The sequence below is a fragment of the Pristis pectinata genome, chromosome 22, assembly GCF_009764475.1.
Source record: "Pristis pectinata isolate sPriPec2 chromosome 22, sPriPec2.1.pri, whole genome shotgun sequence".
Lineage (NCBI taxonomy): Eukaryota > Metazoa > Chordata > Chondrichthyes > Rhinopristiformes > Pristidae > Pristis > Pristis pectinata.
The window spans coordinates 6,224,661-6,296,749 of record NC_067426.1 but is presented as its reverse complement, the minus strand read 5'-3'; the positions used below and the strand labels follow the sequence as shown (position 1 = coordinate 6,296,749).

The following is a 72,089-nucleotide window of genomic DNA, read 5'->3' as shown; positions in this document are numbered from 1 at the left end:
TCTAAGGCAGCTTTGTAATATCATGGTTTCCATGTGTAAGGCAGTGTTAAGTGGAATGCTGCATCTGGCCAATCGTGTGCCAACTTTTTATTGATTGACCCAGAAGTTGTATAAGAAGAACTCCCATTCTCATCTTCCATTAATTGTTGTGATCTTTTATGACTGACAATCGTCAATATTAATTTTTTTTTCCTCTCTGAGTCTCACACTCTTTTAATGCTGAAGATTTATTCAGGCCGTATTTTCTTCATTTATGTGTGGGATGTCAGTGTTGCTGGCAGTCCTAACATTTATGGTCCATCCCCAATTGTACCTGTGATGGTGAGTCACCAAATTGAACCACTGCAACCCTTCTGGTGGACGTGCTGTTGGATAGAGATCCAGGACATAGATCCAGGACATAGATCCAGTAATGATGAAGGAACAGCGACATATTTCCAAGTTAGGAAGGTGCTAGGGTGTCACTTCTGGTCGTTATGCTATGGGATGGATGTGCTTATGCTGCAGAGAATGCAGAGGAGATTTACCAGGATGCTGCCCCATTTGGAGGACATTAGCTATGGAGAGATTGATTAGGCTGGGTTTGTTTTCCCTGGAGCATAAGAGGGAGAGGGGTGACCTGATAGAAGTATGCAAGATTATGAGAGGCATAGATAGGGAAAATAGTCAAAATCTCATTCCCCATGGTTGGAGTATCAAAAGCAAAAGGGCATAAGTTTAAGGTGAGAGGAAGAAGGTGATCAGAGGGATTTTAAAAAATTAACACAGAGAGTGGTTGATATCTGGAACATGCTGCTGGTGGAGGTAGTGGAATTAGATACAATCACTACATTTAAGGGGCATTTAAACAGACACTTAAATAAGTAAGGCCTAGAAGGATACAGTCCTAATGTGGACAAAATGGGATTGGCATAGATATGCAAAAAGGTTGGCCTGGACATGTTGGGCCGAAGGGCTTGTTTCTGTGCTGTATCACTCAACGGCTCTACTTGGAGGGGAACCTGGAGTTCCCATGCACCTACTGCCCTTTCTTGAAGCAGGTTTTGGAGGTGCCGTCAAAGCACCTCGAGGTTTGGAAAGTAACATCATCACCATCATCCCCCGCCGCTCCCCCAGATCTCTCACATAAATGTGCAAGTCTCTTTGTGATAGTTGCGGTCTAATATAATGGCTCTGCCTCTGTACCTGGTAGCAATAGAGAAAGGTGTTGAAAGAGGAAGAAGCAGTGTAGTTACTCATCAAGCCTTCTTTGAGTGCCCATTCCAATCCCTCAACATAGGGAGGCCTGAGGAACACCACCACTGCACATTCCGGGCTGCTATTCCCTCATCAGTGCCAGGTTTAATCACAGAAGTTCCCATGGTGGGGCTTGAGCTTTCCACAGCATCACCATATAACTTGAGAAAGGGATTGAGACCCGTATTTTCAGATTTGCAAATTGCACTAAATTAAGAGGTCCAGTAGGCCGAGTAAACTTGAACACAAGTTTACAGCAGGCCATCCAGTCCATCATCAAGATCATGACTGATCTTCCACCTCAGCTCCACTTTCTGACCATCATAGAGTCATAGAGTATACAGCAAGGAAACTGGCCCTTCGGCCCAACTCATCCATGCTGACCAAGTTGTCTACTTGAGCTACTCCCATTTCTCTGCATTTGGCCCATGCCCCTCTAAACCTTCCTTATCCATGTACCTGTGCTATCCCCATATCCTTTAATATTCAGGAATCTATCAATATCTGTTTTGAATTAAATCAATAAATGTGTCTTCACTGTCCTCCAAGATAGAGAATTCCAAAGATTCACCACCCTCTGAATGAAAAATTTCTCATCTCATTCCTAAACAGCTTAACCCTTATTCTGATACTGTGATCCCTGGTTCTAGACATTTCAGGCAGGGATATTATCCACCCTACATCCAGCCTACCTAACCCTGTAAGAATTTTGTAAATTTCAATAGGAACTCCTTTCAATCTTCTGAGCCCAAGGAAAAACTTAGTTCTACTCAAATCTCTCCTCATGCAGCCAACCCACCATCCCAGAACCAGGCTAGTGAATCCTTGATGGGCTCCCTATGTGGTAAGTACATTTTTTCTTAGGCAAGGAGACTAAAGGTATACACAGTGCTCCAGCTGAGAGCTCACAAAAGCCCTACACAATTGCAGTAAAACTAACTTACCCCTGCACTCAGAACATCTTAGAATAAAGGCCAACGTACAATTTGCCTTTCTAATTGTTTTCTGCTGTTGTTTCTATGATGCTCTGTGGTTGTGATGTTGCTGCAAGGAAGTTTTTCATCGCACCTGAGTGTACATGTACTTGTGCAGGTGACCAAAAACTCGACTTGACCCGAGCCGAGGTCTCTGGCACTGTGAGGCAGCAGCTCCACCAGCTGTGCCGCTGAGCTGCCCATTTCTTTTTCCTTTATTAAATAGTGGGGTCACATTTGCTACCCTCCAAGCCACAGAAACAAGTCCAGAATCTATACAACTGGAAGATAATTATAACATTTGTCTCTCTCAAAAGATATAGAGTCTCTGGTCCTTGGGATTTATTAGCCACCAAACTCAACAACTAATCTCGTGCATTTTTAAACTAATACTAATTCCCTTTAGTTCCTCATTCTCACTTCAACCTTGGTTCTCGATAGGTTTTATTTTTCCATTTGCTTAATTTCTCTGCCATTTCCTTATTCCTCATTATAAAATTTCCCATCTCTGTCTGTACAAGACCCACACTTGCCTTCGTTGGCCTTTTTTACTTTACTATAGAAGCTCTTACAGTCAATTTTTGTGTGTCTCACCAGTCCACTCTCATATTCAAACTTGCTTTATCAGTTTCTTCTGTGTTCTAAAATGCTCTCAATCGTCAGACTTCTGCCATTTCTGGCTACTTTAGAGGCATCTTCCTTGGATTTAATATTATCATTCATTTTTCCTGTCAGCCATGGATGAACAACGTCTGCTGTTTTTCTGTGCCTTAAAGAAAAATAGATTTTCTGCAAGTTATGCATTATTTCTTTAAGAGACGTGCTGGATTCACGCACTGCCACGACACTGAGGAACTGAAGTTCACATCCAGATCCTTAGCTTTATGCCAAGGATGGCTGGCTTGAGTAACACTGTCCATCCACAGGAACAGAAAGATAAGTGCAATTAAGTGAATTGTTATTTTTACTGTATCTTAAAGTCTTGTTAATCTTAGTGCCATGAGGTTTTTTTTAGGTTAATTTTTATTTTTCAAAGTTTTAAGTCCATCTGAAGTGTTTTCAAACATCTGATTGTCAGTAACATTTTTATAAGATATCTTTATTAGACACATGTACATCAAAACACACAGAGAAATGCATCTTTTTTTTTGTGTAGAGTGTTCTGGGGGCAGCCCGCAGGTGTCACCATGCTTCTGGCGCCAACATAGCATGCCCACAACTTCCTAACCCGTACATCCTTGGAATGTGGGAGGAAACCGGAGCACCCGGAGGAAACCCACACAGACACGGGGAGAACGTACAAACAGTGGCAGGAATTGAACCTTGGACACTGGCATTGTAACAATGTTACACTAACCACTACACTACCATGCCTGCCAGTAGCTTAGAACAGTTCAAATGGTCTTTGGTGGCACCGTGCTGTCAAAAGGCTATTGATGGCCTTTTTGGGATCTGCCTGCTGGGGCCCAGTCATCATTCACTGCTCGCTCTGCCTCTCAGGTGCTGATGGTCAGCTCAATGTGTCCTTTACATCCAGATCAAGTTAGTGTGCATGAGCATGAACCACAGAGGGCGAGATTTATTAGATCTTTGATTGAACATCAAAGATCCCCACCATCCGGGCCATGCCATCTTCTCACATCTGCCATCGGGCAGGATGTACAGAAGCCTGAAGTCCCACACCCTCATCGCTACCTCAGTATAGCAACACTATGACCACTTTGCACTACAATGGACTTTGTTATTTTTTGTTCTAATTGTGTTCTTTCTTGTAAAAATTGTGTATAATTTATGTTTAATTTATGCTTTTCTTGTGAATGCTGCTTATCTGATGCTATGTGATGCTGCTGCAAGTTTTTCATTGCACCTGTGCATACATGTACTCATACATATGACAATAAACTCGACTTTGACTTTGGGCAATAGGCCAGATCCCAGTATGTTGACCTTGGAGAGCATCATGGCACAGGTCCACCAGAAGGCCTTAAGCCTGATTTGACCACTGCCCTCAACTCCACTTTACCACGTGATCCCCAATATTCTTGTTCCTCTGTAATCCAAAAGTCTACCTGTCTCAGCCTCGATTGTAATAAGGACTCAACATCCATTGCTCTCTTGGATGGAAAGTTCCAATGATTTACAAGCCTATGATTGAAGAAATTGTTCCTTATCTCACTCTTAAATGTGGTGCCCCTGATTCTGAAATGATATCCCTAGTTTTATTTTCCATTCAAGTGAAAAGCATTTACCTTGTCAAGCCCCTTAGAATCTTATAAGTTTGAATTAGAACACCACTTGTTCTTCTGAACCTCAGAATATAGACACAATCTATTCAACCTTTCCTTACAAGACAACTCATCCATCCCAGGAATCAATCCAGAATAATACAGGGGCTTAAAGAACAAAATCATAAAAATAGGTTGTGTGTTCTTTTTCAAGCTCCTTTGGGTTTAAACGATTGAAGTGCAATTTAAGGTCTTTAACCGGTGGGTTGATACCAAGAGACTATTTTCTTCTGCTGGGGAAATCAGACAGAGAGCAAAATAATAGCATGGTCTTTTAGAAGTGAAAGCTGAAGCACTTTTCCTTCACAAAAGGTAATAAACTTCCTTTCCCTCAACAGCTTTGATTACTGGATGTTATTTAAAATATACAAAAGTAAAATGACTGGATTTTTTGAGAAAGTATGGAATAAGAAGCAAAAGTCAGGAAATGATCTAGAGATACAGATAAGCTTGATCAAGTAGAATGGTGCACAGACTGAAAGGGCCGAATGGTCTATCCTGTGCAGAACCAGAGCAAAGTGCAGAGGCTGGTAGGACCAATTCAGAGAAGATGATTCTTTGGCAAATATTTTAAAGAGGCTCAGCCCCACTCCCTTTGGGCTGAAGGGGAACAAGTAAGGGATGAGAAGAACCACCCATCCCTTCAAGTTTTTCAGGTGAGGTTGCAAGTAGGTAGATTTGCAGTGATCCAACAACCCCTGCACATTTGAGTTGGGTTTTATTGCAAATAAATAATTCTTGATAGCTTGTATGTTATTTATGAGATTTTCTTCCATTAAATTAATTCAACTGATGTTCCTAAAAAGGGGCTGGAGATGTGAATTACATACTCATTGAGAATGCAAGAGATTCCTTTGAAGGCTTAAGAATAAAGCCATTAGCTTAAAACTATTAATGATGGGGTTTACAGTTTTGTTATCCCAGGTGCATTATCGACAGCTTGTGTAGATCCGGAAGATAATAGAAATACTCTCATTGGCAAAGGAAGTTGAAAGGTATCTTTGGGAATGATCCAAAAGATAAGGGTTTAAATAATCTTGCACAAGAATAAAAAAATTTTCATAAAGTTTTCACGAGTATTACTATTCCCCTGACAATGTTAGGATTGATTCTCTGCAGAACAGAAATTCCTAAGGCTGCATTATTGGGTCTTCAAATGCAACGCAAGGCAAAACCAGAGCCTATTTATTCCAAACAAGCTCCATGGGACTCAATGATACGCACTGGATTTGGGGTGGATCAGGCATCAAATCATTAGTGTTCAGATCGTGTGCAGATTGGCCACGTTTGGGTTAGGTTCAAGTTGGGTTTTAATTCTACACCAGATGAGTTTTCCTTTAAACCAGAGGTATTTATTTCTGCTTCCCCACTTCAGAGAGATCTGTCCTGTCTTCTCTCTGCCCCAGAGTTTTCCACTCTAATTATAAACATTAAAAGAAAGCTTTTTAACTTTGATCCTGCTACCTAATTTTACCCCATGAAAGACCACCAACCTCAGTTTGAAAACCTAAATCATTATGTATCTCATTACAAAAAAAGCAGGACCACCGTTAAGTTAGTACTTAACTATTTATTCTTTACTTTTGATGGAACATTATTAGCAAGGTAGATGTGAAATCTATCTGAACACCAAACTTGGGTGACAATCGAAATTAAGGAGAATGCTTGTAACTTGATAGAAAGGATTTCAATTTACAGTTGACAAGAAAAGAAAATCACCACTTTCAATTTATTCTTCAGGTTTGTAGCATTGTCCATTTCAGCATTCATTCTATATTCAATGACTCTACCTATATAACTGAGAGGTAGAGAATTCCATGGATTCACAAATGACTGAACGGAAAAAATCCTCTTCATCTGTCTTATTAGCCACTCCCTTATTCTGGAGCTATGCCTCCTAGTTCTAGATTCCCCCACAAGGAGAAAGCATCTCAGAACATACACTGTCAAGTTTGCTTAAAATCTAACAAGTTTCTACTAGTATTATGTTTTTAATCAACATTGCAACCAATTATTTACTCAATATCAGTGTTTGTGCAAGCTTCACAGCACCTACAAATCTGGACACTGAGTCCTAAATACCAAAGTCCAAATCATTGAGATATATTGCAAAAAAAAAACAACTTTCTGAGCACTGATCCTCTGCAGAAATGGCAGAAGGATTAAAACATAGAGGACATAGATTGAGGGGGATTAGCAAGAAAACAAATGAAATGAGGAAAATCTTCTTGAGGCAGCAAGTGCATGGAACATGGCTAGTTACTGAATTTCGGGTCTTGAGATATTGCTCAGGAACCTGTTGTATTAGAATAGTGAGAGTGTTAGTAACAGTCTCAGGAAAAATAAGGGTAGTTTGTTAATTGCTGAACAAAGTTGATAATTTATTGGATAAGAATGGTTCTGGCACCAAGGCCTGGAGTGTTAATATTTTAAAATAAAGTTGTGAATATTCTTATAGGGAATGTCAAAAGGAGTATAGTAATGGCAGCATTGTAAGGTTAAGTTAAATGGTATTAATTCTAACACTAAAAAGAGACCTGCTGGAAGGGCAAATTATTGCACCCAAAAGATAGGAAAGGCTGCGTTAGGCAGTTAATGGGTGGCCTAGCAGATGTGGCTTGTCCCACAGGTGTAGATAGCCTGAAGAATCATGTCAGATCTTATTTTGCTGGTGGAAGCAGATTCAATGGTACTTTTCATTACAGAGCTGGGTAAATACAAGAACATAAATAGAAATACAAGGTAAATGCCCCTTTGTATCTGGCCATCATTCAGTAAGAGCACAGCTTATTTATTTTTAACCTCAGCAGCACATTCCTGCACCAATTCCCTACCCTCCTAAAACATTAAGCTACCTTGAACATATTCACTGAGTTTTCACAACTCTTAAGCAGAAAATTCCAAAGATTCCCTGGTTCTAGACACAAGCGGCCAGGAGAAATATTACTGCTGCATTTACCCTTTCAAGCCCTTAAAAGAAAGTTTTATGTTTGAATGAGATCACCTCTCATTCCTCTAAATTAGGAAAGTAGAGGCCCAGTACTCTTATTTGCTCCTCAGAGGAGAGGTCCCTGTCCCAGGGATCAATATGGTGAACATTCACCCAGTCAGCTTCTATACCCTAGAACCTCACTCCATCTTCCCTTCAACTTTGTAATATCAACAAGCTTAGATATATTCCACCTGTGGCTCTTATTTAAATCATTGAGGTAGGTCATTTGCCTAGATTGAGAACAGCTGGGGTCCCAGCATCAAGGCCAAAGGTATCCCACTAATCATTGCCTCCCACTCTGAAAGTGACCTACCCTCTCATTAACCAACCCTTAATCCCCACAATTTTTTACCCCCAATCCCTTGTGTTCTAATTGTAATCTCTTGTTTGGCAATTTATTGAGGTTTTCTAATACTCCAATGCACCTACATCAACTGGTTCCCTGATTTATTATAACAGATATATTAAGTATGTTTTCCTTTTCATAAATCCATCTGCCTAATCCTATTGTTCTTTTCAAAGTGCCCTGTTTTCACTAAATTAATAACAAATTCTAACATTTTCCCTACTTCTGAAGTCAAGCTAACTGGTCTGTATTCCCCAATTTTTCTTAAATTCTGGGATTACATTTAAAGCCTTCCAATCTGTGGGAAAATGTTCTAGAATCTACGGAATTTTTGAAGACGACAGGCGGTATATCAATTATCTCCTTTGCTACCTTATTCTGAACCTCAGGGCATGGGTCATTTGGTATTGGGAATTTTTGGCTTTCAGCCCCAGTAACTTTCCAATACTATTTTGTTAGTAATACTGATTTCCTTCGGCACCTCTGGACCTGACTCTGGAAGGTTTTCTGTGTCTTCTCCCATGAAGACAGATGTAAAATATTGGTTTAATTCCTCTGCCATTTCTTTATTCCCCAATATAATTTCTCCCCACTATAGCACCTGACAGGAAAAAATTCACAGGGCTGAGGAAAGGGGAGGAGATTGGAACCAGCAGGAAAACTCTTACGTAGAGACACAACAGACTGCAGATCCTGGAATCTGGAGCAATAAAATGCTGGAGGAACTCAGTGGGTCAGGCAGCATCTGTGGAGGGAAATGGACAGTCGACTTTTCGGGTCAAGAACCTTCACCTGGACTGGATGAAGGGTCTCGACCCGAAACATCAACAGTCCATTTCCCTCCACAGATGCTGCCTGACCCACTGAGTTCCTCCAGCATTTTGTTGGATGCTCTTACACAGAGCCGTGATGTACTCAACTGGCCAAATAGCTGCCTTCTGTGTTAAAGCCATTCTGTGATTCTGAGCTTGCTGTGAGCAAATTGGCTGCAGTGTTTCCTACGTTACAATAGTATTTATCCTTCCAATTTTGTCTATTGGGTGTAACATGCCCTGAAAGTTACATTAATGGTTTTATAAGTGCAGGTCTTTTGTTCTGAAGCACTGCTATTAACAAGATACATACACAATTACTTTGGAATGGTGTTCAGCATTGAGCCAGATGATGGGAATCCTCTCTCACTGAATGTGAGATTGATTGGACTGATGCTCAGAAATGTGAACTGAGCAAAGTTTTCCAGCTCCAAAAATAGCTTCAGCTGCTGAAAAATCAGACACGGTTAAACAAGCCATAACTTACATTATTTTGTGGAAGATTTAAATTTTGCTCAAGGGTTCTGAAGCAAGCTTATCCAATCAGGAGAGTTGAGTGAACTTGTGTGAGGTGGCACGATGAACTCTGTGCTGTGTTGAGCGGTACAGTTGTACAATGGGTAGTGCTGCTGCCTCACAGCTCCAAGGACCCAGGTTCGATCCTAACTCCAGCACTTTCTGTATGGTGCAACACACAAAAAGCTGGAGGAACTCAGCAGACTGGAAGTCCAGTCCAGATGAAGGGTGTCAAACTGAAACATTGACTGTCCATTTCCTACCATAGAACATAGAACAGTTGAGCATATGAACAGGCCCTTCGGCCCACGATGTTGTGCCAAACTAATTAATCTAATGACATGGTTCATATCCCTCCATTCCCTGTATGTTCATGTGCCTATCTAACAGCCTCCTGAACACCTCTATCTCATCTGTTTCCACCACCACCCCTGGCAGCATATTCCAGGCACCCACCACTCTCTGTGTAAAAAACTTGCCCTGTATATCTCCTTTGAACCTTCCCCCTCTCACCTTAAATGCGCGCCCTCTGGTATTGGACATTTTGACCCTGGGAAAAAGATACCGGCTGCCTACTCCACTTATGCCTCTCATAATTTTATAAACCCTATCAGGTCTCCCCTCAGCTTCTGCTGCTCCCAAGTTTGTCCAACCTCTCATTATAGCACATGCCCTCTAATCCAGGCAGCATCCTGGTAAACCTCTTCTGCACCCTCTCCAAAGCCTCTACATCCTTCCTGTAATGGGACGACCAGAATTGAATGCAATACTCCAGATGCAGCCTAACTAGAGTTTTATAAAGATGCAAAATAACTTCTTGACTCTTGAGCTCAATGCCTTGACTAATAAAGGCAAGAATGCCTTCTTTACCACCCTATTGACTTGCGCAGCCACTTTCAGGGAGCTATAGACTGTTCTGCCATATCCAAAAGACGTGCAGGTTGGTAGGTTAATTGGCCGCTGTAAATTGCCCACAGTGGAAGTGGGTAGTAGGAGAACTGAGGGCAGTTGATGGGCCTGTGAGAGAAAATAGGTTACAGGGTAAATAGATGGGTCAATGGGACGCTCTGAGAGCCAACATTAATTCAATGGGCCAAATAATATAGCATTTATTTTGAATAAATGTACAGTAAGTTCCCAGTTTTTACAAGGCTTTCAGCCTGGTGAACTGAGAGAAAATGTATTTCCCCACCTTAAGAAGCTGATGGAGTGATTTCGATCCTATCAACTATGGATGGCTGGTGAGAAACTCCCAAATTAATATTATGAGAGGCATAAACTTTTCCCTGTAATGGAGGTGTCCAAAACCAGAGGGCAAAGGTTTAAAGGTCAGCATGAATCTGAAAGGCTGAAGGACCTCTGCGCTATATGACTCTGTGACTCTATTTCTTTCCCTGAAGTCCATTATTGAGCCAGATGGTTTTTACAATAATCCAGTAGTTTCTTCCTCATTGTTACTGAAGCTAGCCTAGCTTAAAAAAAATCCAGATTTATATAATTACTTGAACTTAATATCGCTGATTGCAGGTTGGGATTCACATTCACGTCTCTGGAGCCAGGACTCTGGTTGCTCATCTAATACCTGCACCCCTCAAACCCTTCATCCCTAGTCCTTCCAGGCAGTAGAGATTGGGAGAGGCTGGTGAAGAAACTCAGGGGAGCTGCCGCAATGCACTCTGTAACTGATCCACGTTGCAGCCATGGTATCCTTTTGGTGGAGGAAGTGATTATTTTGTGCAGTGGATGGGGAGCTTATGGCATGGTAGTGTAGGGGCAGGTGCAGTAGTGTAGTGGTTAACATAACACTTTACAGCGCCAGCAACCCAGATTCAATTCTGGCTGCCGTCCGTAAGGAGTTTGTACATTCTCCCCGTGTCTGCGTGGGTTTCCTCTGGGTGCTCCGGTTTCCTCCCACATTCCAAAGACGTACGGGTTAGGAAGTTGTGGGCATGCTATGTTGGCGTCGGAAGCATGGCGATACTTGCGGGCTGCCCCCAGAACACTCTACGCAAAAAGATGCATTTCACTGTGTGTTTCGATGTACATGTGACTAATATAGAAATCTTATCTTATCTAAATGGGCTACTTTATCCTGGGGCATCTTTGGAATTGCATTATTCCACTGCAGTCAGGACTTGTGCCTTGTAGATGTTGGGCAGAAGAAACCTAAAATTTCATTCTTATTTTTTGTTATATCTTTCTAGTGCAGCCAAGAGGAACGGAAAAGCTAATTAAATTCCAATCTCAATATAATTGGCTGACATTATGTGAATATTAACTTATGTGCACGCCTTTCATTAACATGAGGGAAACTCGTTGTAATGGTTTTCAGCACAGCTTCCTACAGCTGCATTAACACAATATAGTTTGGTGTATCTGATCAATTTCTCTCTGTTATTGCCTACTAAACACTTCAGTCCCTCTCACCACATATTTAGTGCAAAACAAACTGTGATCTAATGACCTGGTTGCTATCAAATTTCCCAGGACTAATATTTACTGCAAAAGGTTTCTAGTGTAATGATGTTCGCTGTTGTATTGTATTCAGTAACCAGGCATCCAGTAATCTAAGACAACATTGTAGGAACAATAATTTTCATTATCAGAATAGAAGCAGAACAGTGGAAGAGAGAAACAGAGATAATATTTGAGGTTCTATGGTGTTTTAAACAGTTACAAGATGTAGGCATTGCTGGTTAGGCCACCTTTTATTGCCCAGTGCAATTTGCTGATGAATTGAATGGTTCAGTGGGCTGGTTCAGAAAGTGGTTAAGAGTCAACCACATCGGTTTAGGCTTGGAGTCATAGGTGGGCCAGGCTGGGGAAGGTGAGAAGACTTCTCTCCTGGAAAGACGTGAGTGAATCAGATGGGGTCTCATGAGATTCTGGTTCTTCCATGGTCACCATTTCAGACACAACTATTTTAACCATGATTTTATTGTTAAATGGATTTAAATTCCCCATCTGCAAAGGTGGAGACTGAATAAATGTCCTTGGGTTATTGGTCTGGGTGTTACAAAGCAATCCAGTAAAATAATCACTGTGCCTGCAAGTATAACACCAGGGAAAGGGAGAGAAGTTATGTGTGAGGTGGGGACAGTGTGGGGAGGGGGAGCAGTGGGGGGTTGGGAGTGTGGGGGTGGGAGCAGTGTGTGGGGGATGGGACATTGTGGGGGGTGGGAGCAGTGTGTGGGGGATGGGACAGTGTGGAGAGAAATTTTTTTAGAGGCGGCGGAGGAACAGTGTGGAGGGGACGGTGTGATGTAACCTCTAACTGTTGACTCAGTCCTGAATGGCAGGCACAGTAGTGTAGCGGTTAACATAACGCTTTACAGCACCAGCGACCCGGGTTCAATTCCGGCCGCCGTCTATAAGGAGTTTGTACGTTCTCCCCGTGTGTCTGCGTGTGTTTCCTCCGGGTGCTCTGGTTTCCTCCCACATTCCAAAGACGTACGGGTTAGGAAGTTATGGGAGTGCTATGTTGGCACCGGAAGCATGGCGACACTTGCGGGCTGCCCCCCAGAACACTCTATGCAAAAGATGCATTTCACTGCGTTTTTCGACGTACACGTGACTGATAAAGAAATCTTATCTCATCTCATCTCATCTCATCTCATCTCATCTCATCTCATCTCATCTCATCTCATCTCATCTCATCTCATCTCATCTCATCTTATCACCAATCACTGGCCTTTCTGCCCAGGAGACCCTGGACCCACTCTTGCCTGAGATTTTCCCAAGGTCACTCCACAATGGTGTGGTACTTTTTCTATTAAAAATATACCTTAAAAATAGACACAGGAAATACGATACAATCAGTACATTTCTCTGTCTACCTTCATTGTACAATCAAATCAACACGTTCCAGTTGCAATGTATCAATGGCACTGATGTTTCCACTTTAAACAGTTCACCCACAAATGGTTTGGTCACATGTGGCAAAACTAAGAAATGTCACTATGAAAGGTAGAATGAACCTGTTGTAGTGACAAATTCAGGGCAACTCTGAGGAGCATATCATTTCTGTTTCATCAAACATAAAGGCGAACTGCTTAGGCTACATTTTCTCCCTCCACATTGCTAAAGAAAGTGTGTTGAGGTACTTACAGGTGCTGGTGAACCTTACTCCTGCACCTCCTCCAGCACCAATAATTTTGAGTTCATTGGGTTAATTTAATAAAATACATTTCTGAACCAATTAGATACTTGCATTATCCCAGCACCATCATGGGCATGTTAGCGATACAAATTTATATTCCCAGATTTAAAATAAAGTCAAATTTTCCTTCTGCTGTTGTACAATTTGGAGCATTGTAGAACAGAAGGACCTTGGAGTTCAGGTACATGAGTGTCTGAATGTGGAATCACAGGGTGGTGAAGAAGGCTTTTTTCATGCTGATCTTCATCAGTCAGAGCACTGGGTATGGGATTTGGGACATAACGTTGCAGTTGTACAAGATGCTGGTGAGGCCACACATGGTATATTGTGTTCACTTTTGGTCACCATGCTATAGCAAAGATGTTATCAAACTGGAAAGAGTGCAGAAAAGATTTACTAGGATGTTGCCAAGATTTGAGGGACTGAGTTATAGAGAGAGGATGGACAGGCTAGGACTTTTTTCCTTGGAGTGTAGGATACTGAGGGGTGATCTTATAGATGAAGAACACGATGATGCTGGAGGAACTCAGCAGGCCAGCCAGCATCCGTAGAGAAAAGCAGGCGGTCAACATTTCAGGTCAGGACCATTCTTCAGGACTCAATCTTATAAAGTGATCTTATAGAGGTGTATAAAATCATGAGGGGCATGGATATGGTGAATGCACTCAGTCTTTTTCCAAGGGTTGGGGAATTACAAACTAGATGGCATAGGCATAAGTTGAGAGGGGGAAAATTTAACAGGAACTTGAGGGGCAACTTTTTACACAGAGGGTAGTCCATATGTGGAATGAGCTGCCAGAGGAAGTGGTTGAGGCAGGTATAGTAACAACTTTAAAAGACAGTTGGACAAGTAGATGGATAGGAAATGTTTAGAGGGATATGGGCCAAATGTGAGCAAATGGGACTAGCTTAGACGGGCATCTTGGTCGGCATGGACCAGTTGGGCCGAAGGCCCCGTCTCCAGGCTGTATGGCTCTATGAGTCTATGATTTCAATGCATTATCTCTCTTATTAGTTCAAAAATATAATTGCCATCACGTCAAGTGGCATGCTTCAGAAGACAGACTAGGCCACACTGCTTCTCATCCTCACCATTCCAAGGATTCACAACTTTCTTCCCCTTCTCCTTTTGGCCCATTACCCTGACATTGCCTGTTTGTTTCTTTTGCCATTTGCCTTCAGATGCTTCTGCATAGAATGAGAGGCACAGCAATTCAGGCTAGCTCCTTCTACCTCAACACAGATTCTCCTATTAAAACTATAAATTATATAATGGAGCATTTTTGCTTTGTGTTAGGATATTGGGATAAGCCTACTTTTTAATTGCATTGCCTTATCTTTCATCCCCAGCAAGGCAAAAGGAACATATCAGAAATTACCCTCCAGCTGGATAGAATATAAGTGCAGTGCAAGAGCTGGAGATCCTGTAAATGTCATGGTTAAAGTGGATGCATAATAGAGGTTCTTGGTGGTTATGCAATAGCATAAACTAACTTTCCATTCTATATATACGTCTTCCCAGCCTACGAACACCGGACTCATGCACAGCCTGTACATCCGTCCAAACATTGGGGAGACCAGTGGGATGGGTTTGTTGGCTGCTGTGGGGCTTCAGAGGACACCAGTTGGAACTTCGCCACATCGAAGCCACAAAGAATACATTCTAGTTAACATGTTGATGTCCACTTTGCGAATCCTATCTGGAGACACATCATCCAGGCCAGCAGAAGTGTGCTTTTCAAAACCCTCAATAACATTTAAAACCACATCTGCAGCAAAATCTTTTAATAGAACATCATAATTAGCCCAAGATAGACTTGGGCTAAATTTGCTTATATCAGCTTTATTTTTAAGATGGTAAAATGAGATTTAAAATGCTTCTCCAGACTATCTATTTCTATAGGACATCCCACCTCTGCAGACATTTACTGCCGTTTGGGAATTCAGTTTGCGGATGCATTTCTGACTTGTGAACCATTCGGATTAGGAACAGTTCTCAGGAATGGAACCTGCTGTAACCTGGGGAGGACTGGTACTTCTGTTTAACTTGTTAAATATTTTCAGTATGTAATAATAGAATGGTGTAGAACAGTAGGAAGCACTTGTCCCTTATGGTCTTTGTTGGTCCTTTGAAAGAACTATTCATAAGACCATAAGATATAGGAGCAGAATTAGGCCATTCAGCCCATCAAGTATGCTCTGCCATTCAATCATGGCTGATTTTTTTAAATCCTATTCTCCCGCCTTCTCTCTGTAACCCTTATCCAATTAGTACTACCCACTGATACTTTTCCAGAGTCCAGCAGTTTCTCCTATTCAGGCACATAGAGTGGCACAGTGGTGCTGTGGTTAGTTCTATGGCCTCACAGCTCAAGGCATCCAGGATCTTCATGGACTTTGTTTTTTTTTGTTCTAATTATGTTCTTTCTTGTGTAATTGTGCATAATTTATGTCCAATTTATGTTTTTCTTGTGAATGTTGTGTATCTGACCTTATGTGCCTGTGATGCTGCTGCAAGTTTTTCATTGCACCTGTGCATACATGTACTGATGCATATGACAATAAACTCGACTTTGACTTCGAAGTTCAATCTTAATCTCAGGTGTTGTCAGTGTGGAGTTCGTACGTCCTCCCTGTGGCTGTGTGAGTTTCCTCCGGGTGCTCTGGTTTCCTCCGTCCCAAAGGTGGTGTGCAGGTGAAGGTTAATGGTGAAGGTTTAATGGCAAAAAGAATCAAAAGAAAATTGATGGGCATGTGTGAGAGAGAAGAAGTCACGGGTACAGCAGAATAAGGGGAATGGAACTAATGGGATTTCTTCCTTCGGAGCTGGCAACGAGTCAATGGGCCAAGTAACCTCTTTCTACATCAATAAAAGTGTTAAGATATGTCCTATTCTATTTTCAAAGTTACTATTGAATCTCCATCCATTGCAGTTCCAGGCAGTGTGTTCCAGATCATAACGAGTCACTGCATAAAATGATCGCTTCTGCTCTGTCCTCTGGTTCTTCGTTATGTTACTTTAAATCTGTTATTTCTTGCCCCCATGTAGTCATTCTGAGTGAACAGCACAAGCAAGCTATAGAGTATAAACAATTCAAAACATTGAAGAAAATTATTGTCTCAAAATTCATAATATTCCATTCTATAATTTAAAACAGGGAGGTTTGTGCAGAGTTGCAGCTTCTATTAAAAAGGCACTTAGGGCTCTGTCGAAGACTTTGAGGTTGTTTAGTGTAAGAAGATAAAGTAAAATATGAAAACAATTGACCATCACCTACCAGCAGTGATAGGCTAACATTCCAATGGAGGTTTATTGAGCAATGGTAGAAGTGGTGGTTGGGTGATGCTGCAATAACAAACTCACTCTCAGCATCAAATCCAAGAAACTAATCAAGAGAAGACCCCGGTTCCAGTTTTCACTGGTGGGTCAGAGATAGAGAGAGTTAGCAGCTTCAAATTCCTGGGCATTAACATCTCAGATGACCTGTCCTGGGCACAGCATATAGAAGGCATGCCAGCACCTCTGCTTTCTTAGAAGCGTAAGGAGATTTGGCACGTCACAGATGCATCGTGGCCTGGTACAGCAATTCCAAAGAACAGGAACACAAGAGGCTGCAGAGAGTAGTGGACACAGTTCAGTCCATCACAGGCACAGCCCACCCCATCATCAAAAGCATCTCCAGGAAAGGCTGCCTCAAGAAGGCGTTATCTATCATCAAGGATCCCCACCATGTGGGCAATGGCCTCTTCTCAACTGCTACCATCAGGCAGGAGGTACAGAAGCCTGAAGTCCCACACCACCAGGTTCAGGAACAGCTACTCTCCTACAGCCATCAGGTTCTTGAACCAACCTGCACAACCCTAACCCTACCTCAGCAATGGAAAGCTACAGACTACCTCTTGCAACACACACAGAATGCTGGAGGGACTCAGCAGGTCAGGCAGCACCCATGGAGAGAAACAAACAGTTGACTTTTCAGGTCGAGTCCCTTACTCAGGACCTCTTGCACTACCATGGACTTATCTCTGATTGTGTTTCTTTTGCACTAATGTTTTGTTTTGCACACTTTTTCTTCACTGTCTTGTATAATTTATGTATAATTTATACTCTGTGTGTTGTCTTAACCTATGTGTCTGCGATGCTGCTGCAAGCAAACTTTTCATTGCACCTATACCTCACTGTACTTGTGCCCATGATAATAAGCTCGAGTTGACTTGAACTGAATTGGGATTTTATGACTGGTGCACTGTTGATGCAATTTGTACTGTCTACACAATCCACCGCAGTTAGTTATCGACTTACTTGACACCAACTCCAAAACCTGCGATCTCTACCACTAAGAAGGACATGGGCGGCGGGTGCATGTGAAGGTCACCACTTGGAGATTAATTTCTAAGTTACACACCGACAGAAAGATAATTTCTTTACTTCTCCATCGCTCCATCTAGATCCTGGAATTTCCTGCTCAACAGGACGTTGGAAGAACCTTCACCACATTCACGCTTGAGAGAGAGACAGTTAGCATTTCATGTCAAACTTCTTTTATTGCGTCATCAATCTGTTTTACTGATTCTGCCTGACCAGCTCAGTATCTCCACATGCAACAGGGAATCTGCAGGAAGAACTCACAATCGGTTGAGCAGCATCTGTGGGAGGAAAAGAATTGTCAAAACCCTGCAGTGTTTCAACCTGAAGCATTAACAATTCTTTTCACCCCCACGGATGCAGCTCGACCCATTGAGTTCCTCCAGCAGATTGTTTGTTGCTCCAGATTCCGGCATCTGCAGTCTCTGGTGTCTCCAGTATTTCCACATGTTCTGTTTTAGTTACAGTTTCCAGCAGTATTTTGGGTCGTAGTTCTGCGATCTATGTTAGTTATCCTGAGCAACCATCTACTGAGGACTAGAGACAAGCTGCTCTTTCAAATGGACAGAATACATGCTGCAAGAGCACTCTAACAAGAAAGAAAGAAACCAACTGTTAATATGAGAATCCAGTGGGAGTGTATTTTCTGAAGTATCATGTGCATGCATACATAACTACATATACAACTCCTCTTAAATAAGTGTAAATGGTTTTAGTAAGTGCAGCAGTCTTCAAACATCAAATATTGATCCTTTGATGTTTATCTGTCAAATTCAAATGCTGGCTACACTTCCAAATACCTTAATTATGATCTAACAGCCATGTCAAACGAGCTGAGTGTAAATAAACTTGTGCTAAATGTTACTGTGCTTGTTTCTCAATTCAAATTTGCAAACTGTCATTCTCTGTCAGATTTCATCAGTGTTAAGTCCTCATGCAGGTACCAAGCTTTTACTGTGTTTATGGTGCAATGGATTCTGATTTAAAATGGGAAAGGAATACCGAGAAAACATAATGGGTACAAGGGGAATTTTGCAGGAGACCTGGGATTTGCTTCTTTATGAGAGAAATAACAAGGCGCCCATACACCTCATTACAGCTTCTGTGTATTCCCTTTGTAGTTTCACTTTGTAAGTGTCGTCACAGAGACCTAAAAATATTTGATTCTTTTACTGTTGGCTTTCTGTGAAATGTCAGAGAGGAGGAGTGAGGGACCCAGCAAGTTCATTCAGCTTTTATTAAAAGAGGGCAGGGTACACTGAATAACACCACTGATTGAGCTGGGCAGCTATCTGTGTACAAGTTTTAATTGCTGTTACAGAATGTCAAATATCAGCTGTGGGTTATACCTCTTCTGAAGCTTAAATTACTTGTTTATGGGAATCTATGCAGCAATTAAGTACTGCTTAGGAAATCGAAAACATGATTACTTACGTGAAACAGAGAATGTACCTCTGGCAAAATACTATATTTCTGAGCTTTGGAGCTATATTTTGGAACATGTGATCTGCAGCCACTCGACACTGTATGGTTGGTACTAATTTCCAAGGAACAGCTGCCTCATATTCCACCTGGGTTGTCTACAATCCAATGGCTTGAACTTGCATTCTCCAATTTCAAGGAAACTGCACCTCCTCAGTCCCTTTTCTCTCTCCTCCTGATCTACCCAGTTCTTCCTACACCCACCCCAGCCCCCCCATCACCCTGTCTCTTGCCCCTCCTCCATTTGCCCATCACCCACACACTCCTCCAACTGGTTCTCCTCCCTCACTGTTCCCATCTGCCCTCCCCACCTCCCCCACTTAATTCCACGCTCCACCTTCCTCTCCTATCAGATTCCATCATCCGCAGCCCGTCGTCGCCTCCGCCTGTCACCTGCCAGCTTCTGTCCCTATTCCCACTCTCCCCTCCTCTATCCGCCTATCATCCCTCCTCACCTGGATCCACCTGTCTCTGGGCAGTTCTTGTCCCCTCTCCTTCCCTCCACCTCTTTATACTGGCTCTCCCCTTGATCTTTCAGTCCAGATGAAGGGTCCCGACCCGAAACATCAACTGCCCATTTCCCTCCAGAGATACTGCCTGACCCGCTGAGTTCCTTCAGCATCTTGTGTGTTGTTCCAGATTCCAGTATCTGCGTTTCCCAGTGCCTTCACCTAAGGATGAATTCCTGCCCCATTGACTTTGAGTAATTCTTCCAATTGATCTGCAACTTGATATAGCAGGGAATCTTTTGCGGAAGAAGCTGTTGTTTATTTGTTTCAAAGAATTAAAACAAAATCAGATTCAATCCAAATTCATGTCATCTTTAACAGAACATACTGACCTTCCACTGACAATTCCAATTACTGCGCGTTTACCACCCTGCTCCTTAAGCAATATAAAATGTAACAACTGGGGCATAAAATGACAGTAGTCTGAAGCAATTTGAGTAAACCTAACCTCCCTTGGTACACAGGGCTATAATTAAGCCATGTCACTTGAGGCAGTACCAACGCGTGGGTCTGTTGTATCTGGCTATAATAAATAATGAGTTACAAACAAGTTGATGGACCTTATAAATGCAGTAATTGTTTAGTCTTTTCTGGCATGACGTAACCAGATGGTGTATTAGAAATATGTGACAATTAAAGCTGGGATCTGAATGAGCAATGAAACATTTCATTCTTTAGGCGTGAACCTTCATTAGCACTAAACAATGAGCCCATCTTTCCTTTGCAGAGACAGGATGACTTGCTGGGAGTCACCGCTCTTCACCGTTTCTATTTCGGATGCTGTACTCTGTTTATATCAGAAGTTCCGTGAGACAAGTCCTCAGTGATATGTTGTGACAGCTTTCCGTTTTATATTCATGACATGACAACCCATCACACTAAGTAGCAGGAGGCAGGTCATACAAAAATAGCCAAACCCAGTTTGCTCAGCTTGCACTATGGACATGTTAATCAACAAAAGCAGTTAGCAAACATGGCCAATAGCAAATGTAAGTGATCAAAACTATTGCAAAATAGGTTTTTGAAAATGTTTCCAGTAGTTACCTTGAGCTTTCACTGAACTAACAAACCTGGTACCAAAGAGAAGGATCCAAATGTGATAAAAGGTAAGATAAGATGGACTCTTGACCTCATAATCCACCTTGTTATGAACTTGCACCTTATTGTCAACCTGCACTGCACTTTCTCTGTAACTGTAACACTTTATTCTGCATTCTGTTATTGTTTGCCCTTCTACTACCTCAATGTGCTGTTGTAATGAATTGATCTGTATGAGTGGCATGCAAGACAAGATTTTCACTGTACCTCAGTACATGAGCCAATGATAAATCAATCTACCAATTTACCATAATGGAAGAAAATACTTAGTCTTACTTCTAACATGGAATCTCATGAGCACCGTACTTACAGAGGGAAAAATAGAATCCTGCAGATGCCAGGAACCTGAAATAAAAACAGAGAAAGTTAGATACACTCAGCAGGTCCCCCAGAAAATGTAAAGGGAAAACCAGTTAATATTTCAGGTCTAGACGTATTCCTCCAGTAATGCAACAACCAGAACTGCACACAATACTCCAAATGTAGCCTAACCAACGTTTATACAGCTACCGAACTTTTATACTCAATGCCCGACCAGTGAAAGCAAGCATACCATATACCTTCTTTACCATCTTCCTTTGTTGCCACTTTCAGGGAGCTCTGGACTTGTGCCCCAAGAACCCTCTGTACATCAGTGCTTTTAAGGGTCCTGCCATTTACTTACATTTTACCTCCTAAGGTGCAAGATCTCACAATTGTCCAGATTAAACTCCATCTGCCATTTCTCTGCCCATATCTCCAACTGATCTATATCTTGCTGTATCCTTTGACAGCCTTCTTCACTGTCAACAACGCCACCAATTTTTGTGCCATCATCAAACTTACTAATCAGCCCATCTACACTTTCATCCAAATCATTTATATATACAGTATGTCACAAACAACAGAGGTCCCAGCACTGATCCCTGCAGCACGCCACTGGTCATAGATTTCCACTACTTCCCTCTGTCTTCTATGGCCAAGCCAATTTTGAATCCAGTCTATCTTGAAACCCATGTGTCTTAATCTTCTGGATCTGAATATCATGAGGGACCTTATCAACTGCCTTGCTAAAGCCCATGTGGAAACCATCCACTATCCTACCCTCAACAATCATTCGTGTCACCTCATCAAAAAAGAATCATTTTCGTAAGATATGACCTGCCCTGCACAAAGTCATGCTGACCATCTCTACTTTGGCTATGCTTTTTCCAAATGCGAGCAAATCCTATCCCTAAGAATCCTCTCAGATAGCTTCCCTACCACTGATGTGAAGCTCACCGGCCTATAATTTGATGAATTATCCTTATTGTCCTTCTTAAACAAAGGAACACCATTGGCTATTCTCCAGTCCTCTGGGATCTTGCCTGTGGCTAAAGAAGATACAAAGATCTCTGTCAAGGTCCCAGCAATCTCCTCTCTTGCCTCTCTCAATAACCTGGGGTAGATCCCATCAGGCCCTGGGAATTTATCCGCCTTAATGTTCTTCAAGAGACCCAACATGTCCTCCTTCTCGATATCAACAGGCCCTACAACATCAACATACCCCACAACCATCTCACTATCCTCCATGTTCTTTTCCTTGGTGAATGTCAGTGCAAAGTACTTGGCATCTCGCCCATTTTTTCTGGCTCCAGGCATAAATTCCCTCCTTTGTCCTTGAGTGGTCCTACCTTCTACCAAGCTACCACCTTGTTTTTAATGTATGTACAAAATGCCTTGAGATTTTCCTTAATCCTACCTACCAAGGACTTTTTTTTACTCTGCAAAAGAGCCTTCTACATGCACCTGAGAGAATCAGATCTTATCCACATTATAGGTGGTTCAAAGTGTGCAGCAGCCCTCCATTGGTATTACACAGTTACAACAGCCGAGATCTCTGGACTGTGAGTGGATCCCACTATCAGGTACTGATTTAGATGCATTGACCTCTTAGCTAAAAGCCTGAAGTTAAGACATTATTTGATTTTCTTTTGAGACACAAGAGACTCTGCAGATGCTGGAATCTGGAGCAACACACGCATAGTGCTGGAGGAACTCAGCAGGTCAGGCAGCACTTATGGAGGGAAATAAACAGTCGACAATTTGGGTTGAGACCAGCTCATGAAGAGGTGGAGCTGCCTGACTTGCTGAGTATTTCCTGCAGTTTCTGTTTCACCCATGGAGTATAAATCAGTTGTGGTGGCCTGCACTGGATCCCAGACAATCCCCAGTGCTGTGTTCTGTTCAGGAAAGGCTCTGACCACAAACTTGGAGTCAACTGATGTTATGAGTCTGGCCTTGGTTGAGAGGAAAATTACTTGGCATCCTTGTGACAGATAAAGTGAAATTATATGGTCCCTTTCTCTTTATGAGCAGCAGGTACAAATCCAACTAACTTCAGTTGATTGTAAAGCACAGTTGACATCCTGAGATCATGAAAGGTGCATTTTCTTTCTCATTCCTTTCTTCGGTTCTTCCTTGCTCTTTTGGAATGTGGTCAGAAAAACATGAAGCCATAGACGGCCATTCAGCCCGTCATGTCTGCTCCATCATTTAATAAGATCATTGTTGATCTTTTACCTGAGTGGCCCTTTCCTGCACTAACTTCAGATATAGATGACTTGGACGAGAATGTAGATGGGTGGGTTAGTGAGTTCGAAGACAACACAAAAATTGGTGGAGATGACGGCAGTGAAGAAGGTCATCAAAGGATACAGCAGGATAGAGATCAGTTACAGTTATGGGCGGAGAAATGGCAGATGGAGTTTAATCCAGGCAAGTGTGAGGTGTTGTATTTTGGGAGGTCAAATGTAAAGGGAACTCTACAGTAAATGACAAGACCCTTACCGGCATTGATGTACAGAGGGATCTTGGGTTCCAAGTCCATGCCTCCCTGAAAGTGCAACGCATGCAAGTAGAGTGGTAAAGAAGGCATACGGCATGCTTACCTTCATCACCAGGGGCATAGAGTATAAGAGTTAGGCAGTCATGTTGCAGTTCTATAAAACTTTGGTTAGCCTGCACTTGGAGTTTGCATGCAGTTCTGGTCGCCCCATTACAGGAAGGATGTGGAGGCTTTGGAGAGGGTGCAGAAGAGGTTTACCAGGATGCTGCCTGGATTAGAGGGTATTAGTCACAAGGAAAGGCTGGACAAATTTGGATTGTTTTCTTTGGAGCGTCGGAGGCTGAGGGGTGACCTGATAGAAGTTTATAAAATTATGAGAGGCGTAGATGGAGTAGACAGTGAGAATTTTTTTTCTCAGGGTAAAAATGTTGAATACTAGAGGGCATAGCTTTAACATGAGAAGGGGAAAGTTTAAAGGAGGTGTTTGGGACAAGTTTTTTACACAGTGGGTTGTAGGTGCCTGGAACGTGCTGCCAAGGGTGGTAGTGGAAGCAGATACGATAGTGGCGTACAAGAAGATTTTAGATAGACATATGAATATGCAGGGAATGGAAGGAAATGGATCATGTGCAGGCAGAAGGGATTAGTTTAATTTGGCATCATGTTCAGCACAGACATATTGGGCTGAAGGGCCTGTTCCTGTGTTGTACTGTTCTATGTTCTAACCCCTTGTCATTTGTTTCCTGTAACATACAAAAGTCTACTGATCTTTGTCTTGAGTGACTGAGTTCTTTTCCTCCATTCATAACTGTCACGGGGTAGGGATTCTCATGAGCAAAGATGTAACTTTTTTTTTCAAGGAAGCTTTGAGAACATCCTTGAAACGCCTTCTATATCCTCCTGAAAGTCTCTTGCCGCGATGGAGTGTGGAGCAGAGTTGCTGCTTCAGGCGCCAAATGTCGGCATGTGAACAATGAAGTCGACCTGTAAGAGCTGGCTGAGTGTATTTAGAGACATGACACTGGCAACATTGTCTTAGAAGAGGACAATGATTCTCATTTGCATAGTATGTTAGTGCTTGTCCTGCTGAAGGGAAGGGCATAGAGGAGAACCAAGAGGTAGGATCCCCTCCCACCCCAGTCATTCTCTCTTCTCACGGCTCCCATCATGCAGAAGATACAAAAGCCTGAGAGCACCTACCACCAGGCTCAAGGATATCTTCTATCCCACTGTTATTAGACCCTTGAATGGACCTCCCATACGCTAAAGAATGAACTCTTGATCTCCTAATCTACCTCGTCGTGGCTCTTGCACTTTACTTGTCTACCTGCACTGCACTTTTTCGGTAATTGTAACGCTATCTTCTGCATTCTGTTTTCGTTCTACTACCTTAATGTACTTATGTAAGGAATGATCTGCCTGGATGGCATGGTATGCAAAACAAAAAGCTTTTCACTGTACTTTGGTACATCTGACAATAAGAAACCAATAACAATGTGGGTGTGGTATAAAAGCCATTTTAGGTGATGCTCTGACTGAATTTGATGGATTATAATGGAACCTGGGGAATGATGGCGGGAGGGTGATAGAGGAAGATATTGTCACCCGTATCAAAAACTGTGTATAGGTCAGGAAGGATGAGGCGGGAGATTACCATTGCCACAATCACATAGAATCTCATTACTGACATGGGCTGAAGCAATAGAGGGCATGATCTTATCAAACAATGGACTACTAAAATGAATCTGAAGGCATTCTGTTCAAATGTAATAGGTTTCTGTGAGTGAAAGGTTTTAAAAAGATTAGCAATGTATCGAGTATGTGAATAACATTCAATTCACCTCCAAGAAAATCTATTACCATAGAGCTTAGAAATTTTTATTATTCCATTTAATTCCACAGCAAAAAATACTTTAAAATATTTAATAGCACTGGTATTTAAAGAGTAAAGCTTACATCAATTGATACAAAATGACTTTGACTTATCAAAAAGATTTGAAAAAGTGCATGTTTGGATAACCGGCTATGATAACTCAAAGGAAAAACTGAGCTGGGTGCAAAATATTGGAAAGTTCAATGATTGTAATTGGAAGCAAGGTAAACAGAAACAGTCTGTGGCTGGAAGATTAGAAGGACATATGAGATATGGGCAAGATGTGACCCCCAACACTCTCACACCCCCCCCACCCCCATCTTATAATCAGTGAAAGACATGGGATATGGAGGGATGTGGGCCAATCCTTAACGTTAAGATGGACACGCTTGAAGTCAAAACGCATCCATAAATGAAAGGAAAGCAAAGTTGCGACTTTTTTTCATTGGAACATAGGAGAATGAGGGGTACTCTGATAGAGGTGTATAAAATCATGAGGGGTATATATAGGGTGAATGCACACAGTCTGTTTCCCCAGAGTTGGGGAATCAAGAACTAGAGGGCATGGGTTTAAGGTGAGAGGGGAAAGATTTAATGGGAGCCTGAGGGGCAACTTTTTCACCCAGAGAGTGATCCGAGTATGGAATGAGCTGCCAGAGGAAGTGGTGGAGGCAGGTACAATAACAACATTTAAAAGGTACTTGGACAGGTACATGGATAGGAAAGATTTAGAGGGATATGGGCCAAATGCAGGCAAATGGGACTAGCTTAGATGGGAATCTTGGTCAGCATGGACCAGTTTCATTATGTAACCGAATATCCTGGTTATGTAATGGAACAGAAAATGCCAGTAGTACTCCAAAGGTCAGGCAACATGTACTTCAGGTCAATGTCCTTTCACCAGAATGAAAACAAGCAAGTGTGCTTCAAGTTGCAAAGAAGGAGAAGGGGTGGAGAGAACAAAGGCACCATTGGTGATAGTGTAGAGACCAAGTGACTCCAAGTGACACAGATGCTGTTGGTGTTGACTGACAGAGGTTAGCGAGAGCTTGTTCATTATTGCTGATCTGCCTGGAGGAGGTGTGAATAGAGGGAACAAGGGGCAGGAGAAGCACTAAAATAAACACATGAGATGCAGAACATAGCAGTTGCCAGATATCTGAAGTAAAAGAGAAATCTGGAAATGGTCACGTGATGCTAGTTGAGTAAGTATTGGCCAGGATAATGGGGTACAGTAAAACACTGATAATCTGGCACACTCAAGACTTTGATTTTGCAAAATCAGATTTTCTAGATTATTGGATGTTATTAACATTAATGCTTCAATAATTAATTCAATTACTTTACATGCTCCATAAATTTTCCTGTGAATGTGGTAAGATGAAAGGGAATGTGGGATATGGGACTCTGGTCAGTTTAAAGAGAGCATGGTAACCAGGGCTCCAGTCAGTTGAATGGGAGCATGGAAACTGGGGTCCTGGTGAGTGGAAGGAAGTGTGGGGACCAGGACCCAGGTGATTGCGAAGGGAGCGATGGAACCAGGGCCCTGTGAGTAGGAAGGGGAGCAGAGGAACCCAGGTCCCAGTGATGGAAGGGTGCAAATCAAACATTACCTAGTGATCCAGATGCTGATTTCCAAATGGTTGTAGAGTGAATTATTGGGTTTTTATGGTTGGTCTCCTTCACTTCAAAGCAGTGTCATAAAATCCCCCTTGTGAGGAGGACAGAGAAGATCCCAGATCAATGAGGTAGAAATCTCCACCGACTAGATATTGGAAAGACCAAACCCATTGCCTTCTGTCTCCATCACAAACTCCAATCTCTGGCCATTATCTGCACCCGCATCCAAAGACCACCTTCTCCAACAGTATCGCACTGAAGTGCCAGCTGAGCTTTCAAGTTCCTAGAGCTGGAACTGGAACAGGAGCCTTCAGAAAGATGGAAACAGTTCTACTGCACTGGCAAGGCAGCACAAGCCAGCCAGCAGACAAAGAGTGCATTTAAAGTGTTTGAATGCTCAAAATTGTTCTTTGTCCAAAGAGAACATAACACAATGTCTCTCAGTAACCCTGGCTTCTTTGTTGGATCTACACCATTGAATTATTGTATTCAGTAAGACTCTAATATTTTGAGACATCTTGTTGGGTCATAAATCATGGAATGAAGTAAGGAAGGAGGGTGTCATGACAATTTAGCTTGATATATTTTGTGAATAATTGCTCAAATATTAAAAACAAATGCATTAGTTATTTAAAGACTTTCAGTTATAATAATAATCATATGCTTGTTAATAAACCATTACGGAGTAAACACTTTTCTCTGTAATATATGTGCATTTAACTTTGCTTCTGTGCATTGATGTTTCATACAGCGCTATGCATCTGGTAGTTGTTTACTTCTTGTGGAATGCAGATACAACATTTCTGATTTGAATCATGGCACTTTGGAAATTCAGCCAGCTACCCCGTCTGTCTTTGATACTAGTTCCATGCAAGTTACACACAGGAGGTGATCACTCCATTGCAACATTCCTTTAATATGTTCACATCATATGAAGTATATCATATGAGAGGCATAAATAGGGTAGAAATCAGAGTGGGGACACATGAGACTGCAGATGCTGGAATCTGGAGCAGCAAACAATCTGCTGGAGGAACTCAGTGGGTAGAGCAGCTTCTGTGGGGGGTTGGGGGGGGGGAGGTGGCGGGAAGGAATTGTCGATGTTTCAGTTTGAAACCCTGCATCAGAATATCAGAAAGTCAGAGTTAATTTCCCAGGGTGGGAATGTCAAATACTGGAGGACATAGGTTTAAGGTGAGTTTAAAAGAGATGTGTAGGGCAAGTCTTTTTACACAGGGAGAGGTAGGTGCCTGGAATGTGCTGCCAAGTGTTTAAGAGGCGTGTAGAGAGACACATGAACAGGCAGGGAACGGAGGGATACCAACCATGTGCAGGTAGCTGGGATTAGTTAGACTGGCATCATGGTCAAAGGGCCGATTCCTGTGCTGCACTGTTCTATGTTTTATGCAGAACACTGGCTGAGAAATTATGTCATGGGACTCCATATGGTTGGTCACTGCCAGAACTTTGCTTGCACCTATCCTGTACTTTGCTTGCTTCACTGGCTGCACAAGGTGGGACGGAAGAAGCCATCAACTGCAACTGATGCCTTGCCATTCCTGAATTCACTGCCCAGCCCTGGAACGGTTGTGAGCTCTTCCTGCAACGACACTTTTAATTGCACAGTTGAATTTCCAGGGCTTAATGTCAGTGAAATTTCATTAGTCAAATTCAGTAGGCAAAGGACGTTGCACAGAACAGAGGATGCATTTTAAATCCTGTATGATTTCTTCAAAATAAAAGTGTTTTTCATTTTTGTTATTTTCTAGAAAGGAAAGGATAGAAGGTAGTGTTGTTGACTTAGATTGTGCTTATCGACATTATCCAGTTTGGAAAACGCATCTGCCGGAACTGCCAAGTCGAGAGAAAGAAATGACAATTGTAATTAAAACGTGAAAGGAAGCAAAATAATTCAAAATTACTCAGTGTCTGCTGGCATTGTGCTTTTAAACAAAACCCAGTCAGTACCAGAGCAGCCATCATCTAATGAGCTGAACATCTGTTTATCAGTCTCAATGCCTTAGCTGTGTTTCGCTCCCAAAGCACAGCTGTCATGGTCTGTCACAGCTGTCCGAGGAAGAGATTGAGGGAATAAAAGCAAGTATAATGGGGTTATGGAACAGAGCGTGGCACACAGAGCTGGAAGAGGCTGACACCTACCATACCACAGCCACCAATCAACTGTTCTTAACTTGTTGAAACAGCTGCACAATGTGTTGGTTCAGGTGTGCCCACTTTCAGGAATTTCACTTAAATAATTAAACACCATAAGACATAGGAGTAGAATTAGGCCATTCTGCCCATCGGGTCTGCTCTGCCATTCAGTCATGGCTGATTTATTATTCCCTCTCAACCCCATTCTCCTGCCTTCTCCCCGTAGCCTTTGACAGCCTTACTAATGAAGAACCTATCGACCTCTGCTTTAAATATACCCAATGACTTGGCCTCCACAGCCGTCTGTGGCAATGAATTCCACAGATTTAGCACCCTCTGGCTAAAGGAATTCCTCCTCATCTCTGTTCTAAAGGGACATCCGTTTATTTTGAGGCTGTGCCCTCTGGTCCTAGCCTCTCCCACTAATGGAAACATCATCTCCACATCCACTCTATCCAGGCCTTTCAATGTTCAGTAGGTTTCAATGAGATCCCCTCTTATCCTTCTAAACTCCAGCGAGTACGGGCCCAGAGACATTAAAGAGAAGTAAGGAAATATTCTTCTACATTTGTGTTATAAATTTGTACAGAGAGGCGGAAATGCAGCAGCAATTTTAATTGTAGTTATTTTAGATTGATTCTATGTCACTGATGTGGAACGGCCTCCGTAGGAAAGAATGTTGAGCAAGGCATAAAACAGATATCACTTCACTCTGAAATAAAAACACAAAATGCTACACTCAGCAGGTCAGGCAGCATCTGTGGAAAGAGAAAGAGAGTTAAAGTGTCAGGCCTGAGATCCTTTGTCAGATTGTTTCTCTTTCCGCAGATGCTGCCTGGCCTGCTGAGTGTTTCCAGTTTTATCTGTTTTTATTTCAGATTTGCTGCATCTGCAGCTTTTAAAAAATTTTCTCTCCATTATGAACCCACTTGAGCTATCACCCGAACCCAATTCACTCCAACGTACAAATCACGGATTCACAAACTATTTAATAATTAAGGAGTAATAAACTGATTTTGTCCAACTGGTGCAGGTAGAATGATGCCAACTGTGATGGCTGCCGACAGTGACAATGGGAAAAGGTTGTGGGTTGGTTTGTAAAACGTTTGTCCCTTTGAATTGTTGTCTGCTCCTGGCAGAGCTATCTCATCACTCCCATTCCCCTACACTTTCCCCATTCCCCTATAAATTATTCCCTCTCAAATGTCCATCTAATTTCCTTTTGTAGGCCCTGATTGATTCTGTTCCCACAGGCGGAAAGTTTCACATGATGGTTACTGACTGAATAAAGATGACTTTCATCACAAGCCCCTTGTATCTGTTGCCCCAAATTTGAAATCAGCATTTCCTGGTCCTTGAACCAGCTGTTAACCAGCTTCCCTCTAACCCATCTAAAGTTCGTACATAGAACATAGAACAGTACAGCACAGGAACAGGCCCTTCGGTCCATGATGTTGTGCCAACTAATTAAACTAATGGCTCTTCACCCCTTCTGCCTGCACATGGTCCATATCTCTCCATTCTCTGCAGGTTCATGTGCCTATCTAAGAGCAGCTTAAACACCACCATTGTATCTGCCTCCACCACCACCCCAGGCAGCGCATTCCAGGCACCCACCACTTTCTGTGTAAAAAACTTGCCCCACACATCTCCTTTGAACTTTTCCCCCTCTCGCCTTAAATGTGTGTCCTCTAGTATTAGACATTTCGACCCTGGGGAAAGGATACTGGCAGTCTACCTTATCTATGTCCCTCATGATTTTTTAAACTTTTATCAGGTCTCCCCTCAGCCTCCACCGCTCAAGATAAAACCACCCTAGTTTGTCCAACCTGTCTCGTACACTTCTATCAAACCTCCTCTCCAATGTTCTATACTACCAGTGAAGGTCTGGTTTAATTTGAGGCAATGAAAGGGTTAAAAGTTGTTTATTCCTGTGACGCTTTTGGGATTGATGTGCCAAAGTATGATTTTCTTGACATTCTGGTTAGTGTTTGCTAAGACAGCATGATACGTAGGATTCATGTTGCTTGTTTTACAATGTCAAATGGCTTAGAGGATGACAAGAACGAAACAATGGTAACGCAGAAAGATATGTGGTTGGCATCTGTTACTTTGAAGGAAATACATCTTTTCTCGGCTGCTGTTTACAATGACACCCATAAACCATCATTAATTATCAAGGCATGTTTTTCTGTAAGTCAAACACAAATACCTCAAACTTTTCTAGAGAAATTATAAACCATAGAACAAAAGGCAAACAAGGTTCACTTCTAGCCAGGAGAAAACATAACAGGATTGTTGATTTCTCTCTAATGTGTAATGCTCAAAGAAAATGTGTATTTTTCAATCTGATCTTTTGCAAATAAAAGCAGAGCTGTGACGTATAATTGGTGTCAGGATTTGAAGTGTCTTACTTGTTTTCTTACCATAATGCTTAGGGAATGTTGAGATGAGGTTAGTAGGACTTAAAGGGTTAAAAGCATGTAGAGCTAACAATTTGCTTGTGTTTTGTTGTTTATTCAGTTCTACCTGTTTAAAAATAGACCTTTCACAGAGTGAGACAGGATAGAACATAGGACAGTGTAGCACAGGAATGGGCCCTTCGGTCCACAATGTCTGTGCCGACCATGATGCCAATTTAAGCAGCACATCTGCCTGCACATGGTTGGCACAGACATTGTGGGCCGAAGGGCCTGTTCCTGTGCTGTACTGTTAACGACCATTTTCTGGCTCTTTGCCCATCACTCCGGAAATTCACCCAGGCGCTTCCTAGTGAGAGCTGAGCTTGCACATTTGATGTAATTTCCATGTCAGACACACATCAAACATCGTCATTTCCCAATCATTTGTGGTTGAAGTCAGACTAGCTCAGTGGTCACTCCCAGGATGATGACGTTTTTAATCTGCACTGTAGAGCTACACCATGGAAAATTCTCATTGCTGGCCTTCCATCTTTAGTGGTCCAGCCCACAAGATACCAATACCCCCAACACCCCGACACTGACTTCTCTTTCCTCCAAAGTCCCCAATGGAGACCTGATCTCCAACCTTCTCCTCACAAAGCAGTAATCTACAGACAGCTGAACCAACTCTTCACCAACCCCGACTGGACCTCCAGTGTCAGCACACCATCGCCAACCCTGATTGGACTTCCAACTGGTATTGGTATTGGTTTATTATTGTCACTTGTACCAAGGAACAGTGAAAAACTTGTCTTGCAAACCGATCGTACAGGTCAATTCATTACACTGTGCAGCTACATTGAGTTAGTACACAGTGCATTGATGTAGTACAGGTAAAAACAATAACAGTACAGAGTAAAGTGTCACAGCTACAGAGAAAGTGCAGTGCAATAAGGTGCAAGGTCACAACAAGGTAGATCGTGAGGTCATAGTCCATCTCATTTTATAAGGGAGCCGTTCAATAGTCTTATCACAGTGGGGTAGAAGCTGTCCTTAAGTCTGGTGGTACGTGCCCTCAGGTTCCTGTATCTTCTACCCAATGGAAGAGGAGAGAAGAGAGAATGTCCTGGGTGGGTGGGGTCTTTGATTATGCTGGCTGCTTCACCAAGACAACAAGAGGTAAGGACAGAGTCCAAGGAGGGGAGGCTGGTGTCCGTGATGTGCTGGGCTGTGTCCACAACTCTCTGCAGTTTCTTGTGGTCCTGGGCAGAGCAGTTGTTGTACTAAGCCGTGATACATCCAGATAGGATGATTTCTATGGTGCATCTGTAAAAGTTGGTGAGAGTCAAAGGGGACAAACCAAATTTCATTAGCCTCCTGAGGAAGTAGAGGCACTGCTGAGCTTTCTTGGCTGTGGCTTCTACAGACAGCCTGTTGGTGATGTTCACTCCCAGGAACTTGAAGCTCTCAACCCTCTCGACCTCAGCACCATTGATGTAGACAGGTGCATGTACACTGCCCCCTTTCCTAAAGTCAATATCAGCACACCATCTCCAACCCTGATTGGACCTCCAATGTCAGCACTTCATAGCTAACCCCGATTGGACCTCCAACGTCAGCACACCACCCTCAACCCCTCAGGCCAAGACTGTGCTGCCAATCCCTGAGAACTCAGGTGCTGTTGAAGTTTGCCAATGTGGGGCATTGGCAAGTGACACAACCACCACATGGTGCACTTTTCATGGGGCACATCAATTTTAGGCCATACTTTATGTTGGTTGTTTACCACAGAGTGAAGTCTGAAAGAGCTGCAACAAACAATTCATAAATATTACCTTGCAAAAAGAAAACAAACATTCCTGCACTCATGGCTTCTTTGAGTTTCATCTAAAACCGTGCAGAATGATTTCAGCCCTGTACCACTTGCAAGGAGGGGAAGAATCAGCTTAAAAAAGCTGTAAGCTTTTGTGGAGCAGCCATCTTGGAGAGGCCATTTTGAGAAGGCCAGTTTTGAGGTCAAAGTGCGGAGGCTTCGACGAGGGAAACTTCAGTGAGGTAAGCTGAGCAGTGAAGAGGTACGGTAAGTCAAGATAAGGTCTTTATTTTTACTTTCTTTTAACCCAGTACTAAGTTCAGAGCTAGAAGTAGCAGTCAGTGGAATAGGTATGCTCCTCCTGTGAGATCAGGAAGAAATCAAGTGTCCCTGATGACTATATTTGCAGGAGGTGTGTCTAGGTGCAGCTCCTCTCAGACAGTATGGATTGGTTGGAACAGATATCTCTTGGACTCACTGAGTAGCATAGGGGAGGCAGAGAGTGTTATAGATAGAAGTTTCAGGGAGGTGGTAGCACCACAGGTTCAGTCAAATAGATGGGTAACTGCCAGGAGAAGAAGGCAGGTGGATACTGTTGGGAGTGATGGCATCTCAGGGGAAAGCAACAGCTGCAGCCAGACCGGTGGCACCATGTCCAACTCTGTTGAATAGCAGGATAGGTCCAAGTCCAGATGAGTGGTAGTGATAGGGATCTCTATGGTCAGGGTCATGGGCGGGTGTTTCTGGGGCCGTGAGTGAGACTCCAGGATGGCACATTGCCTCTCCGGTGTCAGGGTTGAGTGGGGCACAGGACATTCTGAAAGGGGAGGGTGAACAGCCAGAGGTCATGGTCTATATTGGTGAATAAAGGGAATTAAGCAGAAGGTTAAAAAAGCAGGAATCTTTGGAATACTCCCTGCGTCCTACGCTAGTGAAGGTAGGAAGAGGAAGGTATGGCTGAAGAGCTGGCTCAGGGCTTCAGCTGCTCGGTAATTGGTTTACTATTGTCACATGTACCAAAATACAGTAAAAAACTTTTGTTTGCATGCCATCCAGCCCGATCATTCCATATGTAAGTACATCAAGGTTGTAGAAAAGGAAAATAAAACAAAATGCAGAATATAATGTCACAGTTACAGAGAAAGTGCAGTGCAGGTAGATAAATAAAGTGCAAGGGCCACAACGAGGTAGACTGAGAGATGAAGAGTTCATCTTTATTGTACAAGAGGTCCATTCAAGGGTCTTATAACAACAGGATAGAAGCTGTCCATGAGCCTGGTGGTACGTGCTTTCAGGCTTTTGTATCTTCTGCCCGACGGGAGGGGGGAGAAGAGAGAACAACTGGGGTAGGAGGTGTCCTTGACAATGTTGGCTGATTTCCCGTGGCAGTGGGACATGTAGACAGAGTCAATGTAGGAGAGACTCGTTTGTGACATAGACTGGGTTGTGTCCACAAGTCTCTGCAATTTCTTATGATCTTGGGCAGAGCAGTTGCCATACCAAGTCATAGCGCATCCCGATAGGATGGTTTCTCTGATGCATCTATAAAAATTGGTGAGGGTCATCAGGGACATGCCGAATTTGCTTGGACCACTAGGATCTCTTCCGGGGCAGAAGTGATCTGTACAAGAGGGAATTGTATCTGAAATAGAGGGGGATCAATATCCCCCTGGGACAGTAGTTGAATGAGCAAGGCATAGAGGGATATGAAATTAATGCTGGCAAGTGGGAACAAAATAATTAGGCTTGATGGTAGGCATAGACATGGTGGGCTGAAGGGCCTGTTTCTATGCTGTACAACTCAATGATTCTGTGCCCTAATTCCCATTGTCCCATCCTCCCATAACCTTTGTTCTTGCGAAGGTACACTTCCTCCTGGATACGGAAAAATATTTTAAATTTTTTATCCTTCTTTTCAAATCCTTCCATGGATTTGTCCTATTCTATCCATCCAACATCTTTCAGCACAACGACCCTCCAAGGTCTCTGCCCTCCTCCAATTCTGGCCCTTTGTGTATCTTTGGTTTTAATTGCGTCACTATTGGTGGCTGTGAGCTCAGGACTTAGCTGTGGAAATCCCTCCCCAAGTTTCACACCTCTTCACATCTTTTTCCCTTTATTGGTTCTTCTCCAGCATCAAGAGTGACAGGAGTCTCTGGAGTTCCCTTTGCTTAGAAATGTGCTATGTTGTTGCATTTGTGCATTGTATCCTGCCTCTGAAAAGCCGTGGGTTGAAATCAACAAAATGAATTTTGCAAAGTCCAATGGGCTGACACAACTGTCTGAAATGTTTAGCACTGTACACCAGGCTTATACTCTGAGCAACTTTGCATTAAATCCACTTTTGCCATCTGTGTGATTAGCAGAATTATACAGAACAAGAGATTGAATATTTGTCATTTTTTTCTCCCCTTACAATATATACATTATGAATCCTTCTGATTTATGAGAATCCCTGATCTGTGACCACTCAGAATGGAGAAGGAGCATCTGGGAAGTTATCGAGCATCTTGAGTCTCTTCAGAAGCAAATGCAAAGAGCAGAAAATGTGCATTAAATCCCAATAACACATCCACCCATCCCACCAAACTCCAGATGTCCCAAATGCAGCAGAGACTGCAGATCTTCAGCTACCTCAGAACCTACAGGACTGAAGTGGAAGCAAATTATCCTCAACCCTAAAGGACTGATAAAAAAAATTAGCAACAAAGGTTAGTCCCACACACTAAGTAACCGCTCATTATGAATGCTTAATCTGTATTAAAGGGCAATCAAGACTTTTATACAGTTTTATGGGATTAAGTATAATAAGATAAGGTATCTTTATTAGTCACATGTACATCGAAACACACAGTGAAATGCATCTTTTGCATAGAGTCTTCTGGGGGCAGCCCACAAGTGTCGCCACGCTTTCGGCGCCAACATAGCATGACCACAACTTCCTAACTTGTACGTCTTTGGAATGTGGGAGGAAACCGGAGCATCCGGAGAAAACCCACGCATCTTGGGGAGAACGTAAAAACTCTGTACAGACAGTGGCTGGAATTGAACCCGGGTCACTGGCGCTGTAAAGCGTTACGCTAACCGCTACACTACCGTGCCTGCCTACTAACTATTTAGTAAATGTTAGTTACAAAAATGAAGAGAAAAATTCCAAAGACTCAACAAAGCACAAACAAATATGCATGTTACGGAGGAATTATTGTTCCCACAAAATAGATGCAACAATGTGTTATGAAAGAGAAAGCTTGTTAAACAATGACTGCATTTCCAAATCAACAATAAGATACTGTAAGTTCTTGTCACGAACCAGCAACAAAAGAAACACTCTGTGTCATGTATAAGTGTTTAAAACTACTTTATTAATAACTACTTATGATAATAAGAAAAATACAAGTAAAAATGTTAGAATGTTAGAAGTAAAAATGTTAGATCTTAAACATTAACCCCAAAAACTAAACTCGTAGTGTGTGTGTGGCAAATTCCCAAACTCCAAGTTCAGTTCAGCAAGCCGCAAGGTGAAACGTGAACAAAGGCTTCTTCAAAACCACCGAAGGCAAAACGTAGAGAGAAAATAGAGAGTAATTACGAAATCCAAGTGTTCCACTTTGGAACTCATACGACACCTCAGTGTCTACTCAGCAGTGACCACTCCACCGCATCTTCCTCACCCCGAAGGGCACTCGAATCATGGCCGTCCACACAAATACCTGTCTCCTTCTACAGGTCAACAACAAAGTGAACTCCACTGCTTTGTTCCAAAGTATCTGCCACCCTGAAAAGCATCCGAGACGTGGCCGTCCACACAAATATCTGTTTCCCTCCACAGGTTAACGACAAAGTGGACTCCACCGGATTACTCCAAAAATCCATATGTGGATTGTAGTGACAGACACTGTTACTGTTTATCATCCATCAATAGAGACTAGCAGGCTGCTGTCTCTCTCTCTCTTCTCTCCCTCTCTGTCTCTGTCTCTGTCTCTCTCTCTCTCTCCTCTGACTGACTCCGACTGTCTGTTCCACCAACGTCATTACATCCTTATCTTTTGTTGTCGTAACCACGCCCCCCCCCCCCCACACACACACACACACACACACACACACACACTACTCTACCTTAAAGGGACATTCACCAATAGTAACCTAGTCTGTAACATTCTTGACTTAGAGATTGGATCACGTGGGACTGTTTGTTTCAGCACTTTATGACTGTAAATGTGCTTTGCCCCTGAGTGAAGTAAGATGTGATAATGACCATTTCTGTGCCATTTTACATGACTCTGGAAATTCAACAGTGAACTTCTTACCATGAATTCAAAGACAGGGAAGTCAGAGTCAGAGTGGAAGGGAGAAGTGAAGTGACAGAAAACTGGAAGATCAAGCTTGCCCTTTGGGTGACGTTCAATGTCCCCCACCATCAACACCAGTGTTCCAGCAAAGCTTAGTGTAAGTTCAAGCTCCTCATCTTCCATCCTGGTACATTGCAGCCTACAGGATTCAACACTGTATTCAACAATTTCAGATAATCAGCTGTTCCAGCCTTGGATCTCACATCTCCAGTATTTCTGGTAATTCTAGATTTCATTTTCTGTCCCCTCTTCACACCTTCACCACTTTCTCTGAGCTGGTACCATCACTACATGTGTTATTCCATCTTTCCTGGTCTCCAATCTATCAGGTGCATTTTTTTTTGTTCTCTCCATGCTCTCCCTTTTCCCCTTCAATTTTAATGTTTCATTTCTGTCATTTCCCAGCTCCGGTGAAAAGTCATTGACCAGAAACATTAACTCAACATCTTTCTCCTCAAATGCTGCCTGACTCATTGGATATTTTCTGTTTTCAAGCCACTTTGTTTACAAGTCTAACAACAGTGGCCCAGAGCAAGAAACTATTAAACATCAAGAAGTCACAGAAAATGTTTGAATTGGAAATCCATACAAATTTGATTGTCTCCCAAGCAAGATTCAACATAAGAAAAATATCAAGCAATATAAATCAGAGGTTGGCTAAACTTGAGTTGTTTTCTCTGGGGCGGTGGAGGCTGAGAGGAGACCTGACAGAAGTTTATAAGATTATGAGAGGCATGGATAGAGTAGATAGCCAGTATCTTTCTCCCAGGGAAGAAATGTCAAGTACTAGAGGGCATGCATTTAAGGTGAGAGAGGATAAGTTCAAAGAAGATGTGCAGGGCAAGTTTTCTTACACAGAGAGTGATGGGTACCTGGAATGTACTGCCTGTGGTGGTGATGGCAGATACAAGGCCATTATATGGGGATATGAATGTGCAGAGAATGGAGGGATACGGACATTGTGTGGGCAGAAGGGATTAGTTTAATTAGGTGTTTACTTACTAGTTTAATTAGCTCAACACAACATCGTGGGCCAAAGAGCCTGTTCCTGTGCTGTACTGTTCTACGTTCTGTAATTAGTATTGGTATTCATTTATTATTGTCACTTGTACCGAGGTACAGTGAAAAACTTGTCTTGCATACCGTTCATACAGATCAATTCATTACACAGTGCATTGCAGTAGTACAGAGTGCATTGAAGTAGTATAGGGTAAAAACAACAACAGAATACAAAGTAAAGTGTCACAGCTACAGGGAAGTGCATTGCAGGTAGACAATAAGGTGCAAGGTCAAACAAGGTAGATTGTGAGGTCAAGAGTCCAGCCCATCATATAAGGGAACCGTTCAATAGTCTTATCATCTTGAGATAGAAGCTGTCCTTGAGCCCTCAGGATCCTGTATCTTCTGCTTGATGGGAGAAGGGAGAAGAGAGAATGACCTGGGTGGGTGGGGGGTCTTTGATTATGCTGGCTGCTTCACCAAGAGGGGAGTCCATAAATGGAGCCACGGTAGAAAAAGATAGCAAACTTTTAATGATCAGAGATTTAAATCATTCTAATTTGTTGTACAATTCTAGCAGTAAAGATGAGCACTTGAACTGAAGACAAGGAATTTGGATTAGCCTAAATAGCTCTGCTTTGGTCACCAAGGGCTGACTGGCTTCTTTCTCGGTTATAAATTTCACTGATTCTTTTCTACGAGCTCCATTCCAAAAATAAAATGATACCAAATACTGCTGGGGCAAACAGCGTTGGCTCACATAAGGCAGAGCTAAAGTGGAAAGTGGTCCATATGGACAGAAGACTCACACTGTGTGAAATATTTATACTTTTCACTATCCATCCTCAAAATCAGATCATGTCCAATGCTGAGAATAGAGAGAATAGGCTCATGCTATATTTTCTATTTTCTCTGATGCATCATCACTGCCTTTTAGGAACTTAAATTCAAGATGTAGAACTTGCTGTTAAAAAATACCATCAGAGAAATAGGGTAGACCCACAAGAATGGTGATAGAACATGAGAATTTAACTTCAGGGAAGCCTTTACACTATCCTGAAATACAGGTTGTATCAGAACCAGAGGTCACCCAGTATAACCCTTCCATTTAGAGAGAGAGAAGGGGACAAAGCAGATAACTGTGGACTAGTTAGTTAAATGTCCGCATTGATAAGCTCGCTAGAGCCATAATATGAAATAAGATCAATTCACTCTTAGAATGATATTGGATAATTGAGTACAACCAGCATGGATTTGTAAAGGGCAAGCTACAGTGAATGACATTCTTTGAGGATATAACACTGTTCATTGACAAAGGAAATTAACTAGTTTTTTTAAAATTCATTTACCGGATTAAACTCACTGGCAAACTGGGCCAGCATAGAATTCTCATTCCTAATTACTCCTTGAGAAGGTGATGAACTGCCTTCTTGAACCACTGTACTTCCACAGTGTTGCTGGCTGGGGAGTTCCAGGACTTAGACTCATTCAATGACAGTAAGTTGTTGGAAAGGATCTTGTAGATGGTGCTTTTTCCAAGTGCATGCTGTCCTTACCTTCTAGGATACATAGCTCACGGTATTGCCTGACTACCTGACCTAAGCCTCTCAGGACCCAATCACATTGTGTCCGCTTTGAATCAGGCAAATGTTCTCGTAAAACCGTTGGGATCTGTTGGGCCGTGAACAGCTCAGTACTTTATCCAGACCAGGATGATTTGCTTCACATTAGCACTTCTCCTCTGCTCTTGATCAATATTTGAATTTTCATCCTCAAACAGATAAACAGCATATTTGAGGTTGCAGTGATGGTTGGGTTGGGTATGGAATAAATTGGAAGCCCTTAGGGTCAAATTGGCTTCAGATTAGCCATGGTCATATCAGATTTGGATTGTCTGAGGTTGGGTTTGACCAGTGGGCTATGGTCAGGTCGGATTGACTGTGGTTGGGTTGGGTTCACTTTGGCCTTGGTTGGGTCAGGTTTGGATTGGAAAACTTGGGTCAGGTTTTAAGACTATACGTGGCAGCTGTCCAGGTCATGGGGTTAGAAGGAGCTGGTGACTTGTATGTTACATATATGGTGCCATAGGAGCAGAAGAGGCCACCCATCCCCTCACGTCATAGAGTCATAGATTAATACAGCACGGAAACAGGCCCTTAGGCCCAACTCGTCCATGTCAACCAAGATGCCCATCTAAGCTAGTCCCATTTGTCCATGTTTGGCCCATATCCCTCTGAACCTTTCCAATCAATCCACCTGCACAACCTTTAAATGTTGTTAATGTACCTGCCTCAACCACTTCCTCTGTTAGTTCATTCCATATACCGACCACCTTCTTGGTGAAAAAGTTGTTCCTCATGTTCCTATTAAATCCCTCCCCTCTCATCCTAAACCTATACCCTCTGGTTCTTGATTCCCCAGCCCTGGGAAAAAGACTGGGTGCATTCACCTATCTATGCCCCTCATGATTTTATACACCTCTATAAGGTCACCCCTCATTCTCCTACACTCCAAGGAATAAAGTCCTGTCCAGCCCAGCCTCTCCCTATAACCCAGTCCCTCAAGTCTTGGCAACATCCTTGTAAATCTCCTCTGCACTCTTTCTAGCTTAATGGCATCTTTGCTACAGCAGGATGACCAAAACTGAGTACAATATTCTAGGTGTGGTTCACCAATGTCTTACACAACTGCAACATAATGTCCCAACTTCTATACTTAATGCCCTGACTGATGAAGGCCAGCATGCCAAAAGCCTTCTTTACCACCCTGTCGACCTGTGACACCACTTTCAGGGAACTATGTACGTGTACTCCTGGGTCCCTGCTCACCATTCAATGTAATCAAGGCCTACCTAGCTCAGGCCTCATCTCCTACCAGTTCTCCATAACCTCTCAATCCCCAATCTTTCAGAAGTTCAGATCTACCTCCACTTTAAATACTTCTAATGAGCTAGGCTCCACACTGATCTGGGGCAGACAATTCCAGAGATTCACCATTCTCTGCAGAAGTAACTTCAATGCCCCTTAGTTTTAAATGATAGCCCCTTATCCTGAAACTGTGTCCCCTTGTTTGAGATCCTCTCACTAGTGAAAACATCTCAACATCTATCCTGTCACGCCCCTTTAGGATCTTGTATGCTTCAGTACAATCACCCCTCATTCAACCAGATTCTGGCTCTCTACCCTATCTATGCTTCTCATGATTTTATAAACTTCTATCAGATCTCCCCTCAGCCTCTGGCGTTCCAGGGAAAACAATCCAAGTTTGTCCGACCCCTCCTTATATCTAAGATCCTCTAATCCAGGCAGCATCCTGGTAAACCTCTTCCAAACTCTCTCCAAAGTCTCAACATCCTTCTTGTAACGGGACGACCAGGACTGCACACAATACTCCAAGTACTTCAATCCATGCTAACATACTTCCTTCAATACCATGAACTATTAACTTTTGAAACAACCTTTTATGTAACACCAAGGATTCACCTACTTGTTCAAGGGAGGTGAAAGGTCCCCTGGACCTTATTGAAGAGAGATCAAGTAACTGAGCTCCTAGCTATTACTCAAGAAATTCAACCATTAGATTGACTGGTCAATTGTCTCAGTAATAGCTTTTAAATTGGCTGCTCTGTTTGCCTGCTTAGAAACAGGCAGAATCAAAGCTAATTGTTTGGCTGTGATGTAACTGGTAATATTCTGCCATGGACACAATGGGTTGAATGGCCTCCTTCTGTGGTATACATTTTTCTGTTTCAAGGATGTAGCTGGACCATTGGGACAGAGCAAGGGAGTGGGATTAATCAGCTAGCTCTATCAACGTGCAGATGCAAACAATGGCCTCCTTCTGTTTTGTATCATTCTATGTTTGCTGACATTAATGGATGAATATTTTATGTTCTTGTGCATTTGTTTGTTGGCTAATTTTATGAAATCCATTAACCTGTCTATTTTATGGAGTAATGCATTCACCAAAATAGTCAAGAATAGATGATTATACGACAGTATCAAGCATTGATCCAATTGTATCGTCAACAGTAATTTCTCCACTTGTATTTTTAAACAAAGCACTTGCTTGGCAGAGATGTTGACCAATTAAGAATCATGTGGAAAACCTTTTGACACATGCAGATGGCGACTTCCTTTGTGCATGGGTGCATGGTGAAATAGATTTGTCTGCAACACAGATAGTCCCAAACTCACGTGTGTCGTATGAATAAATCAGCAGCTCATCTGGATGCATCGAAATCCAAATTGGATCAAATTCAGTTGTTATTTCCAGATAAACCACCAAGGTCCAATTTAAACCAGTTTAAGTCCTGGCAGCACTTAGTGATGAGAACAGCTTCAGGAAACCTTGTCGACCCACAGATTACATTGAAGCTCATTTATAAATTTACATAATGTTTGCATTTACCTTCGTGAATTCTTTCAACAAGACAGAATACATTTTTACTTCGATTCTGAAGAGTAGAGCCCGAGATTGCTTCACTTGTACAGTTAAGAAATGCCCAGCTGTTCCATAAGTTGGTAACACAGCTGCAAATTGCCAGTGGGGGTGAGGGTGGGGTCAAACTCTCTCTCACTGGGTCTGCAGTTCCATTGTGCTTCTGGACCTGAATGCTGTGGTCTGCAATGTGCTGGAGCCAGAACTCCCTTTGTTGACCTTCATTCCCATTGTGAGTGAGGCAGGTATTTATTACGCATCCCTAATTACTCGAAGAGACTGATGGGTCTTCTTCCTGAACTGCTGCACTTCTTGGCTAACGGAGGCATGCTCTGCCAATCTTACTTAAATATGCATCCTCTCTGCAATTGAATTGAAATCTCATGATCGTTTTTGTTACTCATTTTGCAGGATCTCAGGTGCCATTGAACGCAGAACATAGAAGAGTACAGCACAGGAACTTTCAATTCACTATGTCTGCTGCTGACCATGATGCCAATTTAAACTAAAGCCACCTGCCTGCACATAGTCCTTATCTCTCCATTCCCTGCCTGTCCAAATGCCTCTCAAACTTTGCTCTTGTATCTGCTTGCACCACCTCCCCTGACCATGCATTCCAGGCACCTATCGCTCTTGGTAAACATCTTGCTTTATGAATCTCCTTTAAACTTTCCTTCTATGCCCTCTAGTATTTGACACTTCCACCCTGGGAAAAAGGCTCTGACTGTCATCCTTATCTATGCCTCTTGTAATTTTATATACTTCGATCAGTTCGTCCCTCAGCTGCCGACGGTCCAGAGAAAACAATGCAAGTTTGTCCAACCTCCCCTTATGTCAAGACCTGCATGTATTAGTCATTCTCTGGTTGCTCTTCAGATGAGCAACTTTCCAGGCTATTTCAGGGTGGGTCAGGCTGACAGTCACATATAGGCCAGACCAGGTTAGAATAGTAGATTTCCTCCTCTGAGGGACATTGGGTTTATAAGACAATCTACCCGTTGTCTTCATTGCCAAGACTAATTTAGCTTTTTTTTCCAAATTACAGATTATTAATCTGAAGTTAAATTCCACAATTGTCGTAGTGAGATTCGAACTCAGGTCTCCGGACTGTTTGTCCTGTGATTTAACTGCTGTGCCATGCCACCAACTTTTTGGGTTCAAGCAAGTTTTTGTTCAGGTCCATGATCCCAAAACAGCAATAAAATAAGACTGATAACAATATGCAATACTTGCTAGAGAGTTGCAAAACCTTGCATCATGAATTGAAAGAGCTGGTCATTGACTTCAGGAAGGAGGGCGGTGCACACGCTTTTGTTTACATCAACAGTGTTGAGATCAAGAGAGTTGAGTGCTTCAAGTTCCTAGGAGTGAACATCACCAATAGCCTGTCCTGCTTCAACCTTGTAGACGGCACTCCAGCGCCTCTACTTCTTCAGGAAGCAAAAGAAATTTGGCATGTCCCCTTTGAGCCTCACCAATTTTTATTGATGCACCGCTGAAAGCATCCTATCCGGATGCATCACAGCTTGGTATGGCAACTGCTCTGCCTGAAATTGCAAGAAACTGCAGAGAGTTGTGGACACAGCCAGGCACATCAAAGAAAGCATCCTCCTCACCATGGAGTCTGTCTACACTTCTTGCCGCCTCGGTAAAGCAGCCAACACAATCAAAGACCCCACCCACCCAGGACATTCTCTCTTCTCCCCCCCTCCCATTGGGCAGAAGATACAAAAGCCTGAAAGCACGCACCACCAGGCTCAAGGACAGCTTCAATCCCGCTGTTATAAGACTATTGAATGGTTCCCTATTACGACAAGATGGACTCTTGACCTCACAATCTACCTCGTTATGACCTTGCACCTTATTGTCTGCCTGCACTGCACTTTCTCTGTAAATGTAACACTCTATTCTGTATTCTGTTATTGTTTTCCCTTGTACTACCTCAATGTATTGATGTGATGAAATGATCTGTATGGATGGCGTGCAAAATAAAGTTTTTCACTGTACTTTGGTATATGTGACAATAATAAACCAATTTATTGGTATTAGTATTGGTTTATTATTGTCACTTGTACCGAGGTACAGTGAAAAACTTGTCTTACATACCAATCGTACAGGTCAATTGATTACACAGTGCAGTTACATTGAGTTAGTACAGAGCGCGTTGATGTAGTACAGGTAAAAACAATAACAGTACAGAGTAAAGTGTCACAGCTACAGAGAAGCAGTGCAATAAGGTGCAAGGTCACAACAAGGTAGATCATGAGGTCATAGTCCATCTTGTCATTGAATAGTTCCCTTATACAATGAGATGGACTATGACCTCATGACCAATTTGCCAATTACACATTTACTTTCATTATGAACCTGCAGGGATTATGTGCAACCTCCAAATTTAGGATATTTCAATTTTGAAACTGCAACTTTTAAGAACAAGTTTACTGATCATTTATTCCACCTGCTGTTGCTGTCTGGAATCTCCTGTGTTCCAATGTGCACAAGTAGTAAATGATTTGCATAAAGTCACATTCTATATATATTTGGATGTTTATTTATTATGGTCATTCATCCATGAACTGACATGGGAAAACTTATATGACCCTGGAGACATCTCAATGGCTTACTTGCTCTAACTCAAATTTTGAAAGTTAAGTAATAGATCACTGATTTATTAGACTGTGGAGTTAATTCATCAACCATGCTCAGAGAGGAGGCACTGGACTGGTTACAGCCTGTAGAGCTGACTCTCTGATATGCACTTGAGCTGGTTTTGGCTCCCCATGGTATCTGATGGATCCCCTCAAGCATTTCCATTGACTATTGCAATACATCTTTTCTGTGATACTTTAACTGGGAGATCATGCTTTATTTTTCTCAGGGAGTTATGGGAAGGACTGTTTGACTAAGATTGGAAATTGTAGAAGTGAAATGGAGGGATGCTGAGAACTTCTGATCTGGAAACACCAGGGTTCTTTCTGAAAATACTGGAGCTTCATAGCTTTTAAGATCATCAAAGAGAGAGAGGGGGCGAAGAGAGAGGGGAAGAGAGAGAGATTAGAGGAGTACAAGATGATAAGAGGCATAGATCAATTGGATAGTCAGAGACATTTTCCCAGGGCGACAACGGCTAGCACGAGGGGGCATAATTTTAAGGTGATTGGAAGAAGATATAAGGGGGATGTCAGGGGTAAGTTTTTTACACAGAGAGTGGTGGTTGCATGGAACGCACTGCCAGCAGAGGTTGTGGGGGCAGATACATTAGGGACATTTAAGAGACTCTTAGATAGACACAAGAATGATAGAGAAATGGAGGGCTATGTGGGAGGGAAAGTTTAGTTAGATCTTAGAGCAGGATAAAATGTCAGCACAACATCGTGGGCCGAAGGGCCTGTACTGTCCTATAATGTTCTACGTTCTATGTAAAAATCATTATTACAGAGGAACTAGGAACTGGAGTAAAATAATCATGGTTGATTTGAACTTTGGTCATTCGATTGCCAGCAGTCCAAAGATCTATCTCATATTTGAATGTATTTATGTCTCAGCATCCACAACTCAATGGGGAACTTATCAATCTTTCACCATTTAGAGAACACGTGGCTTTTCTATTCTCAGCTGTTGATGAGTCAGCATACTGGGGCAAGATGTGTTTAATTATGTTTTTCTTGTGAATGTTGTGTATCTGATGCTATGTGCCTGTGATGCTGCTGCAAGTAAGTCTTTCATTACACCTGTGCATACATGGACTTGTGCGTGTGACAATAAACTCAACTTTGAATTTGACTTTTCTTCACCAAAATTCCAAGAACGTTTCCACCAGGATCTAGTTTACATTGAGTATAGATCCATCTTGCTCAATCTTTCCTTGTACAGTTCCTTGTAGCAATATTTTTTTAATCTAGTATGCCATTCCTCTAACAATAAAGGCCAGCATGTATTTTTCTTTCAATTATTTGTTGTATTTGCTTGATAGCTTCCAGTATTTTTTGTAAAATGATGCACGGCTACGTCCAAATACCAGCGGTTCAAAGTCTTCTCCATTTAAATAGATTTTTAATGTAACATTTCACCATAATGTAAGTCATCTGACATCTTTCTGGCCACTGTCTATGTCCCTTTGCAGATTCTTGGTGCTCTCACATCTTATTCATTTTAGTTTGTGTCATCAGAAAGTTTGAAGGTAACCAATTTATCCAAGCTCTTTGTCTTCTGTCAAGTTTGCAAGCTGGAACAAATGGGGTGCCCCAGGGAGCAGTCCTGTGGCCTCTGCTACATACACTTTATATTAATGACTTAGGTGAAGGGACAGCATTATGTGTTGAAGTTTGCTCCCATTCCTGGCAGAGGAAGAGGGAACGTACATTACGCAACCAGTGGTGCCTTTGCGTACATGACCAATACCGAGAAAACATCTGCTGTGTTTCGGTGACTTACCCATTGACATGCCTGGGCCAATTTCCTGACCAGGACACCTTCACCCAGAAATGGTCACTAATGCAATCTACTCCAGGTAAAACTGCTGTTATATGCAATTTGTGTATTAAAAAGTACGCAAATGGGTACAAACCATCAGATTAGATTAGGTTCTTTTATTGTCACACACACCAGGTTGCAAAGAAGTTCCTTGTTGCATGAAGCTCACAGAATAAACAGTATACATGGCAATAATAATGACAGTGATGAGCACAAAACAGCAGAATGGTGCAAAGATAGTCTTGCAATCTGAAGTAGTGCAAAAAGAAACGCTGAAGTGACAATAATGGAATAACCGAGAGAGGTTATTCTTTTAGAATAGAGAGGTTATTTAGAGTAGACTTTTACTGCTCCCCCTGTCCCTATAATGTTTATTTCATCTGCATTGAACTTAAATAAACGTTATTTCCCTTTGATGGAACTATTTAAATTATGCTTTTCCAGTACTCTTTTATAACTTCTTTAATAATGGATCCCAGTATTTTCCAGACAACTGACTTCAGGCAAACTGGTATATCATTTCCTGTTCGTCTCCCCCTCCTTTCTTTTAAAACAAAACATTTGTGGCATTTCCAATCTGTGGGAACCTTTCCAGGATCCGGCGAATTTTGAAGACAGAAGCTAACGTAGCCTTCGTTTTAACAGCACTTCGTTAATAATCCCAGGATGCATGCAAATTGGGGATTGGTCCATTCCCTCTCCTGTTAGTTTGTCCAGAACCTCTTGTCAACTGATGTTAATTGTTTTAAATTCCTGACCCTTTTTGGCCTCTTATCAATTATTTTGGGTGTAATTTTAGTGTCTTCTACTGTAAAGCCACAAAAAATATTTGTTTAAACTGCCTACTATTTCCTTATTTCCTGTTTTTAATTCCTCTGATTCAGCTTCTCAACAACCTGTGTTTTCTTTTGCTCATCTTTCCGATTTGTAAACTCAGAAAAGCATTTCAAATCTACTTTTATATTTTTTGTGTGATTACAATCCTAATTAATTTTCTCCCGTTTTTTATATTTTTAATCTTGCTTTGCTGGTTTTTAAATTTCTCACAATCTTGAGACATAGAACATAGAACAGTACAGCACAGAACAGGCCCTTCAGTCCACAATGTTGTGCCGACATAGCTAATCCTTCCTACTTAGAGAATGCCCATATTCCCTCCATTCTCCTCTCGTTCATGTGCCCATCCAAGCCCCTCTTAAAAGCCCCCAATGAACTTGCCTCCACCATCCTATCAGGCAACGCATTCCAGGCATCCACCACTCTCTCAGTAAAAAATGTACCCCTCACGTCTGTTCTGAACCTACCCCCCTCACCTTAAATGCATGCCCTCTGGTATTGGACCACTCAATAATGGGAAAAAGATATTGCTCGTCCATCCTATCTATGCCCCTCATAATTTTATACACTTCCAACAGATCACCCCTCAGCCTACGCCGCTCCAGAGATTGAAAGCATTCCATAAGCCTTTCATTAATCGAGGTATTGTGTATAGGAGTCAAGAAGTTATGATGCATCTCTATAGAACTCTGGTTAGGCCACATTTAGAGTATTGTGTGCAGTTCTGGTCACCTCACTATAGGAAGGATGTCGAGGCTTGAGAGAGGGTGCAGAGGAGGCTTACTAGGATGCTGCCTGGATTAGAGGGCATGTGCTATCAGGAGAGGCTGGACAAACTTGGGCTCTTTTCTCTGGTGTGGCAGAGACTGAGGGGTGATCTGTTGGAAGTGTATAAAATGATGAGGGGCATAGGGTGGACAAGCAATATCTTTTTTACAGAGACCTGGTTTTTTTCTTTTCTCAAAAGCCCCTTCCTTCTGTGTAATACCACTCTTAACCTGTTAAATTAGCTGGGGTTAGATAACTCTATGGATGAATGGGTCAGAATGGGAAACAGCACGATCAGTACTGATTTTAAAATGTTATGAGTTTGGAGAAAGAGTTTACAGAATTCTGTATTTGCGACCTGGGAACAAAAAAATCGAAAGCTTCTAATCGGCAATAACCAAAGCTGTATTCATAAACTGGAGGCCAGAGCTATCAAATAAAACATGTTTATATTCATTTGCAAATCTAAATCTTTTTTCATTTGACAACCATAGTTTGTAAATATTAATAAATTGTGAAGCTGTTAAGCCACATAATCCTGCCCATTATGGTAGATTTAGGTTGCAGTAATTAGCTTTTACCTTAAGCATGTGAGTCAAACAATGCGCTGGAATGTGTAATTTTCCAAGGGTTGTTCTGTTGGCATGAACCTTGCAGGCTACTCTCCAGCACACTGACAGCAGATGGACTGGGAAGATGGGACCCAGCTGTTACTGTGTTACTGACGGACTCCTGCAATGCTTTTGCTCATTTACAATTTATCAGACTTTGCTGTCACATCCGCCAAAGGCTGAACTAGTCCCACACTTTGGAGTCGAGCTGAGGTATTTCTAGTTAGTTGAGCCAAAAACCTGTCTCCTACCATCTGCTTTAACAGGTTCACGAAGTGTAGATAATAAGTTATAAAGTGTCCCATGTTAATATGTTTATTATTGGCCTGCTTTGGGTACCATTTTTGACAGAAAAATACACCTGTGATTCAACTGCTTTCCTGGTAACCCATGCCAAATGACCTCATTATATTTTCAGCTTTCAGATTTTGCATTCTATGTGGGTCAATGTTCTGCTCTTCCCCACCTACCCCTGAGCAAACAGCTCACTTCACACCAATGAAACACATTCACTGCAAAACATTTACCTGTTTACATAAAGACATTTATAAACTTTAATGATTATAAGCTGCAGTCAGATTGCCTGTTGGATGGCAGCCTCCAGCTGGTGATTGCTTGCGAGGCATCCAGCATGCAGTGGGAATTGTAGGCACTCAGTGACCATGAAAATCCTTGTAGCGCTCTCTTGGTTTGGCTGCATCCAAACAATCCAAAGGCCTGGACTAGTGATCCTGAAAAGCGAGTTCAAATCCCGTCACAGCAGCTGGAGAATTTAAATTCAGTCTATTGAGCGATTTGGAATAGAAATCTAGTGTCATTCATAGTGACTGAAAACCTGCAGGATTAATGGAGATACTCGTTTAGTTCACTAGTGACATTTAGGGATGGAAATCTGTTGCCCTTAGCCAGTCTGGACAGCTGTGAATCTGCACCCACAGAAACGTGATTGACTCTGGAATGGCCCAGCTAATGGCTCACTTCAAGGGCAATCAGAGATGAGCTATAAATGCCAAGCTTGCCAGCAGTGCCCATATCCCATGGATGAATTAAAAAATAATGATTTGGAACATTACTTTCATTCACATGCAGGGCAGCTGATGGGACCTTGAAAGTTCCCTGTGCCGCAATAATAGAGACACAAGGGTGAAGTGGAAACTGTTTTGCATTCCTCCTTGATTTTAGCTTCACCGAGGTCAAAAATCAGGAGATATTTAAAATGGAACCATTGGTTTGTGCTGACCTGTTTGACGGTATCCTACAAAATTGGGATGGCGAGCTGCTTAATCTGCTTCACAGTCTAGGGAATAATTACAAGCGTTCAACCTGTTTATTCTGTGTCCATCCCATAGGCTCAACCATAAAGATTTCATTTCTCACCCACATGAGCTCCAACCTCATGGATAATGTGTTAATCCCAGCTCCGGGGAGAATAACAAGCCCAAAAGTAGATAAGATTACTGCAGCAACACACAAAGAACTGGAGGAACTCAAAGAGTCAGGCAGCATTTATGGAGGGAAATGGGCAGTTGATATTTCAGGCTGAGACCCTTCATCCATGTCTCCATAAAATTACTGTACCCTGGAGTGTGGGGAGACTACAGTACTTGTAAAACATTACTTATACACTGCTCCATTTCAATGGAACTTGGTTGTCCCGACAAAGAGAAGCTTGGTGAGGGGTTGGTTGGAACCATTAGAAGATAAGAACATAAGCTGGAGTGGATATGTAAGCCATAGACCATCTATTGCCTGCTCTGCTATCTAATAAGAACATATTTGACCTGATTTTCTCCCCAGTCCCACTTTCCTGAAGATCTCCACAACCATTGACTCCCTTACAGCCCAAAATTCTTTCTCAGCCTGGAATGAATTCAATGACTGCACTTTCACACCTCTCTGGAGCAGAGATTCCAAAGTTTCAGAAGAAATTCTCTGCAGTTCCTTTATTAAATGAGAAAGTCCTTATTCTGAAACAATGCCACTTAGTTCTTGACCTCCCCCCCAAAAAAGAAACTCTCTCTTAGCATCAATTCCATCAACATCCTTCAGAATATTAAATGCTTCAATATGACTACAACGCAAATATATCTTTCCTTAAAAAGGGGACCAGACGTGTACATTGTACTTTAAGTGTGGTTTCACTGACTGTACAGGTGACCCCACATTACAGGATGGTTGTTTTCTTAGAAAATGGTCCACATTGCAATTTTCCATAATGTGAAGCCATGTCATAGACACATGCATCAAGAAGTCTGAGTGGAAAAACAATTCTGTTTATTTTTACTTTTTTTTCATATACATTCTGTAAGGGCAGATTTTTATGCCATGCAGTAGATTTTTGGTAGTGATTTGTGAATTCTATAAGGGTGAATTTCCATTACCCATTACGTGTGGGTCACCTGTACTTGATTCTCCCTACAACATAATGTGGGATAAACCTTTAATCTGAGCTTCAGCCTATGGCAAGTAAATTCAAGGCTGCATTGAACTGACAACTGACAAGGTGGTCCTGCACCTACTTTGTGGCCATAGCTGCCCCTACACTAAATGAATGCTTTCTCTGACACCCCTTGTAAAGGATAATCTCCAGAAACACTGTTCTTCAGTTCATTGAACAAAGGAGATGTGTTCACAAAATGTCCTTTGTGGAAGGGGATCACCCCCTTCTCTACCAGCCCTTCCAGAAGGTTCCTTTGCTTGACAGTCTCTTCATCATGAACAGCTCTCAAAACGTCTGTGGCTGTCACCTACTGTCTGTCTGAAAAAGAACATAGAACTGTACAGCACAGGAACAGGCCCTTTAGCCAGTGATGTCTGGGCTGAACATGATGCCAAGTTAATCTAAATCTCTTCTGCTTGTACATGATCTATATCTCTCCATTCCCTGCATATCCGCGTGTTTAACAGCCTCTTAAACACCACTATTGTATCTGCTTCCACCAAGCCCGTTCCAGGTACCTATCACTTTCTGTGTAAAAACTTGCCCCGCACATCTCCTTTAAACTTTCCCCCTCTCACCTTAAATGCTTGTCCTCTACTACTTGACATTTCTACCCTGGGATAAAGATTTTGACTTTCTACCCTGTCTATTCTTCTCATAATTTTATAAACTTATATCAGGTCTCCCTTTAGCCTCTGATGCTCCAGAGAGAACAACTCAAGTTTGTCCAATCTTTCCTTATGGCTCATACTGTCTAATCCAGACAACGTCCTGGTAAACCTCTTCTGTACCCTTTCCAAACCCTCCACATCCTTCCTGTAATGGGGTGACCAGAACTGCACACAATACTCCAAGTGCAGCCTAACCAAAGTTTTATATAGCTGCAAACATGACTTCCTTACTCTTGTACTCAGTACCCCAACCAATGAAGGAAAGCATGTCATATGCCTTCTTTACCATCCTATCTACTTTCATGGACAGTTTCAGGGAGCTATGGACTCCAGTATTGGTATTGGTATTGGTTTATTATTGTCACTTGTACCGAGGTACAGTGAAAAACTTGTCTTACAAACCAATCTTACAGGTCAATTCGTTACACAGCGCAGTTACATTAAGTTAGTACAGAGTGCATTGATGTAGTACAGGTAAAAACAATAACAGTACAGAGTAAAGTGTCACAGCTACAGAGAGAGTGCAGTGCAATAAGGTGCAAGGTCACAACAAGGTAGATCGTGAGGTCATAGTCCATCTCATTGTATAAGGGAACTGTTCAATAGTCTTATCACAGTGGGGTAGAAGCTGTCCTTAAGTCTGGTGGTACCTGCCCTCAGGCTCCTATATCTTCTACCTGATGGAAGAGGAGAGAAGAGAGAAGTAGTGCTAACCACCAAAGAGTTTTCTTATTCTCAGAAGCCAAGATTTATATCATGCCACAAAGAAGGCAAGTCCAACCTGGTCCTCCATGTACCTGCACATTAGTGAGAGCCCCTTTCTATTATTTAGGTGAAGAGTAGGAGGTGGGGGACCTTCCTGCACTAAGTGCCAGGATTTACCTGTGGACTTCATGCAGTGCACCAAGCACATTATACCATTCAAATTGTGAAGGTTGGCATCTAATCAGTATCGTGTGAACCTGGCATCATAAACTACCTACACTGCATTGTTTCGGGTGTATGCTAGATGATACTCAATTCGCAGAATGTAACAAGTTATCGTAAAAATAAGTACTTGTGACCTACAATGCAATTTGGAGGCAGTTTTGATACACAGAACATCAAAATAAATGGTGTTAAGAAACTCAGTTTTCTGTCCAGAGTACTTTTTCACTTCATTGTAGAACATGTGTGCACATGTGTTTAGTGTGTTTTGTATGTGTGTGTGAGTGTGTGTGTGTGTGTGTGTGAGTGTGTGAGTGAGTGTGTGTGTGTGTGTGTGTGTGTGTGTTTGTATATCTGTGTATGTTTGTATGTCTGTATGTCTGCTGTGGGTCTGTGTATGAGTGTAGGTGTGTGCACATGCTTCTGTCTGTGAGTGTGTAAGATCCCTTCTTACTCCCCAGATCAGTATTTCCCCCAATCTTTCTGAATAATTCTGCTTATAAGCCTGAGGTGTATGTGTGGAACGTCCACAGAATTCAACGTGATGGAGGACCTTTCAGTAACAAACGGTGAGACAAGAAAACAACAAGGAATATGGAACAGGGAATATAAATATAATGACTAATTATGTTCCATACTATTTGGATGATGAAGCACACTTTATTAAGTGTTTTTCTTCATTTTTCCGTGCTAGTTTTTACTATTCTGTCAGTTTCCAGACCATATGTTTGCTTAATTTGTCTGAATGCAACAATCTCATTAAAACGCTCCAATAGAATCAGTGATATCTGACAATCCAGTTCTGATGAATTACGCAAAATAAATAGCATCAGAAGAAAGGCAATTAGAAAATGAAAAGATATGACACAGAAGCTAAAAGTAACAATTCATCTGTGGAGGTTTCTATCCTTTCAGACTCCAGATCTGTCTTAAGTAGTTATCTTTGCTGCCCTGCTTTTTGTTGTGATGGGAAAATGCAGAGCTGACGTTTCCTCAGCCTGAGGTAACTAGAACTAGAGGGGTACCAGTCTTAAATAAGAGGTCAACCATTCAGGACAGAGATGAAGAGAAATTTCTTCCTCCAGGGGCCGGTGAATCTTTGGACTTCTCTGCCAGGAGGGGTTGAAGGCTCAGTCACTGGGTGTATTCAAGACGAAAATACATTTTTAGACATTAAGGAATCAAGAGATGTAGTATTAGTCCAGGAAATTAGCACTGAGGTGATCGATCAGCTGTGATCGGACTGAATGGTGGAATAAGCTCGAGGAACCAATCGGCCTTCCTCTGATCTGTTTCTTCTATTCTTATGTTTTTAAAACTCAACCATACCTTTGACACCTCTTGACGTGGTTATTCCACTGCCTTACTCTGTACAGTCTATTAAATACAAACTGCTTAAAACTCTCGTTTCCTGTAGCTAAATGTGCACTGTCCGTTTCCCTCTTCACTTTGGTACTTTGTAAGCTACATTGATGTACAATGTGGCAACATCTCAGTTTCAAGTTTCCCATGACGTAGAAGAGATTTACAACTCCTTCCATGGCACCACCCTTCACTATCACTGCAACATTTTCCTGCCCTATTAATCTCTTCTCTCGACCAACTCCAGCCTCTCACCAATCCCTAGTTCCATTGCTCCACTATTGGTGGTCACCCCTTCAGCTGCCAAGGTCCGAGGTTCTAGAACCATTTCCCTGTACCTCTTTCCCCTCATTCAATGTGCACCTTAAACCTTATCGCCCTATTTCTGTTCCCCTTGGTGTTATCGCTTTTGTGAAACACCTTGTGAAGGAGTTACGCAAATTCAAATTGTTAAATGTAAAGCACAACTAGAATGAGACAAGAAATACAGGCATTAATATTTCTATCAATATTAATGAGCTATCCTGAGAATAATTAACATACAGTAATCTAATCCAGGGGTTCAGGTTTGAACCTTGATGTATTAAACTCTTAAAATGACTCCTGCTTACACAATATTGCCATTTTTAACAAGCTCTACTGTGGATTTTATGGGTCAGTTTTATTACAATTTATTAGCCTAGAAAGTACCATCAGAGATGTTAGTGTGTAAAACCTTAATGTGCTCGTATCAAATTTCCTTTCTAGTATTTTAATAGGGACATTAATCCAATTAAAATAATGTCTGCAGTAGTAAATTGCAGGTTTCTTTTGCTGTTGGCACTCTTTCATTGTCAGTCCACTGTCTGTAGTCGATGTGTAGTGTAAATGTAAGGAATAACAATCGAGTTGTAGCCAGTTGCAAATATTGAGTATTAGCCATCTCCTGCCCCATCTGTGGAAGGATCTCATCAGCTACTGTACCTCAGAACTCACAGAACCAGAATGGAAGGAAGTCATCCTCAAACCCCAGGAACTGCTTAAGAAGAAGATACCGATTATTGGATATTGTTCACAAGTTCAAGGCAATGTATTTCAGAGGCCATGTTATGAAGTCACAGAGTCATGGAGCCCAACTAGTCCATGCCGACCAAGATTCCCATCTAAACTAGTCCCATTTGCCCACGTTTAGTCCATATCTCTTATAATCTTTCCTACCCCCATACCTGTCCAAGTGCCTGTTAAATGTTGTTAATGTACCTGCCTCAACCACTTCCTCTGGCAGCTCATTCCATATACAGGTCACCCTCTGGGTGAAAAAGTTGCCCCTTAAATCCCTCCCCTCTCACCTTAAACCTATGCCCATTAGTTCTTGATTCCCCAACCCTCTTTATGCCCCTGATGATTTTATATGCCTCTATAAGATCATTCCTCATTCTCCTGCACTCCAATGAGTCATAGAAAGAGACAGCACAGAAGCAGGCTCTTCTACCCATTACATTTGTGCCGACCATCACCTTCTATTTACACTAATTGTTGATGTAAGGTGAATTTCCCGTTGGATCATTCGTAAGTGCAGTCCATGAATATCTACTCTTTGGGGAAACCCCTGGAGTAACAAACTGTGAGATGTGGTAGAGGTCAGCAGCAGTAGCCAGGAATGGGTCCTGAGGCCATGAAACTGAGTGTAGCAGTGACACTTGACCTTTATGGGCAATGTAGTCAAAGCATACAGCTGAGGTTGTGTTTGAACTTGGCAGGACGTCTCTGATCTCTTTTGAGTGTGGTCCCTTTAACCTACATGGTTTCGGGAAGACTAGGATTGGTCATAGAGTCATGGAGTTATAGAACCATACAGCACGGTAAACAGGCCCTTCACCATCATGTCAATGCTGACCTATTGCCTATCTAAGGTGTCCTTCACAAGAACTTGAGAAAGTAGGAGCAAGAGTAGGCTACTAGACCCCTCAAAGCCTGCTCCACCAATCAATACGATCGTGGCGTGATCTCTGCTGGCCTCAGCTCCTCTTCTGTGCCAGTTCCCTAGAGCCATCAGTTCATAGAGTCACAGATTTATACAGCAGAGAAACAGGCCCTTCAGCCAACGTGTCCGTGTCGACCAAAGTTGTTTACTTGAGCTGCTTCCATTTGCCTGTTTGACCCCATTTGCCTGTTTGACCCATATATCTCTAAAACTTTTCCTATCCATGTAGCTATCCAAATGCCTTTTAAATGTTGTAATTGTACTCGCCTCAACCACTTCCTCTGGCAGCTCGTTCCACATACCCACCCTCCCTCTGTGTGAAGAAGTTGCCCCTCAGGTCCCCTTTAAATCTTTCCCCTCTCACCTTAAACTGTGTCCATTAGTTTTAGACCCCCCCTACCCTGGGATAAAGGGCTGTGATCATTCACCTTATCTATGCCCCTCATGACTTATATACCTCATCAATCTTTCAAATATTTATCTATCGCCATCTTAAACATTTCCCATTATCTAACCATAAAAGACAAAGGTCAGATAAGCAAGGTCGAAAATTTCAATGCAAATCAATTTTGCAAATTGCATAGCCGTTGACATCTTTTCAGGGAGTTTCTAATGTCAGGGAAAAAGTACAGGGGAGAATGAAACTTCTGGTGAATTTCTCATTGGATCTCAAGGCAGTGGCAGCCAGGAATATGTGCAAAGTTGCTCTACTCTAGGTTAATATGATATTTATCAGTATAGCACATATTTTTCTGTGATGTCTGCATGTATTTCCAGTTTACCTGATTCTACTAGATGGGATTAAGTCAAGCTGGTGGTTCTTTTTTTTTCAGTCTTTTTATTAATTTTCAAATTATACAGATTAATACATACAACATCGGTAATTTTACACGTAATACAAAGAGATCGGGAGGACAATCATGACATATATAGTCATAAAAAATAAAAAATATATTCTAGGCCCCACGGTTTCTTAGTAAACGAATATATTACAAAAAAAATCAAAAGAGAAGATTTATTGTATTAAAAAATCAAAAAAATTATATGTAATAAAATGAAACAAACTAAAAAAAAATTTCAAAAGAAAAAAAAGTCTGGACTGATATTTCTTGATGAACAAAGAGCATTATTATGTCATTAACTCCGGTCTTCTAAGTTCAAAGATTATTGAAAAGGGATCTATATCATATGAAAAATATTGAGGCAAGGTTGGTGTTTGACCCCCAACCACTTCCTGCAGGCTGTGACATTATCTGGCAGCAGGGGTTGCTAGGGGGCCAAAGACCCATCTTTGTTGCTCCCCCCATGACCCCTCACCCCTATGAAATTAGGTTGCACATGTCCACCCATATATTTCAGATCCAACTCTGTCAATGTGACTCAGATGTGAAGCTCATATTACGCTTCCCTCCGCAGATTATGAATCAGAAGCCTTTTCTTTACAATTCTATTGTTAGAATATTTGTGCATGATTCTTAAAATTACCTGTCAAAACTCCAGTGCTCTCCAAAGCTTCTCAAATTTTGAAGCACAGATAAGAGATTTTTTTCTTTATTGATGTTGGCAGCTTTATGAAATTAACAGCTGTGAATGGAACCCAAAGGAATTTAAGTGCCCCCGATTTTTATGGAATTGAGAACACACTTTTGATCCTGTGTTTGAGAATGGAAATATATGAATTATTTCTAGAAACATTGAGTTCTTTTTCCATCTGATAGAGTCACAGAGCCACACAGCTGAGAATGAGTTTCTTCAGCCCATCATGTCTACGCCAACCTCTCAGTACTGATCCCATGTCTCAGCACTTGGTCCGTAGCCTTCCTCTACCTTGGTGATTCAAGTGCTTGTTCCGATGCTTCTGAAATGTTGTGTGAGCCTCTACCTCCAACACCTGCACAGCCAGTGTGTTCCAGATTCAAACCACCCTTTGCATGGAAAATTTCCCCCTCAGATCAGGCTCTTGAACTGACATGCACAATCCTAACCCTACCTCAGCACTGGAACACTATGGACCACCTCTTGCACTACCATGGACTTGTTTCTGATTGTGCTCTTTGCACTAATGTATTGTTTCACACATTTTTTTCTCTTCACTGTCTTGTATAATTATGTTCTGTGTGTTGTCTGTACTCACTCCATTCTCTCCTCATTCCGCCCCATATAACATCCTGGTGAATCCACTCTGCACCCTCTCCTGTGTAATCACACTCTTCCTAAAGTGCGGTGACCAGAACTGCATTCAATATTCCAACTGCAGACCCATCAATGTTTTGTAAAGTTGTAACGTCCAACCCTGTCTCTGCCAGACATTTTTCCACTGTGAAATCCTCATGCAAACCTTTGATAATACAGACAACTTTTTCCAACACACTCCCAGCCAGTTCCTTCTTGTTTCCATCCTCCACCAACCTGAAATCATCCACAGCTCAACGTGCCAAGCCCTAACTCTAACCGGTCCAAGTCACCTATTACCCTTGAGTTTACTGATTGTCCTCCTCCCATCAATGTTTTGCAGTCATCTGCCTTCCGTTTTCTTCCTGCCTCTGTTACTCTCATCTAGCACTACTGCCTTCTGAGTTTCCTGGTATCTTGACCAATAGTTATTCCTCAAGCAATATTTTAAAGACAGATTATCTGGGTTAACACATTGCTGTTAGTGGGAGCTTGCTGTGTGGAAAATTTCCTATTTCACAAAGGTGACTGCACTTCATTGCTCCTGTTCTGAAAGGTAGGTAAAATGTACTACAAAGAAAAGCTCTTTCTTTTATCTAAACATAAGCTTGCAAATCACTAAAGATTTTGCTGCTCTTGGGTAAACAGTACAGGTTCTCTGGCAAAAGCCACCCAGAGATGACCTTTGCTGGAGAATTGGCAGCTTTATCCACTGAGCCTTGGGTTGGTGATTAGACCTTCCTTTGCACAACAAGCAAAGACCCAGGGTTGTTGCTGAAGGAAGGAGAGAGAGAGAGAGAGAGAGAGGGAGAGTGAGAGAGAGAGGGAGAGTGAGGAGAGGAGGGAGAGAGAGTGAGAGAGAGTGGGTAAAGAGAGAGATTGTGAGGGAGAGTGAGGGAGAGAGAGTGAGGGAGAGTGAAAGAATGAGAGAGAGAGGGAGTGAGGGAGAGTGAGAGAGAGAAAAAGAGAGAAGCTGAAAGAGAGAACAAGAGAGAGTGAGAGAGAATGACGGACAGTGAGAGAGAGAAAGAAGCAATAAACAAGGCTAGACAGTTTACGATAAGAATTGAGCTGACCAGGGCTAAAATAAACCGCAGTTCTTAGTTTGATTCAGTGCTAAACCAGTCTGAAACCATAACATGCTTAAACATTCTAACTGGAAACAAACTCTCATAGTTTGTAATTCTTATTTATAAAGAATAACAAGACTATGTTAAATTAATAGATTTGTTTGTTATTGGCTACTTTAAGTTCTCTGATTGATTACTTTAAGTTGAATGATCTGCATGAACGACCTTGTGAAACTAATCACTCCACATCGTGGGTGAGAGAGCATTGTGAGGAAACAGGTAAAGGCAGTATACAGATCAAATAATGAGTCAGGTCCCAAGGATGTTCTTGGGAAACGCTGACACAAAGAGGTAATAGTCACCAAAATAAAATCCCTTAATGTGAAAGTTAACTTCGCTAACAGGAGCAGGCAGCATGGTTGTGGATTAGCAGAACTGCTCCAATACTCAGGTTCAATCCTGACCCCAGCTCCTGTCTATGTTCTCCCTGTGACCATATGGGTTTCCCACAGATACTCTGGTTTCCTGCCACATCCAAAGCTGTGTGGGTTGATAGATTAATTAGCAAATATAAAACTGGGTTTGTGGCTTAACCATCCAACAACGTTTTTACAAGATAGTTAACGGGTAGTACTTCAGATTCTCCTGGGTTTATGTTGAACAAGACCCAGGCATTGTGCGGACCTTGCAATGTTGTATGAGATTGTACGAGCAGATATCAAGGAATCTACAAAGGTTAAGTAATTGGTTAGTATTTTTGTCAGAGAAACAAAGGACTGCAGATGCTGGAATCTCAATGAAAACACAATGATTCTGGAGGAAACTCAGCAGGCAGGCAGCATCCGTGGGAGAAAAGCAAGTGTTCAGCGTTTCGGGTCAGGAACCTTCTTCAGGACTGAAGATAGAAAAGAGGAAGCCCAATAAATAGGACAGCCCGTCAAAGAGAGAAGAAAACTTCTTCAAAATGGGCAATCCTTGAAGAGACTTGGCAGTGGAGCATCCTTTTGTCACAGTGACCAGACGTGTTCTTGGTCATAAACCAGGCCATTCGGCCCAACTAGTTCATGCCAGCATTTATGCTCCACTTCCTCTTCCTGTCTTTGGTCAGCCAGATTAATTAGCGTAACAACCAGGACCCAAGGAATCATCACTCCTTATCCATTTGTTTGTTCATTCACACTACTTGGAATTCTCATCAAAAGAATTAAGCAAGACTATTGTAATTAAGTTCTGAGTGCTCAAACAATGTGCTGGTAAAGAAGGCGTATGGCATGTTTGCCTTCATTAGTTGAGGCACTGAGTTCAAGAGTCAGGAGGTTACGTTGCAGGCTTTATAAAACTCTGGTTACACTGCATCTGGAGTATTGCATTCATTCAGGTTGCCATCATTATAGGAAGGGTGTGGGGGCTTTGGAGAGAGTGCAGAATAGGTTTACCACGATACTGCCTGGATTAGAGGGCATGAGCTATTAGGAGAGTTGACAAACGTGGGTTGTTTTCATATGGAGTGGTGGATGCTGGGGGGAGACCTGATAGCAATTTATAAAATCATGAGAGCATAGATAGAGTAGACAGCCGATATCTTTTTCCCAGGATCAAAATGTCTAAAAACTGGGAACGCGTGTGTATAAGGTGAGAGGGGATAAATTCAAAGAGATGAGCTAGGCAAGTTTTTTACGCACAGTGTGGTGGGTGCCTGGAATGCGCTGCCTGGGGTGGTGGAAGCAGATATGGTAGAGGCATTTAAGAGGCTCTTGGATAGGCACATGCATGAGGCAGAGAATGGGAGGGATATGACTTGTGTGGCAGAAAGAATTAGTTTAATTAGGCAGAGGGTGCAGAGGAGATTTACCAGGATGTTGCCTGGATTGGAGGAGCATGTCTTATGAGGGTAGGTGAGTGAGCTAGGGCTTTTCTCTTTGGAGAGGAGGAGGATGAGAGGTGACTTGATAGAGGTGTACAAGATGATAAGAGACATAGATCAAATGGACAGTCAGAGACTTTTTCCCAGGGCGACAATGACTAACACGAGGGGCATAATTTTAAGGTGATTGGAGGAAGGTATAAGGGGGATGTCAGGGGTAAGTTTTTTACACAGAGAGTGGGCGGGTGCGTGGAACGCACTGCCAGCAGAGTTGTTGGGGCAGATACATTAGGGACATTTAAGAGACTCTTAAATAGACACATGAATGATAGAGAAATGAGGAGCTATGTGGGAGGGAAGGATTAGATAGATCTTAGAGTAGGGTAAAATGTCATTACAACATTGTGGGCCAAAGGGCCTGTACCTGTGCTCTAGCGTTCTACGTTCTATCAACAGCTTAATTAGTTTGGCACAACATTGGTGGGCTGAAGGGCCTGTTCCTGCTCGGTACTGTTCTATGTTCTAAATGCAAATGCTATTATCACGCTGCAATGGGATGGTGTTTCATAATTAAAACCCATTTCTTAAGTGCTTCTACTCTTAAAAACCACATTAAAATGCTGCACTGCAAGAGCATGGAAGGGAACCACAGTATTTTCTCATGTGTGTGACATGCAGTGTGCACTTGCATGTGCATCTAGAATCCCAGGTCTTCTACACATTCACACGCATGCAATCCTTTGAAAGTCATGCAAAAAGCCTTAAGGTGTGGTTTTCCACCATGACAGGAGCTCTTAAAGCAACAGTTCCCACATCTCCATAGCAGCTGGGATAAAAATCAGTGTGATTGCCTCCCTCCCAACCACAAAAGGAAACAACTTCATTGAGACATCAAGACATTGGAACCAATGGTTAGGATCTAGACCTTGTTCTGTTGCTAGACTTCCATGATAACTGCTGAACTATCCACAGCCCCTGTAAAACCTGTCCTGTCATTCAATGTCATTTCTCTAGCTTGAATCCATGCTACAATATTCCAGCAGCAACAACAACAATTATTCAGATGCTCTCGGACACCGTCCATTTCAAAGCATATCAGAAAGATAGAGAACTCTTGCTTCCAACTTCCAAACTTGAATTTGCAAACGTGGAGATATTGGCTAGCTTACAGATCAAAAACTATAGCATGCCAGATAAAACCTGTATTACACAGTGCATTTCAACTCTTGGTTCTAAGGGCAAGTGGTAAATTGGATCCAAAATTGGTTCAATGGCCTCCACTCCCCCAACAACCGGATCATTCATCCCCTCCCCTCAACCACCTCTCACCCAAACCCACTATGGTCTCCTAAACACTTCCTGAATGAAGTCAGTGGTGCGTGTTACAGAGGAAGTCCTCCGCATGTATTCATATGTGTGAATCTTTTCAAACATAGACATGCTTGGGCTTTGTGCTTTGTGTAAGATCAGAGCTGGTTCTCAGAAAACCTGTGTGCATTTTCTGAACTGGGGTGGTTTCATGACTGGGAGGCTGTTTAATGTGGGGTTCTGCATGTGTCTGCACTGTTTCAATGCTTTCTGCAACATTTATCAGTGATCTAAACGCAGGAGATGTGACTAAGAAGTTTGCATCAATTGACCACGTGATTGTTAAAGGGAAGAAAGTTGCAGACTACAGGAAGAAGTCACTGACTATTAGATGGGTCATTGGAAGTGAGCCCGGAAATTATAACGTGATGTATTTGCAACAAGTGAAGGGAATAGATAGTGAATAGATAGAATCTAAGAAGTGTAGTACTTAGAGTGCATGTCCATAGGTCACTGAAGAAAAACAACGAAAGATAGGAAAGGTGCCGAGGAAAGCATGGAAGGTACTTCCTTTTACTCAGCTGAGGCATACAATTGAAAATGAGGAGATGCTGTTGGAGGAACAGTACTAATCACTGTCTGGGCCATAGCTGGAACAACATTTAGAATTCTGGTCACCACGCCACAGGAAGGACGTGAAGGGAGTGTGGAGGACTGAAAAAATTGATGAGGTCGGGTTCAACGCATACAAATGCTGGAGGAACTCAGCAGGTCAGGCAGCGTCCATGGAGGGAAATAAACAGTCACCGTTTGGCTTGAGAACCCTTCATCAGGACTGGAAAGGAAGAGGGCAGAAGCCGGAATAAAAAGGAGGGGGGAGGGGGGAGGAGCATGAGCTGCAGGTGATAGGTGAGTCCAAGGTGAGAGGGGGAAGGTAGTGGGTGTGGCAGGGGAGGTGAAAGGAGTGGTGTGAGAAGCTGGGAGTGATAGGTGAAGAGGCAAATAGCTGAAGAGGAAGGAATCCGATAGGAGAGGTCAGTGGACCATGGAATATAAGGACGGAGGTGGGGAATAAGAGGGAGGTGAGGGGAAAGAGAAGGGGTGAGGGGGCCACAGGAATGAGGGAAAAACAAAAGGATGGGGAGGGAGAAAAGCAGAGGGGAGGGATTATCGGAAGTTCGGAAATCGATGATGAATGCCTTCAGGTTGGAAACTGCCTGATGAGGTTGGGGTGTTTTCTTTGGAACAGAGTAGATAGAGGGAGTTATACCTGAGGTTAAAAAATTATGAGGAGCTAAAATTTATGAGGAATGGGAAGAGAATTCAATAATGAAGAGCAGAGCATTAAGGTAATTGTAAAGAAGGATTAAAGGGGATAACATTTTTTCAACTTGAGGTGGTGGAAGAACCATAATGTACGAGTTTGTGGACCAACACTGGGAAGGTGAGACTAGGCTGGATGGATCTTCTTAGCCAGCATGGATATGATGGACCAAATAGCCTCCTTCTCTGCTGTTATTTCTATACTTCCCTCTATGGGCAAAGCTCTGGAGGTTAGCAGAGCCTTGCAGTGATTATTAGCTTCATTCCCATTATCAGTGCAGATAATTGGATATGTCATGAATGGGTTACAGTCAAATACAAGCACATTTCTGCGGGAAATAATGAGTTAGGTCCCTAAGATTAGTTTCATGGGCTTTAATTTATCTTAATAGAGGGGAAAAAACAAAGAAAATATTTGCTAACAGCCAAATAGGATCCATGTGCCATTGTAATGTAGCAACTTCAGAGCCATGAAGTGACTGGCCAGTCCATATTAATGAATGTGGGGACAGATTGGAGCATTTGCCAGTTTAGAAATCCTGATCAGCACAAATCAAAACCTCTCCAAGTTTGACTGTTTCTGATTAAACATAAATTATTTGAAATGCGCCACAGAGGATAAGAGGCAAATGGCGATTCACTCAGTGGCAATAGGTGCTGCATTGAATCTGCCACTGACCTTCATTTGACTTTGGTAAAACTGATGTTGTTAAGGTTACTATCACCTTAACATAAGAGGCGTTCAACTCCAGTGCCTAAAGTTCTGGATATATGCACATAATTGCAGGGATCAATGAACTAAGGAGAGTGGAAATGAATTGAGGTGCAATTCAGTTGAAATATTGTCCAACCAGAATCTTAAACCATCTCAGGAGGCTTTGAACTCTTGCCTGCCTGTGACTCCACCAACTGAGTTTTCATAAATGGAAATTTTTTGACCTCGAAATGAGTTTAGTTGACAGAGGGAGTAAACAGATACCAATATTTACATATTGATTTTTGCCTACTGCTTCCAAATACTTTGTGATAAGGGAAAAAGTTTGCAAAATTTTTTCACACAAATTTAGATTTCTTTCATTTGCAAAAGCAGTGTTAAAGTTAGCTGGCACAAAATGAATCCAAAATAGTATCTGTAATCTCTGAAAATTTAGCTTTAGTGCAAATTTTAAAATCCTAAATGTGTATCTAAGATAGTTTGTTCTGTTAATACAATATCTTCATTGGAAGGCTGCCTGCCTGGATTAGAGAGTATGGATTTTGAGGAGAGACTAAAGGGAGCTAGGGGCTTTACTCATGGAGAGAAGGAGAGTGAGGGGGAGACATGATAGAGGTGTACAAAAATATTAAGAGGAATAGATAGAGTGGACAGCCAGCACCTCTTTCCCAGGGCACCAATGCTCAATACAAGAGGGCATGGCTTTAAGGTAATGGGGGCGAAGTTCAAGGGAGACGTCAGAGGAGGTTTTTCACCCAGAGAGTGGTTGGTGCATGGAATGCGCTGCCTGGGCTGGTGGTGGGAGGCTGATACGTTTGGTCAAGTTCAAGAGTTTTGTTAGTGTAAGCATATGGAGGAATTTAAGATAGAGGGATATGTGGGAGGAAGGGGTTAGATAGTCGTAGGAGTGGTTTGAAGGTCAGTACAAACATGGTGGGCCGAAGGCCCTGTATTGTGCTGTATTGTTCTATGGTTCTATGGTTCTATGGAAAAATGTTCTTTCCTCTTGACTATTGGTCCAGATACGAAACATTTGGATCAGTAATGACAGTGGGTGGGGAGGAGCAAGAAACAAGTGTTGAAATGGCATTAACGAGACTGGTCAAAATCAACAGGAGCTTATGAAAGGGAAATCAAGCTTAACAACTTCTCCTGGAGTTTTTTGAGGATGTAGCGAGCAGGAGAAAAAGCAGGGAGAACTAGTGGATATAGCGTACATGGACTTTCAGAATATCTTTGATAAGGTCTCAAAGCTTAGACTCCCATCGAGCTTTGTGTCCATCTGCAGTTAGTTAATTACATTTAGTTCCCCATCTCACTCATTAATATACATCGTGAACAGCAGGTATCCCAGCAATGATCCTTGCAAGTACCACAAGAAGTTGTGAGCACAGCCCAGTCCATCACGCAAACCAGCCTCCTTGGGGAAGTACTGTGAGAGAGAGAGTGCTCGATAGAGCTGGAAGAACAGACAAGGTAGTCATGGAGGGAACAGCCCTTTGAAATGATGATAGGTGAAGGGGTGGGAATGAGGCGTCTGGTAGAGGGATCTGTTGAAGTTGGTGAAACTGTGAAGGAGATCCATTGAATGTGGGGCTGGAGGACCAGGGGAATCTATCCTTGCTCTCCCCAGGAGGAGAGGGAATTGCAAGGAATTAGATGAGATGTGGTCAAGAGCTCTGTCCCACAATGACAGCGGCTTAGCAAGGAGGAAGACATCTCAGAAATAAATTAAGATCCCTCTTAAATATCTTACAAAGCACAATTGTAACATAACTGATCAGAATATAAAAGGCAGCAATGTTCCATTATTTAACATATGATGATATTATAATTCAGTTTTCTCCAAGATGCTTATGATTTTTTCAGAGTCATGAGTCACTCATCAAAAAAAAAAACAGGCCCTTTGGCCCAACTGGTCCATGCCGACCAAGATTCCATCTAAGCTAGTCCCATTGGCCCATAACCCTCTAAAACCTTTCCTATCCATGTAACCTGTCCAAGTGCCCTTTTAAATGTTGTTAATGTACCTGCCTCAACCACTTCCTCTGGCAGCTCATTCCATAAACGAACCACTCTCTGGGTGAAAAAGTTGCCCCTTGGTTTCCTATTAAGTCTCTCCCCTCTCACCTTAACCTATGCCCTCTAGTTCTTGATTCCCCAACCCTGGAAACAGTCTGTGCACATTCACCCTATCTATGCCCCTCATGATCTTATATACCTCTTATGAGGTCACCCCTCATTCTCCTACGCTCCAATGAAAAGAGTCCTGAGCTGATCAACCTCTCTCCATAACTCAGTCCCTCGAGTCCTGGCAACATCCTTGCAAATTTCCTAAGCGTTCTTTCCAGCTTCCATCTTTCTTTTGTCAGAAGGATTTGCGGGAGATGGCAGTGATAGATACACAGGGCTAAAAGGATTTTAATAAGATTAGTGGGGGTGGTTGGCAATGAATGTCAGTAAGTATGATTTGGTATAGGGCAGAGTACACAGAGCACAGCTTTGGAAACTTATGAAGGGACTCCCGGGACTTAATGTTAAGTCCTGACTGATTATCCACAAATCCCGATAGTTTCCCTTCCTCTTCCAAACAGGCATGCTGTTCTGATCTCATATACTTCCTGCAAACTCCACTTGACCGTCGCTGTCGGGGAACTTCCCATGCCCTCTCGATTCCCCTACAGAATGTTTCTGTAGTCCACAAGAGGGACAGGGAAGTGGAAGGGTTCCTGTCTCTTCTTCCTTCGTTTAAACACAACTTCCTGAGTTTTATATTCACAGCCCCAAAATGGCCCTTTTTTCTTTCCGCTGTCTGCCTCCACTCACATCTGTCAGGATGTTGAACTATAAATAACATGTCTGTGGGTATGATAGCACAACGGTTAGTCATGGGACAAACATATGGGGGTCCTATGCTTTTGATGCAGAGGTGCAAGTTCAAATCCTGCTGGGGAAGTTAAACTGAAGCAATTAAATACATCTAGTATTTGTTTTTAACAGTGTCTGTAATGGTGACCAGGAAACTAGCAGATGGTCTTAAAAATGTACTGAGGAAGGAATTCTGTAATCGTTGTCCAGTCTGGCCTCTACGTGACTCCAGACCCACCAGCATGGCACACCCTTCACCAACCCGTGGCACAATAAGGTGCTGGCTCTGCCGTCACACTTGTGAACAAATGCTCTTCACGCTGACTGACTTCAATGGTTGGAAAGAATGAATCAGCTCGTTGCCACTTGTGTGGAAGAGTGCTCAAGAAACAGTATATTTTTGACAAGTCTTGGAAGCTATCCATTTAACCATGGCTTTTAAGAGTAAAGCTGACCAGATTCGCAGATTCATCAAACAATTTCATGCTCAAAACTGCACGGAGACAGGTTTTCTGGCAGAGTAAATGAGGTTGTGGAGACAGGCATCTTAAACCTGGATGAAAAGTTGATGCCAACACAATCATCAATATGTCACCAATTGACCCTTGACTGACGCATTCTGATGAGCCATTTTCATCCTGTTGGAGCAGTGGTTAAATTACTGGATTTTATCATCTAGATGTGAAAGTAGAACATGCTGGAAATACTCAGCAGGTCAGGTGGCATCTGTGGAAAGAGAAACAGAGTTAAGACTCTCCATTAGAACCAGGAATGTGAGAAGACAAGTTAGTTTAAAGTTGCAGAGTGGGTTGACGAGGGATGGATAGGGAACAGTATATCTCCGCAGGGTAAACGTAAGGCTGCTCAGATGATCCTGATGTTTTAATGGAGCTAACTAATTAATTAAGGTCAGTTAGAGAGAGAGAAAAACAAAGAGACACATTCAGGGTGTACGGCATGCTTGCCTTCTTTGGTTGGGGCATTGAGTTTGCAGCTATATAAATCTTTGGTTAGGTTGTAACTTTGAGTATTGTGCGCAAATCAGGTTGCCCTATTACAGGAAGGACGTGGAAGCTTTGGAGAGGGCAGAGAAGAAGTTTACTAGGATCAACACACACAAAATGCTGGAGAATTCAACAGGTCAGGCAGTATCCATGGAGGGAAATGAAGAGTCGACGTTTCAGGTCGAGACACACCAGGACTGGAAGGGAAGAGGCCAGAAGCCGGAATAAAAGGGTGGAGGGAGGGGAGGAGCACGAGCTGGCGGTGATAGGTGAATCCAGGTGAGGGGGGAGGAATGTCGGTAGGTGGAGCGGGGGAGGGAAGTGGGAATGATGTGAGAAGCTGGAAGGTGATAGGTGGAAGAGGCGGAGACCTGATAGGAGGAGACCATGGAATAAAGGGAAGGGGGTGGGGGGGACCAGAGGGAGGAAGGTGTGGCTGACGGGCAGGTCGTGAAGGTGGGGGAGGGGAAAGAGAAGGGGTAAAGGGGCCAGAGGGATAAGGGAAAACCAAAGGGGGAGGGGGAATAAAAAACAGGGGGAGAGGTTACAGGATGTTAGAGAAACCGATGTTGATGCCGTCAGGTTGGAGACTACCAAGACAGAATATGAGGTGTTGTTCCTCTAATCTGTGTTTGGCCTCAGTTTGGCAGTAGAGAGGCTGTGGACAGACACATCAGTGTGGGAATGGGAAGTGGAATTAAAATGGCTGGATAGACGGTATGAGCTATAAGGAGATATTAGATACCTTTGGATTGTCTTCTCTGGAGCGTTGGAGGTTGTAGGGAGACCTGATTGAAGTTTATAAAATTTTGAGAGCCATACACAGGGTAGACAATCAGAATCTTTTACCCAGGGTAGAAAAACGTCAAATATAAGGGGACGTGCATTTAAGGTGAGAGGGGCAAAGTTTAGGGAGATGTGCGGAGCAAGTTTTTTACACAGAGAGTGTTGGGTGTCTGGAATGTGCTGCCAGGGGTGGTGGTGGAAGCAGATACAATAGTGCCATTTAAGAGGAGTTAGATAGACAGAGATGGAGGGATATGGATCATGTGCAGGCAGAAGGCATCATGTCCGACACAGACATCATGGGCCAAAGGTCCTCTTCCTGTCCTCTACTGTTTTGATATTCCAAGGCTGTGAAATGCAGGTCAGAGCTTTTGTTTAAATTTGTTTAAATCTGAAAACAAAAGAGGAATGCTGGAAACACCCAGCAAATCAGGAAATGCCTGGAGAGAGAGAGTGAGAGAGAGAGAGAGAGAGAAAAGATTTAAGATATCTTTATTAGTCACATGTACATCGAAAAACACAGTGAAATACATCTTTTGCGTAGAGTGTTTTTGCGTAGGTCAGCCCGCAAGTGTCGCCACGCTTCCAGTGCCAACATAGCATGCCCACAACTTCCTAACCCGTACGTCTTTGGAATGTGGGAGGAAACCGGAGCAGCTGGAGGAAACCCACGCAGACACGGGGAGAACATACAAACTCCTTACAGACAGTGGCCGGAATTGAACCTGGGTCACTGGCGCTGTAGTAGCATTTCGCTAACTGCTATACTACCGTGCCTGAGAGAAAAACTGTTAAAAATAAAGATGGACTAACAAAGAGAGTTATTTGAAATTGTTGAATTTGAGCTACAAAGGCTGCAGCAGGCCCAGGTAGGAGATAAGGGATTCTTCCTCAAGCTTACGTTAGGTGTTGTTGGGAAGTGTAGGAGGCCACAGCCACACTGGTCAGAGTGGGAGAGGGATTAAAGTGATAGGCAACTGGAAGTTCAGCATCACCCTTGTGGACTGAACGGAGGTGTTCTGCAAAGCGGTGTTTATTTTGTCCAGTGTATATGAGACCACATCATAAGCATAGAACACAAGGTAGTTCAATGGAAGAGTGCAGGTGAATCGCATTTATGGTGGGAAGGCACGGTAGTGTAGCGGTTAGTGTAACGTTATTACAGCGCCAGCGACCCGGGTTCAATTCCAGCCACTGTCTGTAAGGAGTTTGTACGTTCTCCCCGTGTCTGTGTGGGTTTCCTCTGGGTGCTCCGGTTTCCTCCCACATTCCAAAGACGTACGGGTTAGGAAGTTGTGGGCGTACTATGTTGGCACCGGAAGCGTGGCGACACTTGCAGGCTGCCCCCAGAACACTCTATGCAAAAGATGCATTTCACTGTGTGTTTTGATGTACATGTGACTAATAAAGAAACCTTATCTTATTATATCTTGTCTTATCTTATCTCAATAGTGATGTGAAAATACAAAACCTTAATAAAAACCATCAGCTTCACTTCATGGGGAAGCTGCTCTCCTCACTTATCGAGTTCTGTCAAAGCTGGTTTCCATAGAGTCATGGAGAGATACAGCATTGATACAGGCCATTCAGCCCACTGAGTGCATGCTGACCATCAAGCTCACATTTACACTAATCCAAAGTTAATTCTATCTTTTAAAATTCTCCCCACATTCCCATCAACTCCCCCCAGACGCTA

The 72,089-nt window shown here is 42.4% G+C and overlaps 1 long non-coding RNA gene across 1 annotated transcript; it reads right to left on the bottom strand.

Moving 5' to 3' along the window:
* Positions 1 to 18,129: 18,129 nt before the first annotated feature.
* On the bottom strand, positions 18,130 to 49,971 carry LOC127581737 (uncharacterized). The gene is made up of 3 exons (XR_007958000.1): positions 49,891 to 49,971; positions 21,086 to 21,120; positions 18,130 to 18,275 (listed from the first exon to the last, which is right to left on the bottom strand). It is a non-coding gene; the product is annotated as an uncharacterized LOC127581737 (long non-coding RNA).
* Between the last annotated feature and the right edge of the window lie 22,118 nt (positions 49,972 to 72,089).